Source organism: Oryx dammah, unplaced genomic scaffold (assembly GCF_014754425.2).
Source record: "Oryx dammah isolate SB20612 unplaced genomic scaffold, SCBI_Odam_1.1 HiC_scaffold_8, whole genome shotgun sequence".
In the NCBI taxonomy this organism is placed as follows: domain Eukaryota; kingdom Metazoa; phylum Chordata; class Mammalia; order Artiodactyla; family Bovidae; genus Oryx; species Oryx dammah.
The window spans coordinates 35,390,950-35,462,545 of NW_024070192.1; the positions used below are offsets into that span (position 1 = coordinate 35,390,950).

At 44.0% G+C, this 71,596-nt stretch overlaps 2 protein-coding genes and 1 pseudogene across 2 annotated transcripts in view; all 3 read right to left on the reverse strand.

Moving 5' to 3' along the window:
- Positions 1-13,369: 13,369 nt before the first annotated feature.
- Positions 13,370-13,751, reverse strand: LOC120866645 (annotated as a pseudogene).
- Positions 13,752-34,871: 21,120 nt separating this feature from the next.
- LOC120866093 (polyunsaturated fatty acid (12S)/(13S)-lipoxygenase, epidermal-type-like) lies at positions 34,872-43,634 on the reverse strand. The gene is given in 15 exon segments (XM_040243579.1): positions 34,872-35,489; positions 35,582-35,622; positions 35,625-35,745; positions 35,853-35,883; positions 35,885-35,950; positions 36,526-36,648; positions 36,770-36,939; positions 40,311-40,545; positions 40,600-40,733; positions 41,523-41,683; positions 41,826-41,929; positions 42,443-42,565; positions 42,650-42,731; positions 42,918-43,119; positions 43,500-43,634. Coding segments are annotated over 15 exon segments (1,908 nt in total). The 3' UTR covers positions 34,872-35,309.
- Positions 43,635-63,307: 19,673 nt separating this feature from the next.
- The window catches only part of LOC120866092 (polyunsaturated fatty acid lipoxygenase ALOX15), an 8,705-nt gene continuing 416 nt past the window's right edge, over positions 63,308-71,596 (reverse strand). Inside the window, exons 2-14 of the mRNA XM_040243578.1 lie at positions 70,244-70,448; positions 69,901-69,982; positions 69,693-69,815; positions 69,430-69,533; positions 69,087-69,247; positions 68,084-68,227; positions 67,715-67,924; positions 66,064-66,150; positions 65,810-65,979; positions 65,514-65,635; positions 64,867-64,967; positions 64,578-64,745; positions 63,308-64,473 (exon numbers count right to left, since the gene is read on the reverse strand). Coding sequence (XP_040099512.1) covers positions 64,294-64,473; positions 64,578-64,745; positions 64,867-64,967; positions 65,514-65,635; positions 65,810-65,979; positions 66,064-66,150; positions 67,715-67,924; positions 68,084-68,227; positions 69,087-69,247; positions 69,430-69,533; positions 69,693-69,815; positions 69,901-69,982; positions 70,244-70,448 — 1,857 coding nt within the window. The 3' untranslated portion in view covers positions 63,308-64,293. The remainder of the gene's footprint in view (positions 64,474-64,577; positions 64,746-64,866; positions 64,968-65,513; positions 65,636-65,809; positions 65,980-66,063; positions 66,151-67,714; positions 67,925-68,083; positions 68,228-69,086; positions 69,248-69,429; positions 69,534-69,692; positions 69,816-69,900; positions 69,983-70,243; positions 70,449-71,596) is intronic.

A 71,596-nucleotide genomic window follows, 5' to 3' on the forward strand; every position in this document is an offset into this window, starting at 1 on the left:
ATAAGGTGGATGAACCTAGAGCCTATTATACAGAATGACGTAAGTCAGAAAGAGCAAGACAAATATCAGGTATCAACACATACATATGGAACCTAGAAAGATGGCACAGATGAATGTATTTGCAGGGCAGCAGTGGAGATGCAGACATAGAGAACAGACTTGGGGAAGGGGAAGGGAGAGGGAGGGATGAATTGAGAGAGTAGCATTGAAACACACATATTACCGTATATAAAACTAGATGGGCAGTGGAAATTTACTGTATGACACACGGAGCTCAAACCAGTGCTCTGTGATAACCTAGAGGGATGGGATGGGGCGGGAGGTGGGAGGGAGGTTCAGGAGGGAGAAGACATATATACCTACGGCTGATTCATGTTGATACATGGCAGAAACCAACACAATATTGTAAAGCAGTTATCTTCCAGTTACAAATAAATTAGTTTTAACAAGATTACATTTATACCTCCAGCCCACACCTCTCCACCGAGGTTCCCTGTACACAGTTGCCTGCTGTGTATCATCTTTTCACTATTAAAAGACTCATCAGTCTCAACACATTCAGCCTGAATTCATGATCTTCCTCCTAAAACCTAATCCTATTCCAGTGTTCCCAACCTCGGAATCATTTTCATCAGATATTAGTTATGCATGTCAAAATCTAGAAGTTACTCTTGTCTCCTCCCCTTTTGCAAGCCTTGTTGATTTTGTCTCTTAAATGTCTCTTGAATTCTTTAGTATCCCTGCATCTCCATGATCTTTTCCCCTGTTGAAGTTGTCTGGGCTATTGCAGCAGGACCCTAATTTGTCCACCTTTGCCCACCCTCTCTGACCTGCATCTGATTCCTTTACCACACCAAAGGCAATTGATCTGAATTATTTAGGATTCTTATGGCTGGATCCATTCCCAGAAGGCTTTCATACGTGTTGGCTCCCAGTGCCTCTAGGCTTAGGCTCTGCTATATGGATGACTCTGCTGTCAAAATTTGGGGCACCAAAATCACCGTGGACAGTGACTGCAGCCATGAAGTTAAAAGACTCTTCTTGGAAGGAAAGCTATGACAAATGTAGATGGCATATTAAAAAACAGAGACACCACTTTGCCAACAAAGGTCTGTATAGTCAAAGCTATGGTTTTTCCAGTAGACATGTACGAATGTGAGAGCTGGACCATAAAGAAGGCTGAGAGCCGAAGAACTGATGCTTTCATCAGTTGAAAGAATTGTGGTGCTGGAGAAGACTCTTGAGAGTCCCTTGGACAGCAAGAAGATCAAACCAGTCAATCCTAAAGAAAATCAGCCCTGAATATTCATTAGAAGGACTGATGCTGAAGCTGAAGCTCCAATACTTTGGCCACCTGATGCGAAGAGCCAACTCATTGGAAAAGACCCTGATGATGCTGGGAAAGACCGAGGGCAGGAGGAGAAGGGGACGACCGAAGATGAGTTGGTTGGATGGCAACACCAACTCAGTGGACATGAATTTGAACAAACTCTGAAAGATAGTGAAGGACATGGGAGCCTGGCGTGCTGTAGTCCATGGTTGCAAAATTTGGACACTACTTAGAAACAGAACAACAACAGTCAACATATAGATGGTGTTCCAAGGCATTGGAAATAGATGAGCTTTGCCAAGGATGGTTATGTGAAGAGAAGATGGCTGTGGCCAGAATCCTGACCCAGGGGGCACTGCCTGCACCTGGTTGCTAAATAAGGAAATAGCCAGGATGCCAGGACTCAATCCAGCCTCCTCCACCCAAAAGGGAGTGTCTAGAATATTTGATCAAATCAGGAAGTCTTCCCCTTCCCCATTTTTTCCCCTCCTCTAAGTGTTTTTTTTTTTTTTCTTTTGGAAAAGACCCTGATGCTGGGAAAGATTGAAGGCAAAAGGAGTAGGGGGCTGCATAAGATGAGATGGTTGGATGGCATTACCAACTCAATGGACATGAGTTTGAGCAAACTCCGGGAGATTGTGAAGGACAGGGAAGCTTGGTGTGCTGCAGTCCATGGGGTCACAGAGTCGGACACAACTTAGCAACTGAACTACAAGCTTTTTCTTCTGTGAGGTTTAGGGACTCTGAGTCACCTGAAGGACTCATTTATCTATTGCTCTTCTCCCAATGCCAGGTTTCTGGGAATTTGACCTCCCCCAATCCTCAGGTTCATACCCTTTTCTTGGGTGAGGTTGATTGCTTTAGAGATAAGTACCTGACTGTGGCTGGCCAATCCTTCCCAGGAATTGGAAGGCTGAGACTTCAGACTGATGAGATAAACAGGACTTCAGGTGTCGGAAGCATCTAATCCCTGATTCCAGACTCTTTTGAGCCTGTTTTTGAGGACCAGCCAGATCTCTGCCCTTGAGTTCTGTGGCTAACTCCAGGTCCTTGAAATACAATTTCCTTCACAAATGTAAGCTAGTTTAAGTGGATTTGTATGACCCGTACTCAAAATATTCCTACTCTATGACTCTCAGGAAACACTGTTTAAAATCCTGTTTATAAGCAGAAAAACTCTCTGACATTAGTCATAAAATTGTTTTTTTTTTTTTTCTTTCTGGAGAAAAAGATGGCTATGACAGACTACATATTAAACAAATAACCACAAAGTTCTACCCTCCTTGCAAAAGATAAATGTCGTAACAAAGGAAGAACTTTGTTGCAGAATTCCTACTTGAGCTCTTTGAATATAAATCCTGTTCAGCTTTGCTTCAGTTCAGTTCAGTTCAGTCCCTCAGTCCGACCCCATGAATCGCAGCACACCAGGCCTCCCTGTCCCTCACCAACTCCCGGAGTTCACTCAGACTCGCATCCATCAAGTCAGTGATGCCATCCAGCCATCTCATCCTCGGTCGTCCCCTTCTCCTCCTGCCCCCAATCCCTCCCAGCATCAGAGTCTTTTCCAATGAGTCAACTCTTCACATGAGGTGGCCAAAGTACTAGAGTTTCAGCTTTAGCATCATTCCTTCCAAAGAAATCCCAGGGCTGATCTCCTTTAGAATGGACTGGTTGGATCTCCTTGCAGTCCAAGGGACTCTCAAGAGTCTTCTCCAACACCACAGTTCAAAAGCATCAATTCTTTGGCGCTCAGCCTTCTTCACAGTCCAACTCTCACATCCATACATGACCACAGGAAAAACCATAGCCTTGACTAGACGGACCTTAGTCGGCAAAGTAATGTCTCTGCTTTTGAATTTGCTTACTTAAATTTTATTGTTGCTATTCAAGAATAAGAAGGAGTTTTCCTTGAACCTGCCCTGGCCCCCCACCCCTCACCCCCATCTTCAGTAACAGAACAGTCATGGATAGATGTTCACACGTGGAGTTAGGTGGCCATCACCACTATCATTTCTGTCTGTTTGGAGGATTTACCTGCTTGTTCCTCCTGAGTCTGGAGGCAATCTTCAGGAAGATGGAGCCTCAAAAATACTTGAAAGGGTTAGGGGGAAAAAATGTATCTCAACAGTGAGGGTTAAAACTTTTGTGGAAATTGCTGAGTATCTCTTAGTTCTGATTTGTTGTTACTGTTCAGTCACTAAGTCATGTCCGGCTCTCTGCGACCCCATGGATGGCAGCACGCCAGGCTTCCCTGTCCTCCACTATCTCTGGGAGATTGCTCAAATTCATGTCCATTGAGTCAGTGATGCTATCTAACTGTCTCATCCTCTGCAGCACCCTACTCCTTTACCTTCAGTCTTTCCCAGCATCAGTCTTTCCCAATGAGTTGGATCTTCACAATAGGTGGCCAAAGTATTGGAACTCCAGCTTCAGCATCAGTCCTTCCAATGAATATTCAGGGTTGATTTCCTTTTGGATTGACTAGTTTGATCTCCTTGCCAGGGACTCTCAAGAGTCTTCTCCAGCACCACAGCTCAAAAGCATCAGTTCTTCGGCACTCAGCTTTCCTTATGGTCCAACTCACATCCATACATAACTACTAGAAAAACTATAGCTTTGACTATATGGACCTTTGTTGGCAAAGTGGTGTTTTTGCTTTTTAAGATGCTGTCTAGGTTTGTCATAACTTTCCTTCCAAGGAGCAAACATCTTCAAAGAAACTAATGTTGGAGTATAATTTTAATAACATGAAAATATGGTAATGATATATTAAGTGAAATACATAAGTTCAAAATGGTATGTTCTCATTGTGTTGCAGTTTGTCTGTGCAAGTGATGAAAACAACTAAAAGTGGCTTCAGAGAAAGAAATGTATTGATTCATAGTACTAGAAAGTCAGGGCACGTAATACCTCAGGCAGGTTGGATCTGGGGACTCACATCATCATGAGTAATCTGTTTCCATCTCTTAATTCTTACTTTGTGTTGGTTTTACTTTTACATAGACTCTCCTTGAGAGCTGTTAAAGAGGGTGTATTAGTTTTCACCAGATAAACAGAGCCAGGGGGACCCAGAAAGCTGATGGTGTAATTCAAAGGCTGACAGCCAGAGAGCTGACAGTGTAGATTCTAGGCTGAGTCTGAAGCCCAAGAACCCGAACTGCTGAAAGCAAAAGATTGAAGTCCCAACCCACAGGATCAGGTGGAATGTGAATGCAGCCTTCCTCCACCATTTTGTTCTATTGGGCTCTCAGTGGATTTGATGAGCCCCACCCATACTGGGGAGGGCCGTCTTCTTTCCTCAGTCCACAATTCAAAAGCTAATCTCTTGGAACACCTTCAGGCAAACACACCCAGAAATAATTTGTAGCCGGCTGTCTGGGCACCCCTGTGGCCCAATCCAGTTGACACATAAAATGAACCATCAACGTCCACCCCCTGTTAAGCTGACGCTCATGTGTATCTTCTTAAACCATACTAATCTCCAAGTAAAGAATAACAAAGGTTTAATTCCACCAGCCACAATACAACTGAAAATGCACTAGCCCCTTCCTCAGAAGAGGAGGTAAAGCCCCTGAGTGATGTTTACTCTCCTTGTTATCCTCTAACTTAAACAGTATGATGTAGAATTAACAATACTTAAATACTATGATCTCAAGTCATCTTATGTTGCATGATAAGGAAATAAGAGAGGAAAGAAAAGATAACACACACATCATAACAAAATAAGAAGGAAACCTCTATGAGTTAACAATCCTAAAAAAAAAAAAAAAAAAAAAAACCAATCGTCATTACTCTGACTAGCCATGTGGCTGGTATTGATAACTACCTTCTACTCACTGAATTTTTGTTGGGTTTATTTCCCACCTTCTGGTGGGCAAGAGTCTTACCAAGTATGGAGTAGTTGCTACTTCTTGCTCACTAGTGCTCTAGTCATTAGTCTGATTAGAATAATGTCTGTAATGCACCAGAGCCATAGCTTGTGGAAAGGAAGTATGTGAAGTGTTAGTTGCTCAGTCATTTCCGAATTTTTGCAACCCCATGGACTGTAGCTTGCCAGGCTCTTCTGTCCATGGGATACCAGGCAAGAATACTGGAGTGAGCTACCATAAAGGGATAAAATCCCTTTCTCCAGGGGATTTTCCCGACCCAGGGATTGAACCTGGGTCTCGCACATTGCCAGCAGATTCTTTATGTCTGAGTCACCAGGGAAGCCCCAGGGAAAGGTGATCAAGGTTCCTATGAACTAAATTATGACATTAGGCTAGAGAGGTGAAATATCCCTGAGGTAGGACAGTAAAGGTCTATTATTGGCAGTGCCACCTAAAGCAGACTGCTTGATGAGGTGAAGAAAAAGGCATTTGCCAGATGAGTAGCTGCAGGTGAGGTGCCAGGAGATGTATTACTTTGCTCAGTCAAAGAAACCACCTCTGGTACGGTAGCTGCTATCAGAGTTATCACCTGGTTACGCTTATGATAATCCACTGTTATTCTCCAGGATTCATCTGTCTTCTGCACAGACCAGAAAGGCAGGTTGAATGGGGATGTGGTGGGAATCAACACCCCTTTATTCTTGACATCCTTGATGGTAGCATTGATCTCTGTGATGCCTCCAGGAATGCAGTACTGCTTTTGGTTTACTACCTTCCTACATAGAGGCAGCTCGGGGGGCTTCCACGTGGCCTTTCCCACCATATTAGCTAGCATTTCACAGTTTCAGGGAACCAGTGAGGGGGTTCTGCTAGCTTCTGAGCATATTTATTGCAATTAAGCATTCTGGAACTGAAGAAATAACTACAAGATGGGCTCAAGGGTCCCTGAACCTCTATGAGACAGACCTGAGTTAAAACTCCATTGATCTCCTGTCTTACATTAGGCTCTCCTCTGACTGGTGGGTTCATAATGACATTTTGGGTCTCCTGGAATTAATTTCACTTCAGAGCCAATACCCCAAAGTCTTGAAAGGTCTGATTGTTTCCTTTCCAAAAATGCACAGTTACTCTGGTAAAAGCTATAGGTCCCCTTAGGGGAAGGCTGGGAGAAAGATTAACAGCATAAATTTTGGGTAGCATACCAGGGTCTTTCCTCAAGGGGACTGGCCTCCCCTTCATTCATGGGGTTCTGGGTCTGTAAACTGGCTCAAGTCTGGGAATTGACTGTTGAACCATTATTCTAGTTACATTTTGTTCACTTGACCTAGAATTCTTTCGCTTACACAAATCAAGTTCAATAGGCTTCCTATCTGTTTCACTTCTGGAACACCATCATCCACCATCCAACTAGGTCAGTGAGAGTCTGGTTAATACTTTGACTCTGCTATCCATTATGGTGATCAAGCCCATCTTGCCTTTGGGCGGTTGCATGCTACAACTTGGCCTTCGCTGTTCTGGAATCCAGTTACTCCTGCCGCCTTTGTTGTTGTCGTTTAGTCACTAAGTGGTGTCTGACTCTTAGGCGACCCCCTGGATTGTAACCCGCCAGGCTCCTCTGTCCATGGGGTTTCCCAGGCAAAAATACTGGGGTGGGTTGCCATTTCCTTCTTGAGGGGATCTTCCTGACCCAGGGATTGAACCTGGGTCTCCTATTCCCATCACCTTTAGGTTTCCCAGTTCATTGGCTGCAGTTCCCACTGGGAGGTCTAGCCTTTCAGGAAGAGCAATCTCAGAGCTCCTGCAGGCTCTTAGGAGGCTCCCCTCACAAGTCTACTTCTCACAGTAGTGGTGGTGCTGTCTTCCAGACCCTCCCAGGTGGCTCAGCCATAAATGACAGATTCCCCTGTAACATCCCCAACTCCCTGATCCTTTGAATCCTTTCCTCCACATTTAACCAAGGTGGGTTCAGCATTTCTAGTTCACTCACTGCACCATCCACCCCACCCCATCCCTCTTGGCCCATATTTCAGCCAATCAACCTAACTGTCAGAGCCCTTTCTAATTTCCCAGGCTGTAGACTAAATGCAGAATCTCTGCTTAGTGAGCCCATAGCAATAAATCTGGCCTGATCAATTTTATGTTCCTTCCACTATCATCTCACACCCTTATTATCCATTCCTGCATGGTCCCCAGATTTTTATCTGTATAAATTAGGGAATCTTAAATTATATATTGTTGTAAATTATATGTGAATGTGAATACTAGAAAGAGATTTATTATAAGGTGCTGGCCCATGTGATTATGGAGGCTGAGAAGTCCCATAATCTGCCGTCTGTAAGCTGGAGACCAACGAGAGCCGATGGTGCATCAGAGGCCAGAGAGCTGGAGAGCTGATGGCATAGGTTCTAGTCTGAGTTTGAAGGCTTGGGGACTAGGAGTGCTTGAGGACAATTTAGTCAGGCAGAGTGCAGCCTCTTCACACCTTTTTGTTTTAGTCAGCCCTCAGTGGATTGGATAAGGCCACCCACATTGGGTAAGGCCTTCTGCTTTACTTAGCCCACTCATTCAAATGCTAGTCTCTTCTGGAAGCATCTTCACGGACCACCCAGAAATAAGGTTCAACCAGCTACCTGGGCATCCAGTGCATAGGCAATTTGACATAAAACATTAACCGTCACAGAAGGCTAGTAGCAGCTCTGGGATGGTGTTTTATCAATTTAATAACCTAATAAGAAAAGAGTCTTTCCTTTCAAATCATCCCAGTAACAATCCCAGTGCTGAATCTCTTTGGCCAGGCTTGGATCGTGTGCTCCTCTCTTCTAAACTATTATTACATAATAGCAAAATTTATGGAGTACTAATTATGTGTCAAATCATAAATCTGAGTCTGAGTTTTCTGTGATTAGATGTGTAACCGTGGACAATTTAGACTTCCCAAGCTTGAAACGGCACTTAATCTGTGTCCTCTGTATTATTTTACTTAATCCTCGACAACCCAATAAAATAGATTCTATCATCATCTTCATTTAAGTGATGAAGAAACTAAAGCCCAGGCAAGTTAAGTATATTATTCAGGACAAAAGAATTAGCAAATGGTAAGTCGGCTTGTATGGGTTGAAAATGTGAGTGGAAGAAAGTTCCCTGCAAAAGAATCAGATCCTGCTTCTGACATTGAAGATAAGAGTTAAAAACAAAAGAAAAAACACAGCAAAACAACCACACAGGGTACAGGGGTATAAATACTTTAAAAATCTCTCACTAATAAATTCCTAAAGATAAGAGAATATATCGAATTCATGTTGTAAGAACACGTATGCATGCTCACTCAGTCGTCTCCAACACTTCGTGACCCCATAGACTATAGCCCACTGGGCCCCTCTGATGGAATTTTCCTGGCAAGAATACTGGAGCGGATTGCCATTTCCTTCTCCAGGGGATCTTCCTGATCCAGGGATCAAACCTGAGTCTCCTGTGTCTCCTGAACTGGCAGGCAGATTCTTTACCACTGAACCACCTGGGAGGCCTGTTTTAAGAATAGGATTATATAATTATAAATATTAAGAGACTAAAAAAGAGCCTTAAAAATTAAGGCAGGATAGTAGACCTGAAAAAAGTAATAGAAGAGTTGGAAGATAAACTTGAAAAAATCCTGAAGAAGATGAGGAGATGGATAGGAGAGAAAAGATGAGACTATTAGAGTATAAGCCTGGGAGGTTCAATATCTGAATAACAGGAGCTCTAGACAGAACAGAGAACATTTAAAGGAGGTAGTCATCAATAAAAGTGAAAGTGAAAGTCGCTCAGTCGTGTCCAACTCTTTCCAACTGTATAGTCCATGGAATTCTCCAGGCCAGAATACTGGAGTGGGTAGCCTTTCCCTTCTCCAGAGGATCTCCCCAGCCCAGGGATCACACCCAGGCCTCCCGCATTGCAGGCAGATTCTTTACTGTCTGAGCCATCAATAGAACAGTACAGAAAAATTTACCAAGCTCGAGGACATGAGTTTCCAGACTGAAGGGTCCTTTGACTGCCGAGAAAAAAGGATGAAAAGAGTCCCACCCAGCCAGACACATCATCATGAAATTTCAGGACACAGGGTCAAAGAGATTTAAAAATCTTTGAGAGAGAAAAAGAGATGGAGATCAGGAATTAGGTTTGACTTTTCATACTTCAGTGAATAACCCTGGAAGCAGCAGAGCAATGCCTTCAAAATACTGAAGCAGGGACTACCCTGGTGGTCCAGGAGTTAAGAATCCCCCTTCCAATACAGGGGACTTGGGTTCAATCCCTGGTTGGGGAACTAGGATTCCACATGCTGAGGGGCTACTGAGGCCACACACTGCAACTAGAGAAAACCCATTCACCACAATGAAGACCCAGCTCAGCTAAAAAAAATAATAAAGCAAATCTTTAAAAAATATCAAAGCAGAATGATTTCCAATCTAGAATTCTCCACTTAGCTAAACCATCAGTCAAATTTGAGGGTAAATAAAGACATTTTCAGATAGACAAGATTTCAAGGATGCATTTCCCTCCCATGCATGCTTTCTGAAGAAGCTACTGGAAGCTGTGCTTTTTGAACCAGAGAATATACCAAGAGGAAGGTGTGCATACATGCTCAGCCACTCAGTCATGTCCAACTCTGTGTGACCCCATGTACTGTAGCCCGCCAGGCTCCTCTGTCCGTGGGATTCTCCAGTCAAATATACTAGAGTAGTTTTTCATTTCCTCCTCCAGCATGGAATACCATAAATAGGAATCTGACACGGGAGAAAGGTGAAAGGAATCTGAGGATGATGGGCGATCTGAGGATGACAGCTATGTGCTAGATTCGGAAGGAAACAGATTGAAGCAGTACAACCCCAGAGAGAGACAACATGGTGGAGGGCCACCACCACCAGCCCCCCTACCCCACTCTCATGCAGACTTGTAAATCAAGGACAAAATGCCCAGAGAGTCTGGCCCAAATTTTTCTCTGAACTTCATCAATCTGCTGATCACTCTTGCATGCCCTGCTGCCTGACCTGCTGTGGATAGTGTCTAGAAATGCTCTGCTTTGACCTCTTGGAAGAATTGGAGGGCAAGTCCTGATGAACAGAAGATACAGAACAGCCTTTCCTTCTGACTGTGTCCTGGCTGAACACCTAAACACTGGCCCATGCTGCGGCTCTGGCTCATGTCTCAACGGTGCTGAGCCCCATGCCCAGTGTTAGTCATCATCTTACTCATGGTTTTCCTATAAAAGTCTCTCGTAAATGCTCAAGGAAGCTGAAGCCCAGACAATGACCCAGAGACAGTTGAGTTCATCTCCTTCAACAGTTGCAGCATCACCCTTTCCTTACCCTCCTGCACTGGTGCTTGCTACTCAGATTTTCAAAACTAAGTCATGTTTAGGGAAAAATGTCTAGGTGGGAAAATGAAGAGAAAAAATGATCAATGCAGAAGTCATCACAGTGTTTAGTGCTGGGCGGTAGAGAAGAGGAGTAAACAGAGAGTTTGGAAAGACTGGCTTTGTTTTATATCTCAAATTTAGTGGATGGTTGTTTACATAATAATTATATTTAGGTTGCATGAATGATTTTATCCCCCCTTTTATTTGATGATGCATTTCACAACAAACTGTTGAAAAACACAGGTGCTGTTAATAAATAAGGAAATGAGCGGGGACAAGCACAACTAAGAGATATTCATCAGACTCTGAAAAATGAAAACATTTGCAAAGAAAAAAGATAGGAGGGGACATTTGTGTCTGGCTCATTCTATTACAGGGAACAGAGACCTGCTTAATTCATTAAAAAAAATTCACTGAAGTATAGTCGATTTGCATTGTTGTGTAAATTTTTGCTGTACAGCAAATTGATTCAGTTTATATATATATATATATATATACATTTTTCATGTTCTTTTCCATTATGGTTTATCACATATAGTTCCCTGTGCTATACTTTGGGACCATTCTCTATATAATAGTTTGCATCTGCTAATCCCAAACTCCCAATCCATCCCTCCCTGCTTAATTTAACTCAAGAAAGGAGTGGGGGTTGTTTTGAGTCTACCCGTGGAATGACCTAGAATGATAAAACTCAGGAATTTTTTCACTCTTCTTATAGGCATCTCTGTGTCCTTGATTGTCCACTCTGTTCCTTATTGGCTACATAGTAAACCTCCCCCGAATTCTTTAACTTAAAACAACAATAGCCATTTATTTATTGGCTCATGATACTGTGATTGAGGAAGGGATTGGCAGGGACAGCTCACCCTTGCTTTGTCAGGTGTTGGCTGGGTCAGCTTGACTGGGGCTGGAGGATGATGCTGGCTTCACTGACAAGTGTGGCTTCTCAGCTAAGGTGTCTAGAATAGCTGGGAGCTGGCTGGACCAGTCTCTCCAGCAGGGCTTCTTTACACGGTGACTCAAGGCTCCAAGAGGAATAAAGCAGTCAGGCGCCTTCAGCTCTAGGTCCAGAGCTGGCACTGTGTCACTTCTGCTGCATATCTTTGGCCAAACAAGTTCATATCAGAGAGGAGAAATAGACTTGACCTCCTGATGGGGCAAGTGGCATGTGCTACAGAGACGGGAGGAATACTTGGCTGCTGTTTCTCAAACAGTGCTATGTAGCATTCTCCCACCACATAATTTTGATTTGCATATAATTTTAGTTTGTTGGGACTTTTTATTTTGTTTCTGTTTTTGCCCTTGCAGCATGCAGGATCTTAGTTCTCCAACCAGGGATCCAACCTGCTGCCCTGCTGCAGAAGTACAGAGTCTTAACCGCTGGACTGTTGGGGAATTCCCTAGTTTGCTGTTGCGCTGGATTTCCCAGGTGGCTCAGATGGCCCTGGGTCAGGAAGATCCCCTAGGAAAGGGAATGGCAATCCACTCCAGTATTCTTGCCTAGACAATCCAATGGACAATCCCAGGACAATCCTTGGCGGGATACAGTCCATGGGGTCACAAAGAGTTGAACGTGACTGAGCAACTTTCATTTTCTTTCATTTAAATCCAGCCGTGTTTTTCTGTCACGTACAACTTTATTGCTAACTAGCAGTTTCTTTTTTTTTAAGTAATCTTTTTAATTTTTCATACTTTATTCCTTATATTAATAGGTTAAGAAAGTGAAATCTTCCTAAGTACTGACTCATAGATAATGTTTATAAGTGGCACACAAAACGTTCAGTTTCACAGAGAGTAGTATCCAGTGATCCCTTTAAATGCAATTTTAATCCTTACTTTAAGCTAAGTGCAGGAATAATACAGTGGGCTAAATACACACAAAATTTGTATATCCTGAACTACGAAGGTGGTTTCCATAGCCACACATGGTTTTAGTCAAGTACACATTTTCACAATAAATAAATACTAACAAATACGTTAATGAAACCCCAAATGCTTACCTGCCATCAACTTTTTCAGCAATACCATTCCTGCTACTGAAAGCACTTTGAGAAGTTTTAATCTGACCTGGGGAAATGAGTTCTTTTAAAATCTGACGAATAGTGTATTATAAACCGCAGAGATTTTTAATCCAGTAAGTCTTCCAACACAGAAACATTCATAGGAAATTTTTAGTTTCTCAAAATATAAAAAATTAAAATTAAATCACTCTTGTTATCTAAAGAAGAGTATTAAATTATCTTAAGGCAAATGAACATTCCTACAAAAGGCTGTATTTTCTAATATCATTTTCTCCTTAAAAGAAACACAAACCATTTCACTATCTTTTAATAACTTACACTACTGTAGTCTAAAAGCTTTAGAAATACGTGAAATACATCTTAGCTATCAAAGTGAAAGGTGCCATTTAGATTTCACATATTAAACAGCTACAGTACAACCTACAATGGCACAATATGATTAATGGCATATATAAATATTAATTCATCGACATGGTCAAGAGTCAGAAGAAACTGAATGGTTTGCAAACCAAAGATACTTAGACTTACATGTGGTCATTAAAATCCAATAAGTAATTCAAGTATGGTAATATAATGGCAGGCAATTAAAGGCTCACATATCACTCTAAAATTGAAGATGTGAAAATAAAGCCTGAAAACTTTGTGGTTCTCTGTTTTTCATTCACATGGCTAGGTATCAGGACCTTACTGTGGAAAATATAGTTACTAAGTATGGTTTCCCCAGAAGATAATGAAGCTTCAGAAAGTACAATAGGTGTCAAGATCCATAGTTTGTTTCATCAAATGCTTTTCTAGCACGTTTCAAATCATCATTCATAGTAAGCAAGTCTTTAACCCTAGCAAACTTTCTTGGGTCCTTTTGAATCAAGAAGATGATATCTTCAACTTGTACCCGACCATGACTTCCTCCAATTGACTTTGCCTTATGAGTCATTTCAGTGATGAACTCTGACAAGATCTTCAAGAATATCTACTGATTCAGTATAAGGATTCTGGTCATCTCCAAACCCATACATCATACACCTTAATTCTTTAGAAAAAAGTCTCTTTCTTTTACCCTGTCCATCTTCTGTACCTCCTCCAGTTTCTTCATTTTCTTCCTCAAAGGTGGGACCTGCCACCCCACCAGCCAGCCACATGTGCAGCGTACCTACCTCCCTTGGAGCTAGCAGTTTCTTTTTATGCTTTTAGGTTCTAATTCCTAAGAACTGATTGGTTCAGTTCATCTTTTTCTCCTTATGCCACTGGTCAAAGCCTATCTTTTTCCTCAAGTTTTTAGTTTGAAAGCCGTTAAGTTTTTGGAATAGTCGCATATATAGTACATTGAAAGTCTATAGACCCTTTCCTTGGAGTCACTGATTTTATCATTTGCTACATTTGCTTGATCACACTTTCTTTCTCCATGTATATACGTATGCAGTCAGTTGAAGATATCAAATACTTTGGTATATATCTCCTGAGATCAAGGGCATTCTCCTGTATAACCACAGTCAAACAGTCACACCAAGAAGTTTAGCAATTATATACAATGTAATCTAATCTGCTACTCAGATTCATATTTCCACAATTGACATATGATTTTTTTGGATCCAGTATTCAAATAATGAGCTCACACAGAAACTAGTTTTCATGTCTCCCCAGTGTCCTTTAGTTTAGACAAGTTCTCTGGCTATTTTTCATCTTTTGTGACATTGACTTCCTGGAGAGGCTAGGCCAGCTGTTTTGCACAATTTCTTTCAATTTGATTTGCCTGATTATTTCCTCTTGATTAGATTCAGCTTAAACCTTTTTGGTAAGAATGCTATATAGGTAGGATTTCTCTGGTGGTCCAGTGGCTAAGACTCCGTGCTCTCAATGCAGGGGGCCTGGGTTCAATCCCTAGTGTGGGAATTAAGAGTTCACACACTGCAGCTAAAGATCCCACATGCCACAAGGAAGATGGAAGATCCTGCAAGCTGCAACTAAGACTCGGTGCAGCCAAAATTAATTAATTAACTAAAAAAAAAAGAATACTACATAGGTGATGCGTGGCTAACCCGTTGATTGGTTGCTTTTAGATAATTGCTGGCCAGTTGCCTATTTGTACTCACTCCCATCCCCTTCCCTTGTCCCCTTTCCCATCAGTCCTCAGGCTCCTTAGCCCAGAGCCTTCTAGGTAAGTTCGGCCAAGAGAAGACAGATGGTTGGAGAACAGGAGGAGGGAAAAGTCTGGGATAGTTCCCCCTCTTTCTCTCTTCCTGTGAGGTCCTTGACTGTGGCGGCTACTTTCCCAAGAAGTCTCCTCTCCCCAACAAACAGACCCAGCCTCTGTGATTCCAGCTCCCTGGAAATCCCCCTCCTTGGTTCGGGCTCCTTCTGACTGGCCCCGAACTCTGTGCTCTGATAAAATCTCCTTCTCCTGCTGTCCCTTCTGCCTAGAGCAGCAGTTGTTTCTGGCCAGTTGCTAACCTTCAGTCTCCTCACCATCCTGTGTTTGGCTTCTCAGCTTTTCCATTTCCTGTGGAACCAATTTCCTTTATTTGGTTTGAAAAACCCAGGGTGGCGTCTGCTTTCCTGACTAAACCCTGACTAATACAGGGAGGGTGTCTAATCCTGGTGACCTGTGGGATGGAGTTATGTGGTACAAACTAAGGCAGCATTAGCGGCAGGGGCTGTAAGAGGGGAAATTGTTTTAGAAGGAGGAGTATGCACTGTAGGTCTCCTCCCTGGTTACATGGAAAAGAAGTGTACAAAAAGGTAACATCGCTGGGTGGTATAATTTTGGGTGATTTTCACATTATTTTTTCTTCTCTTTTGTTTAGCTACATTGCCTACATTTTCTGCAATGTTGTTTGGCATGAAGAAAAAAATCTAGCATGCCATATTTAGAAAGTAAATGAGAGAATGGCACACATGTGCAATAAGCTATATCAGAGGATAAGGAAGTGGCTAACCCCATAAAAGTACTTTGGCTCCCAAATATTTTTTCCAGCTTTATTGAAATATAATTGATAAATAAAATTTTAACATTAATAGATTTAAAGTGTACATTGTAATGATTTGATTATGCATGCATGTTGTAAAGTGATTCCCACAATTGAGTTAACACATCCATCATCTCACATATTTATCACTTATTTATTTATTGGGAAAAGGAGAAGGGAATGGCAAAGGATGAGATGGTTAGATAGCATCACCAACTCAATGGATATGAATTTGAGCAAACTCCGTGGATAGTGGAGGATAGAGGAGCCCTGTGTGCTGCAGTCCATGGGGTCACAAAGAGTCAGACACGACTGAGCTGCTCAACAACAACAACAAATTTATTCTAGTGCAAACACTAAAGTTCTATTCTCTTAATAAATTTCAATCATACAATGCAGCATTATCAATTATAGTCACTGTGTTATGCATTAGATATATATATCCCCCAGCCCCTAGTAAACACCATTCTATTCTTTGTTTCCATGAGTTCAACTTTTTTTTTTTGGCCGTGTGGCATGTGGGATCTTAGTTCCTCCATCAGGGATTGAACCCCCATCCCCTGCATTGATTGGAAGGCAGATTCATAACCACTGGACCACCCAGGAAGTCCCTATTGAATTCCTTCTGGAAAGTAAATTTCCAGGAGAAGAGTTAATGGGGAAAAGGTCATGGATATTTTTATGTTTCTGGACCCCTAAAGACAAATCTTTTCCTATAAGATAGTACTAATACCTACTGTCTCCAAGAACTTATAATTGCTTTAGTTTCACTTCAATTCATTTTTAGAATAAATAGAAAGGTAGAGAATGACAACCTTCTTCCTGTTCCAATCTTTCTAGTTCCTACACACATCTTTCCTGGAGACCATGGTATTCATTTCTCATATGATTTAGAGTTTCTCATGAACAAGCCAGCAAAATGAATGCATGTAAAGAGAGCATACTAAACACTCCATTCTTAATTTTGGCTTTTAAATTTGTATTTTGAAAATCTTTCTGTATCAGAACAGAGTACTTCATCATTCTTTTTACAACTGTAGAATATTCCATTGAATAAGTTTACTATGATGTACTTAACCACTCGTCTAATGATGGATGTTTAAAGTTTTCCCCTAATCTTTTGCTAAAGCAAACAAGGAGATGATTAACCTTCCCCTCACATTATTTTGCCTGTGTGCAAGTAGATTTGAATAATGAGTTCTCAGAAACATTACTGCTGGTTCAAAGGGTAGATGCACTAGTGATCTTGTTGAAGAAGTGAAGTTGCTCAGTCGTGTCCAACTCTTTGCAACCCCATGGACTGTAGCCCACCAGGCTCCTCCATCCATGGAATTTTCCAGGCAAGAGTACTGGAGTGGGTTACCATTTCCTTCTCCAGGGGATCTTCCTGACCCAGGGATCGAACCTGGGTCTCCCACATTGCAGACAGACGCTTTACCGTCTGAGCTACCCGGGAAGCCTGTGATCTTGTTCAGTTCAGTTCAGTTCAGTCACTCAGTCTTGTCCGACTCTTTGCGACCCCATGAATCGCAGCACGCCAGGCCTCCCTGTCCATCACCAACTCCTGGAGTTCACTCAGACTCATGTCCATCGAGTCCGTGATGCCATCCAACCATCTCATCCTCGGTCGTCCCCTTCTCCTCCTGCCCCCAATCCCTCCCAGCATCAGAGTCTTTTCCAATGAGTCAACTCTTCGCATGGGGTGGCCAAATTACTGGAGTTTCAGCTTTAGCATCAGTCCTTCCAAAGAAATCCCAGGACTGATCTCCTTCAGAATGGACTGGTTGGATCTCCTTGCAGTCCAAGGGACTCCCAAGAGTCTTCTCCAACATCACAGTTCAAAAGCATCAATTCTTTGGTGCTCAGCCTTCTTCACAGTCCAACTCTCACATCCATACATGACCACAGGAAAAACCATAGCCTTGACTAGACGGACCTTTGTTGGCAAAGTAATGTCTCTGCTTTTGAATATACTATCTAAGTTAGTCATAACTTTTCTTCCAAGGAGTAAGCGTCTTTTAATTTCATGGCTGCAATCACCATCTGCAGTGACTTTGGAGCCCAAAAAAATAAAGTCTGACACTGTTTCCACTGTTTCCCCATCTATTTCCCATGATCTTGTTAGATGTTACCAAATTGCCCTTCAGAAGGATGATATCCATTTACATCCCCACTAGCGATTTTTGATTGGAGAAGGAAATGGCAACCCACTCTAGTGTTCTTGCCTGGAGAATCCCAGGGATGGGGGAGCCTGGTGGGCTTCCATCTGTGGGGTCGCATGGAGTTGGACATGACTGAACTGACTTAGCAGCAGCAGCAATGTTTGAGACTGTGATCACTCTATTATCCTATTATGCACAGAAGAGTGTGTTATTAAATCTGTGAGTCCATGTGTCTCATGAAATGTTTATTGTAGTTATATTTATCTTCTCTTGAGCTACCATTTGATTATTTTGTATCTTTAATTCTCTCTTTATTATCTTATTGTAATACTTACAGTAGTTGTTTTACAGCCCTTGTCTTCTGATTCCATCATCTCTGTCATATCTGGTCTATTTCCATTGACTTTATTTTCTTCTGATTATTGGTAATATTTTCTTGCCTCTTTGCATTGCTAGTAATTTTTAAATATCATTTATTATTTATTTTTAGTCAAGGCTATGGTTTTTCCAGTAGTCATGTATGGATGTGAGAGTTGGACTCTGAAGAAAGCTGAGTGCCAAAGAATTGATGCTTTTGAACTGTGGTGTTGGAGAAGACTCTTGAGAGTCCCTTGGACTGCAAGGAGATCCAACCAGTCCATTCTAAAGGAGATCAGTCCTGGGATTTCTTTGGATGGAATGATGCTAAAGCTGAAACTCCAGTACTTTGGCCACCTCATGCGAAGAGTTGATTCATTGGAAAAGACCCTGATGCTGGGAGGGATTGGAGGCAGGAGGAGAAGGGGATGACAGAGGATGAGATGGCTGGATGGCATCACCGACTGGATGGACGTGAGTCTGAGTGAACTCCGGGAGTTGGTGATGGACAGGGAGGCCTGGCGTGCTGCAATTCAAGGGGTTGCAAAGAGTCGGACACGACTGAGCGACTGAACTGAACTGAGCTGATCATCTATTCTTAGCTGCATTGGGTCTTCGCTGCTGCATGCAGGCTTTCTCTAGTTGAAGGCAAACGGGGACTACTTTCTGGTTGTGATAAGCAGGTTCACTAGTTGCAGCACTTGGGTTTAGTTGCTCTGTGGCACATGAGAGCTTCTTGGACCAGGGATCAAACCCACGTCCTGAATTGGCAGGCAGATTTTTATCAACCACTGGATCACCAGGGAAGTTCCCCAGGACTGGTTGCTTGTTTCACAGAAAAAGAAGGATAAAGATAGGAAAGTATTTTGTTTGTTTACTGGATTCATTCACAGAGTGTTTACTGAGCACCTATTATATGCTTGCGTGCTCAGTTGTGTTGATTCTTTGTGACCCTATGAACTGTAGCCCAGTAGGCTCCTCTGTCCATGGGATCCTCCAAGCAAGAATACTGGAGTGGGTTGACATTTCCTACTCCACTCCTCCCCCATCGAGAGGCAGAACCCACATTTCCTGCATCTCCTTGCATTGGTAGGCAAATTCTTACTACTGAGCTGCCTGGGAAGCCCTTATTATACACAAGCCATTAAGAATATGAAATTTGTACCCTCAAGGAGTTCCTAGCCTGGTGGGGGAAACAAAATGATAAAAAAATAAATTCGACTGTGTACTACTGTGAAGAATGAATTCTGTGTAGGAGGTGGAGCACAAGGCAGGGGGGGTCAGGTTATGCTGGGGAGACAGAAGAGACTTCTTGGGGAGCAAGCTGACCTGAATGTTGAAATTTGAGTAGGCATATGCCAGGTTGGCAGAGATGGAGGAGAGTTGGGGAGAAGGTAGGCATTCTGGGCAAATAGGCAGCAAGAGTTCCAGGATGCTGGTGAAATTTCAGGGAAATCCATGAGGTTGGGGCCAGGAAGAGATAAGTGATGTGGTTGCAAAGGAAATAGGAGACACATGAGAAAAGTTCTTTGGAGTGCTGGTGAGAGATGATAAGGACCAGAAACGGGGCAGGGTTAGCAGGAATAGAGATGGGGGAGGGTGAAAGATAAGCTAAGGAAGTGGAATTGTCAAGACTGTTGTTCCATTGGTGATTGTAGGCAGAGAGAAAGAAGAGAGAGAGGGCAGAGAAGAGGGAGAGATGGCAAAAGTGATTGATCCAGTATGACTTCCTGGTCCTTGACTGGGGCAAGTAGGTGTATGATAGTGTCATTTACAGAGATGTGGGACATGTAAGGAAGGATTGGGAAATGTAATCAAGTTGGGTTTTGATTAAGTCAAGTTTGAAGCACCAGGACTTCCCTGGTGGTCCAGTGGTTAAGAAGACACCTTCCAGTGCAGGGGACGCAGGTTCGATCCCTGGTCAGGGAACTAGAATCCCACATATTGCAGGGTAACTAAGCCTGAGTGCTTTTGAGCCTGTGCAACACAGCTAGAGGACTCCTCGCACTGCAAGGAAGAGCCTGCGTGCTGCAACTAAGACCTGAAACAGCCAAATAAATAAACACTAAAAGAGAAGATTAAAAAAAAGTTTGAAGAACCTCTTGAAATGGTAGATGGGTACCTCATGGCCCACTTTACTGTCCACTGCTTTGCGTGTGTAAGGCTTTGATGTCTGAGAAAGGTCAAAAGTTACCTGCCAAAAGTTCTTCTTTGGTAGAGGAACTATAAGCAAGTGCAATTCAATTCAAAATAAGTTATTGAGCATTCACTATGTGCCACACGGTGCAACACACACTAACCTCCAAGGGGAGAGAGATTCTGTCTGCCTTGTTCACATTTGCATCCCAATACCTGATACAGTGACTGATACACAGTGGACATTTGATTAGTGTTTGTTGAATGACTGACTAAATGTATGAATGAACATGTTTGGTAATGAAAATAGCAACGAGTATCTCCTGAATCCCAGAAGCCTGGGGAGACAAATGCATAGACAGGGTCAAACAGCATATTAAATGCTTGAATAGAATGGATGTAATGGGCAAGAAGGATTCATGGGGAAAAGGAGTGACTTGTGCTGAGTTTTAAAGTTTTCTGGGCAGAGAAGAGGAAAAGACATTCCAGGAAGAAAGAATAGACCATATAAAGGCCTACAGGGGTGAAAGTGCATGACATGGTTCTCAGACTAACAGTTTAGTGCAGCTGTACTCCACCTGGCAGCCATCAGGCCTGCCATCCCCTTAGAAGGAAATAGTCCCCATCCACAGCCTGTGCTGAGAGGAAGCTCTGGGTGTTCTTACTTTACACAAAATGAAACTGCTGTTCAGCCACAGGCAAATCATAAGCTGTCTAGGACCCTAAGAGTTACACTTGAGTGGAACAACTGACCCAACCAGAAGGAACAGGGCCAGTCTCTCGCTATGATGTAAGTGAGTGTGTATGGTTGTGGTGGCAGCAATGGTATGGAAACCACAGAGAGAATCCAGCAGTAGCCATAGCATCCAAGATGGAGAGAAGGTAGAGAAGCCAAGAGGACCATAGGAAACAGTAGTTACAGAAAAAACTAGAAGCCACATGGCAGAGAAAAGACATGCTGAGCAGAGGGAGAAGCAGTTGCTTTCAGAGAAGCAGATGGAATCAGAGGTCAGCCTGTTATGTCACGTCTACACAGATTAAAACCCATTATAATGTTACAATGTGTGTGTGTGCACTCAGTCACTTAGTGGTGTCCAACTCTGCAGCCCCACAGACTGTAGCCCACTAGGCTCCTTTCTCCACAGGATTCTCCAGGCAGGAATACTGGAGTTGGTTGCCGTTTCCTCCTCCAGAGGATCTTCCTGACCCAGGATCTAGCCCGTGTCTCCTGCATTGGCAGGATTCTTTGGCACCCTGCCACCTGGGAAGCCCTAGTAACACTATAATACTTGCTCAGTTCAGTTCAGTTCAGTTCAGTCGCTCAGTCGTGTCCGACTCTTTGCAACCCCATGAATCGCAGCACGCCAGGCCTCCCTGTCCATCACCAACTCCCGGAGTTCACTCAGACTCACGTCCATCGAGTCCGTGATGCCATCCAACCATCTCATCCTCGGTCGTCCCCTTCTCCTCCTGCCCCCAATCCCTCCCAGCATCAGAGTCTTCTCCAATGAGTCAACTCTTCCCGTGAGGTGACCAAACTACTGGAGTTTCAGCTTTAGCATCAGTCCTTCCAAAGAACACCCAGGGCTGATCTCCTTTAGAATGGACTGGTTGGATCTCCTTGCAGTCCAAGGGACTCTCAAGAGTCTTCTCCAACACCACAGTTCAAAAGCATCAATTCTTCAGCGCTCAGCCTTCTTCACAGTCCAACTCTCACAGCCATACATGACCACAGGAAAAACCATAGCCTTGGCTAGATGGACCTTAGTCGGCAAAGTAATGTCTCTGCTTTTGAATATACTATCTAGGTTGGTCATAACTTTTCTTCTAAGGAGTAAGCGTCTTTTAATTTCATGGCTGCAGTCACCATCTGCAGTGATTTTGGAGCCCCCCAAAATAAAGTCTGCCACTGTTTCCACTGTTTCCCCATCTATTTCCCATGAAGTGATGGGACCAGATGCCATGATCTTTGTTTTCTGAATGTTGAGCTTTAAGCCAGCTTTTTCACTCTCCTCTTTCACTTTCATCAAGAGGCTTTTTAGCTCCTCTTCACTTTCTGCCATAAAGGTGGTATCATCTGCATATCTGAGGTTATTGCTATTTCTCCCGGCAAGCTTGATTCCAGCTTGTGTTTCTTCCAGTCCAGTGTTTCTCATGATGTACTCTGCATATAAGTTAAATAAGCAAGGTGACAATATACAGCCTTGACGTACTCCTTTTCCTATTTGGAACCAGTCTGTTGTTCCATGTCCAGTTCTAACTGTTGCTTCCTGACCTGCATATAGGTTTCTCAAGAGGCAGGTCAGGTGGTCTGGTATTCCCATCTCTTTCAGAATTTTCCACAGTTGATTGTGATCCACACAGTCAAAGGCTTTGGCATAGTCAATAAAGCAGAAATAGATGTTTTTCTGGAACTCTCTTGCTTTTTCCATGATCCAGTGGATGTTGGCAATTTGATCTCTGGTTCCTCTGCCTTTTCTAAAACCAGCTTGAACATCAGGAAGTTCACAGTTCACGTATTGCTGAGGCCTGGCTTGGAGAATTTTGAGCATTACTTTACTAGCATGTGAGATGAGTGCAATTGTGTGGTAGTTTGAGCATTCTTTGGCATTGCCTTTCTCTGGGATTGGAATGAAAACTGACCTTTTCCAGTCCTGTGGCCACTGCTGAGTTTTCCAAATTTGCTGGCATATTGAGTGCAGCACTTTCACAGCATCATCTTTCAGGATTTGAAACAGCTCAACTGAAATTCCACCACCTCCACTAGCTTTGTTCGTAGTGATGCTTTCTAACGCTATCAACCATCAAACATGTCGAATAATTCACTACTACTGCTGCTACTGCTAAGTCGCTTCAGTCATGAATAATTCACTAGGAGAGGATATTTAAAATTTCTGTTGTTCTTTATTCCTGGTGACCCAAGAGTCCTGCTCATATCATCTCCCTTCTGTCTGAATAACTTCTTTTATCAGTTCTCTTGGAGCAGCTCTGTTGGCAATGGATTCTCTTAGTTTTTCTTCATTTGAGAATGTCTTTATTTCATCATCATCCTCCAGATTTTTTTTTTTTTCTTCTGGATATAGATTTCTGAGTTAACAGGTTTTTTTTTTCCCTCTCTCAGCCCTTAAAGAAATATGATTCTCCCCTATTTTGGCCTCCATTGTTTCTTTTCTTTTTTTAATATTTATCTTTACTTATTTATTTGGCTGTGCCGGGTCTTAGTTGCAGGATGTGGGATCTTCAGTATTCACTGTGGCATGCAGGGTCTTTTTTAGTTGTGGTATACAAACATGTGGGATCTAGTTCCCTGACCAGAGATCAAACCCTGACCCTCTGCACCAGGAGCACAGGATCTTAGCCACTGGACCACTAGGGAAGACTCCAGAAGTTGTTTTCAAGTATATTTTTAGGAGTAAATTTCCTCTTTATTATTATTTTTTAGTTTGAAAACACGTTTGAGTTTTGGCATGTTCACATTTCTTGGTTCACCTGTGTGTTCTTTCAATGTGATAAATACCCAGTCCCATTGTTTTCTGGCTTCCGTTGTTGCTGCTGAGACTTCTGTTGTCATGCTAACTCTTGCCCTTGGTTATGATCTTTCATTCTTTATGGCTGTTTTCAGGACCTTTTCATCTGTGGCATTCTGAAATTTTACTCTAATGTTTCTGGTTATGAATTTATGTTCATTTTTTCCTCTTTGGGATACACTGATCTGTGAGTTTAATGCTTCATTTGTTCTAGAATACTGTTAACCGATGTTGGTTAAAATATTTCTGTTGTTTCTTATGACCATACTTTCCTTTCAAAACTCCAGTTATTTCTATGGTATACCTTCTCATTTTATCCTCCATGTCTCTAAATCTTTCTTTTATATTTTTCATTTCCATATCTATTTTTCTCATATTCTGGATATATCCTTTTGACAAATCTTCCAATCCTCTAATCCTTTCTTCAGTTGTCCCAAATCTGCTTTTTAAGCCATCCTTTAAGACTTTAATTTCAACAATCTTGTTTTTTCTTATTTCTAGAATATATTTTTTCCTGATCTATCCATTCAATCTTGATCGTCTTTTTATATGCTTTCATTTGTAAATCAACTATTTTACCCTTTAACATTTCCTGTGTGTATGTGTGTTCTATATACTATATTTGTCACTTTAAAATTTTTATTTATTTATTTATTTGATGTGCTGGATCTTCATTGCTGCATGCAGGCTTTTTTCTAGTTGTGGTGAGCGGGGGCCACTCTCCAGCTGTGGTGCACAGGCTGCTCTGTTGTGGAGCACAGGCTCTAGGGCATGCAGGCTTCAGCAGCTGTGGCTTGTGGGCTCAGCAGCTGCAGCTCCCAGGCTCTAGAGCACAGACTCAGAGTAGATCTGATGCACAGGTTCAGTTGCTCTGAGGCATGTGGGATCTTTCCAAACTAGGGATGAAACCCATGTCTCCTGCTTTAGCAAGTGCACTCCTTACACCTGAGCCAGCAGGGAGCCCTGTATTTGTTGCTTCTAATAGCTTTATCCCCTTGGAATCAAACTCTGTTTTTTTTCTTGCTACTTCTGATTTTTACTCATAGTGGCTGGCTTCCTTATATATTTGATAATCTTTGTGAATCCATTGATTTGATTGATTGTCTGCATGCTCAGTGGTGTCTGACTCTTTCTGATTCCAGGGACTAGCTGCCAGGCTCCTCCATCCAAGGGATTTCCTAGGCATTGCTTGATCTTTGTATGTGGAAGAAGCTTTCTTCCAGAGAGTGTTTGCTTTGGCTTCTGGAATAGTCAGGGAGTGCTCCAACATAAGACCACTTTATCCTTTCTTTGAAGGTATTGGCTCAGATTAGGAGTTGCATGCTGGTGTTTCAAGGTTAAATGCCCCCTACAACATTATTCCCCTAGAAATCTGGACTCTGTGTATCCCTGCCTTTCCTGGCTGCATGACCACACAGGCTGAAAACTTGCCTTTCTTTCTCCACAACACTCTAGCTCCCTGCTAACCAGCACATGTAAAAGAACCATTTAGAATTCCTGGAAAGGAAATTTATACTCACTGAAAACCTAAACAGTATACATGAAAAGTTCTAGGCTGAAAACAGTCTATTTTACTAAACAGTTATCATTCAATTCAAATTTATTTGCATGATGTTGAGCACAGTCAGTTATGGTATTTTGTTGTTGCTAAGTCGCTAACTCGCGTTGTCATGACTCTTTGCGACCCCATGGACTGCAGCACACCAGACTCTTCTGTCCTCCACTGTTTCCTGGAATTTGCTCAGATTCGTGTCCATTGAGTCAGTGATGCTATCTAACTATCTCATCCTCTACTACCCCCTTCTCTTTTTGCCTTCAGTCTTTCCCAGCATCAGGGTCTTTTCCAAGGAGTCAGCTATTCAAATCAGGTGGTCAAAGTATTGGAGCTCCAGCTTCAGCATCAGTCCTTGCAATTAATATTCAGGGTTGATTTCCTTTAGGATTGACTGGTTGGATCTCCTTGCAGTCCAAGGGACTCTCAAGAGTCAGCACCACAATTCGAAAGCATGAATTCGTCCGTTATTGTCCAACTCTCACATCCATATATAACTACTGGCAAAACCATAGCTTTGACTATATGGACCTTTATCTGCAAAATGACGTCATTGCTTTTTAATTCATTGTCTAGTTTTTCATAGCTTTCCTTCCAAGAAGCAAACGTTTTTGGATTTCTTGGCTGTAGTCACTGTCCACAGTGGTTTTGGAGCCTAGGAAAATAAAATCTGTCACTGCTTCCACTTTTTCCCCTTCTGTGTATTTTAAATATCTTCTATCTCTTTATTTCCTTCCATTATTTGTTCTTTTTTGTATTTGCACTTTCTCACTTCCTTAGTTTTGTTTGGGCTAATAAGTTATTTACTTTTTAAAAAAGTCTTTTAGGTTTATATAATAGTCCTGCTTTTCTTGTTTTCTAAAATTTATTATAATTTGTTTTTTCATTTATTCCTTTCTGCAGCATTCCTTTAGTTTATTTTGTTATTATTTTCTAACTTTTAAAGAGGAACTCTGATTTCTGCATTTTGTTTTGAAGTATGTATTTAAGGTGATTAAGTATTCCTCTGAGTACTACTTGAACTGCATTTCATAGATTCTGGTATATATTCTTTATGTTATTTTTATTTCCATTAATTCCTTAGTTTTGGGTATGTTTTCCTTTTGACCCAATAATTATATGAAAGAGAGTTTTATTTTTAATCTTCCAAATAGAGAGGACTCTTTGATTTTCTTATTAAATTCATTTGTTGCAATGTGATTATAGGATAGTTTGTGCATTATTTCTGTAGGTGGGGGGTTGCGATAGTCCTTAAGTCTTAAATATGATGAATTTTCATAAATACTATTGGACACTTGAAAAAATGGTGTGTCCTCCACTTTCAGGATGCAATGTTTGATATATATTAGTAAGGTTTACTTGGAAAAGGCAATGGCACCCCACTCCAGTACTCTTGCCTGGAAAATCCCATGGACGGAGGAGCCTGGTGGGCTGCAGTCCATGGGGTCGCTAACAGTCGGACACAACTGAGCGACTTCCCTTTCACTTTTCACTTTCATGCATTGGAGAAGGAAATGGTAACCCACTCCAGTGTTCTTGCCTGGAGAATCCCAGGGATGGGGGAGCCTGGTGGGCTTCCGTCTCTGGGGTCGCAGAGTCAGACACGACTGAAGCGACTTAGCAGCAGCAGCAGCAGCAGTAAGGTCTACTATGTTAATTACATTGTTTAGGGCCACTCTGTTTTTAGCTTTTTAAAAAATTATAACTTGTTTTGAATTGGATGACACAAGTAAATGAAAGCCTCTTTTTTAAAAAAAATGTATTTATTTGTTTGACTGCTGGGTCTTAGTTGCGGCACACAGGATCTTTTAGTTGCAGCATATGTGACCTAGTTCCCTGACCAGGGATCCAGTCCAGGCCCCTCCCTGCACTGGGAACATGGCATCTTAGCCACTGGACCACCAGGAAAGTCCCTAAAGGCTCCTTTTTATTAGCATGTTTCTGTTTCCTTTTCCTTGCTTATCTTGTAATTTCTGCTGTATGAAGGTTACTTTTATGTTATTTTGTAAATCAGTATTCATAATTGTTATATTTTCATTGCCAGTTGTACCCTTTAGCTTTCTAAAGTAATGTTGCTTTCTTGGCTCATATTCTACCTTGTCTGTTATTAAGATCATGACTTCTGCTTTAAATAGTTTGTTGTATACCCTTGCCAATCTTTTAATCTTTAAAATAAACTTTAAGATTAGTTTTAGAGTTACAGGAAAATTATGAAGATTGTACTGAGAGTTTTCATGTACCTACACACCTACTTTTTATCTTAGATTACTAGAGGGCTTTAAACATGAAGAGAATAGGAGGAAGCAAATAACACAAATTGATAATGTAGGAAATGGAGAAATAAGAATACACATAAAACATTTAAAAATAAAACCAATAAAATAAGCAAATCTCAAACGAGCTTAATTTTTTTTTCACAAAGTGAGAGAATAAAAATAAGCCATATTAGGAAGGAATGAAAGAAACATTACTTATACAATATAGGTTTAAAACAAAAGCAAAAACAAAAACCAACCCACAGTAACTGTAGCAGAGATAGAAAAGAGGGAGTGCTCTAGGAATCCCTAATAATTTACAGAGCCTGCTGCTAGAGCTTCCTCATTTTGCCATGTCTAGTGTTTCTGCTGTAACATTCTATCCAGTTAAGTGTCAGCGGTCCTCTTTTTAAGTAATCAGAATTGTTGCTTCGATTTCAGCCAGTCCACACAGTGAAAAATATAACCCACCTGGTCTGAAGATGAGACACTCTAGAACCACACATTTTAATTCTTCAGTTTATTGTTCACGGTTTAAATAGAGAGCCCTCTAGGGGGCAGCAGTGGAATAACAGGAGCTGCTGTTGGGCCTTTGTAGAGAGGAGACAAAATGGTGACCTCTAGTCTAGAGCTTCTAGCTCAAAGAGAACACTTAGCATTACAACCCTTGACCCTTTCTCTTACCGTTTACAGGTGGTCACCATGTTACATACGGCAGTGTAAACCGTTCACGGAGAATCCAGTGTGAGTGCCCACCTGGAATTGGTGCAACAGTACTGCCCTGCATGAGTACAGATGGATTAAGAGATAAGAACTGATCAAAGTCACATCAAAGGGATGTGACCAGGATTCCTGAAGCTGTTTTGAGCCTGGTATAGAAGGAGGGGAGAAAGATGATTGGTGGGAAGATTAGGGGTGTGGAGTTCATACAGGAATCAACATTAACAAAGATTTAGAGCCTCTTATGTCCAATGATGCCTGGGCAGATTCTGTCAGTAAAATTGTACCAGATTCTCCTGGAAGATTATAGTGGGCTTTTTTTTTTTTTAATATAGTTGATTTACAGTATTGTGTTAATTTCCACTGTACAGCAAAGTGATTCAGTTATGTGTATATATATATATATGTACATTCATTTTTAGCATATTATTTTTCATTATGGTTTATCATAGATACTGAATACAGTTTTTTGTGCTGTACTGGAGGACCTTGTTTATTATGGTGAAATGATTTGAAGACTGGCGTGAGTCCTTGGCCTACCCACATTCAGTCTTGATAGTTTAATCTGGGTCTCAGTAATCCTGGTCCAATTGTCTGCTTAATTTCTTCACGTAAATGTCCATTGTTCATCTAACTCAATTTTTCTTCTCTCCAGCCCAGTCGTGCCCATACTCATAAACCCAGACTCAGTCTTTTAACCTCCTTCATTCACTCCTCTTCTGAAACTCAGTCTTCAAGTTCTTTCAATCTTTACCTCACAGAGTTTCTCCAGAAAAGCTTACGACCAGTGAAAAAATTCTGAGAGCTTATTTCTGAGACTGTCTTTTATAATCCTTCTGAGAAGGCAAGTTCTAAGCTCAAACTCCACCTCCTGCTGGGTGAGATGGTGACTGAGTTGTTGAAAGGTTGGCAGCAGTGGGTGATTTTTAATGGGCCATATGTGTCTATTTCTACCTTGTTCACTGTATTATGTTGTTTTTGTTGTTTTGTTGTGGCACACGGACTCTCTAGCTGTGGCTCACAGGCCCTAGAGCATGTGAGCTTAGTAGTGGCAGTTCACGGGCTTAGTTGTTCCATGGCATATGGGATCTTATTTCCCTGACCAGGAATCAAGCCCATGTCCCCTGCACTGGAAGGCAGATTCTTAACCACTGGACTGCCAGGGAAGCCCCATTCTTTTTTTCTTACAGCTGAGTATATTGGGAAGAAAAAAAAATATGTATATATATGATATTTCTTAATCCAACCATATGTTAATGGGCACTTGGGTTGCTTCCTTGCCTTGGCTATTGTAAATGTGCTTGCCTGGTCATATCTGACTCTTTTGTGACCCCATGAACTGCAGCCCACCAAACTCCTCTGTTCATGGAATTTTCCAGGCAGGAATACTGAAGTAGGTAGCCATTTCCTCCTCCAGGGAATCTTCCCAACTTAGGGATCGAACCAGAGTCTCCTGCATCCCCTGCACTGGCCGGCAGATTCCTTTACCACTGAGCTGTTGTGAATAGTGTGTATCAGAGTTTTAAGTGAGAGTCCCAGAAATTCCTGCTCTGTTAGCAAGGCCCCCCTCTCCTTCCCCACTCCCCAAAACCCCTCATCATCTTTATCTCCGGATCAGAGACTGATATACCATGTCCTTTATCTCTGTTTATGTCAATTGTTATAAGAAGAACAGGTTTAGGGCTGTTAATATGACTCTTTTCATTGCTAGAAGTATTTATTTACACTTTCATCCATTTTTTGTTTGACCAGGCTTGACAGAAGTTTGTCAGTTTTGTTGGTCTTCTCAAGGAGTCAGTTTTTTACTTTATTGATCCTATCAACTGTATCTTTATTCCTAATGTATTATCTTAAAATTTTTAATTCATTGTTTCAGCTCCTTGATATTTTATGGATTTTTTTTCTTCTCCTTTTTCTAACTATCATGGTAGTCAGAGGTCTTTGAAAAGGGAATAGTTTGGGGCTAATGTACTAATGCTGTTCTCTATGCAGCTGGGTTTTAGGTATTCATAGGGAAGGTCTACGCTCTCATTTCTGGTCTTGTGTCCTTTGCTGCTGAGGGTAATTGATAAATAAAACAATATTGTAAATACAAAATGATAATAAATTTGATGAAGTGTTGACAAATTCCCAAAGTAGAACTAAATCTTCCTCAAGAATAGAAAACCTAAATATATTTTAAACTATTAAAGAATTTTATCATATAGTTAAAAACTTTCCTACCAAAACAAACAATCAAACAAAACAACAGCAACAAAAATCACACACATACACACACTCAAACAGACCTAGAAGTTTTAGAGTTGTGTAAAATATTCTAGGAAAAGATAATTCCAGTCTTAGATAAGATGTTTCCAAAAATAGCAACAACAACAAAAAGAGAAACCCTACCCAAATAACTACTGGGCAGTTAAAACCTTGATAAAAATCAGAGGATTGCTTAAGAAAAGAAAATTATAGACCTTTCTCTCAAAAACATAGAAGTAAAAATTGCAAAATGTTAACAAATTGAATTCAGCAATATAAAAAATGACTGGATTAGATCATATCAAATGTACAAAGTTAGCTTAAGACTTAAAAAGTCATGTAGACAATGCCAGTCAAAATCACAACAGGTTTGGGCTTTCCTGGCGATCCAATGGATAAGAATCTGCCTGCCAACGCAGTGAACATTTCCTGCTTCGGGAAGATCCCCCTTGCTGAGGGGTAACTCAGCCTGAGTGCCACAACTACTGAAGCCTGAAAGTTCTAGAGCCCATGTTCTGAAACAAGAGAAGCCTGTACACGCAACTTGAGAGTAGCTCCTGCTCACCTCCATTAGAGAAAGCCTGTGCACAGCAACACGGGACCCAGAGCAACAGCAGCAACAAAATCACAACAGGTTTTCTTTATGGAACTTCACAAACAGAATCTAATATTTATATGGAAGGCCAGAAGTCGAAGAAAAGTGAAAGCACCCTTAAGGACAAATTAAATGAATATGTATTTTCAAATAATAGGCTATGTTCATCATAAAAATGTAGTAATTATGTTAGTATGGAACAGAGAAAGACAAACTGATAAAGGAAATAAAACAGCCAGAAATAGTCCCATTCATACATGGCAACTTAATTTATGTCAGCATTATAACCTAGTTGAGAAAGATGGACTTCTGAGCAAACAGTGCTGGGATAACTAATTATCCAGGTGAGGAAAAAAATGGAATTGGACCATTATTTCACACCATATCCTACAATTTTATTTTAATTAATTAGTTAATTTTTGGCTGCACTGAGTCTTTATTGCTGCGGGTGGGCTTTCTCTAGCTGTGGCAAGGGGGACTACTCTTGCTTGCAGTGCACGGGCCTCTCAGTGCGGTGGCTTCTCTTGTTGTGGAGCTTGAACTCTGGGCATGTGGGCTTCAGTAGTTGTGATGCACGGGCTTAGTTGTCCCGTGGCATGTGGAATCTTCCCGGAGTAGGGATCAAACCTGTGTCCCCTGCACTGGCAGGCAGATTATTCACCACTGGACCACCAGAGAAGTCCCCATATTTAAAAAAAATCAGTTTCAAGATGAATAAATGGAGAAGTCAGGGTTCATGCAAAGCCACAGAAATATAGATACTATATAATTCCACTTATATAAAATACTTAGAAGAATCAAAATCATGTAGACAGAAAGTATAATGATGGTTTCCAGGGTCTGGGGGAAGGGTAGGATATAGAATTATTGTTTAATGGCTATAGAGTTTCAGTTTTATAAGATGAAGAGAGCAGTGGATGATGGTGAGGTCTACACAACAGTGTGAGTGTATTTAATGCCACTGGACTGCTATACTTTAAAATGGTTAAGGTGGCAAATTTTATATTATGTGTATTTTAACACAATAAAAAAAAAGAGAGAGACAGAAAAAAGACAGGAAAAATCCTTGGCTCGCTTTTTCCTTGAATATTTTGAAGGGACCCACTGCTGTTTGGCATTGACTACTGTGACTTGATCTTTTTGCCCTTCTGCCTACAGGATTGTTTACTCATCTTTAAAATCCAGAAACTTTAGGGATATACCTCTGAGTTGACAATTCTAGGTCAGTTTTCACTGGTACTTGATTATTCCATTCAATATGTAGATTTTTATTTCAAGAGAGATTTCTTCCATTATATACATTTTAACATATGTATTCTATTCCATTGTTCTATCTCATTGTTTCTTTTTTAGGAATTGCAATTAATCTGTCTGTTCTTCACTCTCAGTCATTCTATACCCGTTGTGTATTTTCCCTCTAAACCTTTCATATTTTGGTTTGCATTATGTTTTATTAGCTTTTAAATTTCTAATCTTTCTACTGTGCTTTCTATGTCTAGTCCCTGTTTTGCTCTTCTTAATTTAGCTCTTCTAATTTCTTCCATGTTTTTTTCTTTCACCTTGTGTTTCTTCCCAGAATTCTGCTAGTTCCCTTCTTTGTATATATATATATATATATATCTTAAATATTTTTATTTTCTTTTTTGTGCTCCTGATCTTCCCCCTATCCTGTGCTCTCTTAACTCTTTTTTTCCATATTCCATTGATTTTCTTTATTGAAGTATAGTTGATTTACAATATTGTATTAATTTCTGCTGTATAGCAAAGTGATTCAGTTTTATATATATATTGTTTTTTAAAAATGAATATGTATCTTTATTTTTGGCTGTGCTGGATCTTCATTGCTGCACTCGGGCTTTTCTCTCTTTGTGGTGAACAGAGGCTACTCTCTGGTTGTGGTGCGCAAGCTTCTAATTGTGGTGACTTCTCTTGCAGAGCTCTGGTTCTAGGGCATGCCGGCTTCCGTAGTTGCGGCACATGGGCCGGGCTCTAGAGCACGGGCTCAGTAGTTATGGTGCATGGACTGAGCTGCTCCGCAGTGTGTGGGTTCTTCCTGGGCCAGAGACCCAACCTGTGTCTCCTGCATTGGCAAGTGGATTCTTTACCACTGAGCCACCGTGAAAGTCCATATATACCTTCTTTTTTAATATGCTTTTCCATTATAGTTTATCATAGAATATTGAATATAGTTCCCCATGCTGTACAGTAAGACCCTGTTGTTTATCCACTATATATATAATAGCTGCTGCTGCTAAGTCACTTCAGTCGTGTCCGACTCTGTGCGACCCCATAGATGGTAGCCCCACCAGGCTCCCCCGTCCCTGGGATTCTCCAGGCAAGAACACTGGAGTGGGTTGCCGTTTCCTTCTCCAGTGCATGAAAGTGAAAAGTGAAAGGGAAGTCGCTCAGTCGTGTCCGACTCTTTGTAACCCCATGGACTGCAGCCTACCAGGCTCCTCCGCCTATGGGATTTCCCAGGCAGGAGTACTGGAGTGGGGTGCCATTGCCTTCTCCGATATTAAAGCTAACATTCGCTAACCCCAACCTCCCGCTACATCCCTTCCCCAAAACCCTCCCCTTCGGCAAGTACCAATCTGTTCTCTGTGTCCGTGAGTCTGTTTCTATGTCATCAGTGGGTTAATTCGTGTTGTATTTTGGATTCCGCATATAAGTGATATCGTATGGTATTTGTCTTTCTCTTTCTGACTTCACTTCGTATGACAGTCTCTGGTTGCATCTGTGTTGCTGAAAATGGCGTTACTCTTTTCATGGCTGAGTAGTATCCCCTTGTATGTAAGTGCCACGTCTTTATCCGTTCATCTGTTAATGGACTCTTAGGTTGTTTCCATGTCTTGGCTATTGTGAACAGTGCACGTGTACTTTTCTGAATTAGAGTTTTGCCTGGATATACGCTGAGGAGTGGGATTGCTGGATCATGTGATGATTCTGTTTTTAGTTTTCTGAGGAACCTCCATACTGTTCTCCATGGTGGCTGCATCAACTTACGTTCCACTAACAGTATAGGAGAGTTCCCTTTTCTTCACACCCTCTCCAGCATTTGTTTTTTGTAGAGTTTTTAATGATGGCCATTCTGACCAGTGTGAGGTTGTACCTCATTGTAGTTTCGATTTCCATTTCTCTAATAATCCTGCTAGTTCCCTTCTTACCTCTTCTTTTTGATATTCCTTCACAGTTGTGATTAAATCATGAGGTTTTTTCCTAAACTCACATTGGAAGCGTAATTTTGATCTGCTCCCTAGGAGTATGTTTCTGGTGAGAGTCCTCTTCATACAGAAGATTTTTTGTTCTTTTCCACATGTGTCTCTGTACAGATGCAGGTGGAAAAGAACAAGAAGAATCTTCCAGAGTGTGCAACCCCTATTTTTAAGGACTATTTTTAAAAAATGTGTTTTCCTACAACTAGAAGGAGAATTCAAATGGATTCTATTCTAAATCCTACATGCCCCTATTTATTTCACTGGCTGCTGTCCAAGGTACAGACCTAGTCATCCAGGGTAACCCCTTGACATCTCACACGTATATTTTCCCTGGTGATTTCTCAGTTCTACCAATAGGCCCTCCTTGCCTTCTCCTTTCTTCCACGCTGCTCTCAACCCTGATTTATACAGTTTCCTATACAGCTTTGCTGGTATTAAATGCTTTGGGCAATCAGTCAGAACTTCCCTAATTTAGGTTTAAAAGGTTTAAGAAAACCCTTGAAGGATATATTAATTACAGAAAGAAATTTTTGTTCTAGGAAAGCATCTTTATTTTTCTTCCTTGAAATCTGAATGAGAGAACAGGAAACAAACTAAGATCTTTTTTCCTACCTCCTTCCTTCACCATGCATAACCAACTTTATTATTCAATTAGATCTTTTCATTTATTTTATATGTCTTTTCATTTCATTTATATACAAACTAGATTCTTTGAGAAAGAGGAGATGGGGACAAAGGACAAAGAAGTGGACATTAAGGTAGGGCAGCTGTGGGTAGGGATGGGTTCCAAAATTCAGTGGGAACCATTCATTATGTATTCCCTAGAGTTGGGTGATGTAGCACCCCTGAGCACTGACCACACAGCTTAGGGGACAGTCTGTTCACCAGAGGCTGTGGCCAAGGAGCGTGGGGTATTCAAAGGGTACTTAGGGAGGGCAGAGTTTGGGAATGATGTGTGCAAGGCATCAGATGGTCACACTGTTCTCTACCATGCTGGGTCGAAGATACTCATAGGGCAGGTCCAGGCCTGCATTCCGGACCTCAATCTCCTTGTCCAGGGCAGCCAACTCCTCCTGGAATTGCTTCAGCACAGCTTGAGGCCCAGGGTCAGAGAAATAGTTTTCTTTGTGCTGCCCCAAGGCCACCTGACAGGGGAGAACAAAAAGGCTCAGCCTGTGGACCCCACGGCCAAGAACACTGCTCCTTCTCCCCTAGGGTGTAAGCATCCATCTCTAACCATGACAGGCTGGCATCGGCCAAGGAATTTTATGAATTTTATGCTCGGGCCTGGTGCAGACTGGGCAGTGAGTCTACTATATCCTTCTCTGTCACATCCTTGGAGATGGGCGGAGGCTACCGCATGGTGCATGGACCATTTGGGATCCAGGAGTACCAGTCCAGCTGCAGGTAGGAGAGCCTCTCAGAAACCCAGGCTGATGACCTAGGCATTTGGTCCCCTATCTTCTACCTCCCAGGAGCCCCAGGGGGCGAGGATCACAACAGGTTACCTGGCCCTGGTGGGTGGAAGCATGCTGACCAGCACGTGAAGATGCACATGGTGATGAAGTGGCAGAGCTGAGCTCGGGACTCTAAGGAGATGGGGAACCTGTGTGGGGTAAGAATTTGAGGCTTTGAGACCAGGACAGGAGACAGTTGATCTCAGGCAGTGAAAGCTATCTGGGGATATGGGAAAGAATTCCTGTATGTGGTTGTGCCTCTAGTACACACATAGTGTGTATTCACATGTTTATGGGCTTGGATGAACATTTGCATTAGGGAGAAAGGGTAGGAAAAGGTGAGGGAAAATAACTAAAGGAAATGTATTTGGTTCTAGAGGAAGCTCTTAGCAAGTTGCACAAGGATGGGGAATCCTATATGAGAAGGTGAGAAAGGAAGGGGGCTGGGGAATCAGGAGTGACTAGAATTAGAATTTCTGGAGGAAGCTCTGAGTGTAGGGTGTCTTAAATTTTGGGGGGGGCTTTAAGTTTTGTTTTGTTTTGTTTTGTTTTGCACTGAGGTATGGCCAGTTAACAAACTTGTGAGTTTCAGGTGAACAGCAAAGGGATTCAGTGGTACATATACATATATCCATTTCCCCCCAAACTCCCCTAGGGTGACTTACAGTATTGTGAAAAGGTGTGGATTGTTGACAGGGTCAGTGGGGAGGGATCTGGGCCTTACCCCCGGTCCTGGGCCCCCTGCAGTCCAGTCTCGGTGATCTCTCTACACCAGGCCTGAAGTTCTGGATCATCCTTCACAGCTCCATCACTCTTGTAGAAAAGACTGACCATCTTCTCTACATACCTGCTCCCCAGGGAAGAAGACACTGGGTCTCAGATGGCCAGCCTAGGACCTTCTGGATCTGCAGTCCCCCTTGTTCTCACGAGGGGGCCCACAGGGTCTTCCCTGTCGGTGTGGCTCTCACCGGCTGATGGCTCCCCAGAGCCTGAGCGCATCTTGGCCATAGAGAGAAGACTTCACATCCAGGAGCCCGCAGTCTGCCAGGTCATCAGGAGGGCAGAAGGAGCGATAGGTCAGACCAGCTGTGGCTCTCTGGAGAATGTCTACGTGGCCGCCACTCCCAGTGCTCACCACCTGAGGGCCACCCACAGCAGATAAATTAGTGTTTGCCATGTCAGCTGAGGGCTCCCCTGGTGACTCAGAGCGTATAGAACCTGCCTGCAGTGTGGGAGACCTGGGTGCGATCCCTGGGTTGGGAAGATCCCCTGGAGAAGAGCATGGCAACCCTCTTCAGCATTCTTGCCTGGAGAATTCCATGGATAGAGGAGCCTGGAGGGCTACAGTCCATGGGGATGAAAAGAGCAGGACATGACTGAGTGGCTAAGCACACAGCACATGTCAGCTGAGGGGGATGGCAGTCAGGGTCAGGAGATTCAAGCCCAGTGGCCCTACTCAGGTCCCTTTATGAAGGAAGCTACTCAGGTGTGAGGCAGATCGGGGCTGGCCTTTGGTAGAGGACACCGAGCTTCAGGGAGGAATGGGAAAGTGAATTCCTTCATCCTTGTACCCTCCTCCCTCTTTACCCATCCCTCTCCATACCAGATCAAAAATTCCCCATTCAGAGACAAGATTACTCCGGGCCAGCACATTGATCTCCATGGTGTAGCAAAAGTGTGGAATCAGGAGCTGATTATGGAAGAAAAAATTGGGACATAGTCAAATAAGAGGGGTCCCAGGACCCATGAGTGGAAAGGAGATTAGAGGACCAGAGAGAGGAAATAAACAGGGGAGAGGATGGGTCTTCATGAAAAGAAGAGAGTGCCTGTTGGATTGTATTGTGTCAGGTTAAGATTTGGGAGAGGGAAGATGAGGAACTGTCTTCTTGGGGTCACCCAAGGTCAAAGGTTTTAGGAGTTCACTTATTTGCACAGTTTCATGTAATATATAAGAATTTTAGGAGTCCTTTGTCTCACATCACAAAAAACTAGAAAGTTTCCTACATGTGAAATTCTGTCTTATACCTGTGTCTTATTCCTATCAGTAGAGTATCTCTACTGGTTTCCAACGCAAACTCTTCACCTCCTCTTTGCCTTCCCTAGGGATGTCACTCCTGCTCTTCTCTCTCTCACTTAGTATTTGATACTCTAAAGAAAAACCCTTGGCTTAAACTTAAACCACTCTCTAGCAGCATCCGCATTGCTTGCTTCCCCTTTCATAGCAAGTCATCTTTTTTAAAAAACTTTTTGTTTTATATTGGAGTATAGTTGATGAATAAAGTGTTAGTTTCAGGTGTACAGCAAAGTGATTCAGTTGTACATATACATGTATCTATTCTTTTTCAAATTCTTTTCCCATTTAGGTTGTTACATAATAATGAACAGAGTTCCCTGTGCTATACAGTAGGTCTTTGTTGATTGTCCATCTTTTTTTGTTGTTTGCTTTGTTTTAAATTAATTTATTTATTTTCATTGGAGGCTAATTACTTTACAGTATTGTGGTGGTTTTTGCCACACATCGACATGAATCAGCTACAGGGTGCGTGTGTCCCCCCATCCTGAACCCCCTCCCACCTCCCTCCCCACCGCATCACTCTGGGCTGTCCCACAGCACCAGCTTTGAGTGCCCTGCTTCATGCATCAAACTTGCGTGGTCATCTGTTTTACATATGGTAATATACATATCTCAATGTGATTTTCTCAAATCGTGCCGTCCTCTCCTTTTCCCACATAGTCCAAAAGTCTGTTCTTTACATCTGTGTCTCTTTTGCTGTCTTGCATATAGGGTCATCATTACCGTCTTTCTAAATTCCATATATATGCATTAATAATATACTGTATTGGTGTTTCTCTTTCTGACTTACTTCACTCTGTATAATAGACTCCGGTTTCATCCACCTCATTAGAACTGACTCAAATGCGTTCTTTTTTTATAGCTGAGTAATATTCCATTGTGTCTGTGTACCACAACTTCCTTATCCATTCATCTGCCAATGGACACCTTTAATATAGCAGTGTGCACATGTCAATCCCAAACTCCCTAACCATTCCTTCCCCCCTCCCCTGCCCCGGTAACCATAAGTTCGTTCTGTCAGTCTGTACATCTGCTTCTCATAGCAAGTCTTAAAGGAGTCACCTAGTAGTGTCTCTGCTTCCCCACATGATATTTTTCTGCTCAGCCCACACTGATCAGGCTTCTGCCACCTCCACTCCCCTGAGATAGGATTAATCAGTGGATTAACCAATGACTTCCATATCAACAAATCCAAATGTCACTTCTCTGTAACTGTGTTTGCTTCTCAACAGCATGTGACACAATCACACCTCTCTCTTGAAACACTTTTTCCTTTTGGCTGCCCGGGTATCACACTTCTTGTTTCCTTCCTTCCTCAGTAGATAGCTCTCCTCTTGCTCCTTCTCTTGCTTAATTCCCTCCTTTCAATTGATAAGGGTTGTGACACCCTAGAGTTATATCTGGGCCAAATTCTCTGCTGTAGCTACAAACCCTAGACAGCTTTATCTAGTCTTCATAATGACTTTAGATATGTCTGTTTTCTGATAACTTCAAAATCTATACCTTCAGCCACACTTGCCTTCTAAGATGGCCCACACTCTGTGGAGTGTGTTTCTCTCAAAATAAATCCACTTCTTACCTAAAAAAAAAAAATAAAGAAAGAAATCTATATCTTTAATCCTGACCCGTTCCAAGAACTCCAGCTCATATATCTGACTGCCTTCCTGACTTTTTCTTTTTCTTTTCTTTACTTTTTTTTTTTTTGCCACACCACATGACTTGTGGGATTTCAGTTTCCCAACCGAGGAATGAACTCAGGCCTTGGCAGTATAAGCTTGAATCCTAACCACTAGGTCACCAGGGAACTCCCTTTCCTGACATTTCAAGCAGAGCTCTTGATTCTTCTCCCCACCAAGTAACAGGGCTTTCCCCCTCATCTTCTCCCACCTCCCTTTCCTCCTACCCAGCACTTCGACCACTCACACCCTACTCTCCAGTCACACCTGATATCAGTCATCATCCGTGGAATGACTGGAATCTCCTGCCCCTTACTATCCAACTGACAACATCCTTAGCCCAAATTTTAGTTTATTTGTAAAACCTATTCTCACTCTTTCTTTAATCCTAGGCATTTCCATAGCACTGTGTATATGTGTGTCTGTGTAAACTGAGATTGCTACTAAACATGCCATAAGGTCGTGTGTAAACATCTCCAGAGTCTAGGAGTGTGAAATCTGAAGGGCAGTCAGATGCAGAATTAAGAGATGCTGAAAGGTGGCACCAGAGGTAAAGAACCTGCCTGCCAATGCAAGAAGCATAAGAGACGCGGGTTCTATCCCTCGGTCTGGAAGATCCCCTGGAGGCGGAAATGGCAACCCACTCCAGTATTCTTGCCTGGAGAATCCCCTGGACAGAGGAGCCTGGTGGGCTACAGTCCATAGGATCTCACAGAGTTGGACACGTCTGAAGCGACTTAGCACGCACGCACGAAATACCTTGTAGATAGGATGCAGGCTGGGCAGGCTCCTCATGGTGGCCACAGAAATAACCTCAGCTATCAGGTGGCCCCTCAGCAGGTGTGACTGTAGCTGGTGCAGCTGGAAATCAGAGCTCCGGACCCAGGTCTTGGCAAGGAGCCAGGCCATGGGGGGATCTGAAGGCAGGAACAACACAGGTGGGGGGCATCCATTCCGAGGTGGCTGGAGCTAGAGCAGGAGAGAGAGTTGAGGGCTAAGGACCTGGGTGTCCAAGTCCCTAAGGACGATCAATGACCGGGGGCAGGACACCCGGTCCTCTCTTCCATCGGGCTGGAGCTTCAGCATGACCAGAGGGGCTGCTACATACTGTTGCTTAAAAATGATGACATTAGGCTTGACCCCATCCAGCCGGGAGAAGTCAGCTTCAAACAGAGTTCCAGTCTAGGGGGTGGGGAGCAGGGATAGATAAAGGGGTTGAGGTTAGTTCTGGACCTGCCCTGCCCTTTTCTCATTGGTCAGGCTGATTCCTTTCCCTGTCCATCAAATCTTTTACTTAAATGCCAATAACTTCTCCCATAACCAAAGCCCTAAATGCACAGTTTCCATGTCCAGTATCTTTCATCAGAGTTGGAGCTCTCCGATGTGAATTTTGTGGTTTTCCTTGTACCCCCTTAGCCCACAACAAAACTCTTCCCTTATCACCCTCCTTCAGGCTTTAGCCAAATGTGGCACATTTCTTTGATCTGAATTCCCCTCCCCCCAAAAACATAGCCCCAGCTGTCTCCAGGGCTTTGTTTATTCTCTCTTGCTATTTCCCTCCAAAAGTTTGGGCTCTTCCCTAAGGCTGAGAAATAGCTAATGAAGAAAGAAGAGATGAAAATGGAGATGGAAAGAAGAGTTAGCAGAAGGAGATAACAGGAGTTGGTGTAGATCAGTGGGTCTCAACCCAAGATGTTACCCCCTAGAAGATATTTGGCAATGCCTGAAGACAACTGGGGGATGCTGCTGGCAGCTAGTGGGTTGTAGCCAGAGATGCCACTAAGCATTCTACAATGCACAGGACAGCCTCCCACAACAGAGTTATGAGAAACCCTGAAGTATAGATGGAGGAGGGTGTAGATTAAACAGGTGCTGATGGAGGAAATGAGGGAAGGGGAAGAGAAGAATGAGGCAAAGAGAAGGAGACTGGAATGATGGCTGGGTGATGGGTGAACAGATGAAGCACAGCACCTGGAGTTCTTTCTCCAGCTGTGTCTTCAAGTCTTCCATTTCCGGAGGCAGCACCAACCGTGACGGGAGACTCGTGGAGCGTCTCAGGAGCATGGGGTTTGCCCCGTTGAGGAACTGGTACCCAAATAGGGCATCATCCTTCCAGGAATTGCGGACCCGCTCTAGGGACAACAGGTGGGAGGATGCTGTGAGCTCCGAGCTCCTGATGTCACAGCCCTATTACTCCCTGACCCTCTCCCCTCTCCTTTCAGATCCCTGAGTTAGAAATATGTGGATAGGTCTGGGGAGGTTAAGGTAACTGACCAGCCAGAGGAGTTTTTCCTCGTGGGAATACTTTACTGAAGTCTTCCAGTCTTCTTACAGAATTTGTGAGATCTAATGTCCCCTTTAAGGCCAAGTCCTTCAACCTGTGCAGAGAAGGCAAGTACAAGAAGTTCAGGAAAGAATCCCACCTTGCATCCTGGGATGAAGATGTCAGCCTTAACCTGGCACTCGAGAGTTGGACCATAAAGAAGGCTGAGTTCCGAAGAACTGATGCTCTCGAATTGTGGTGCTGGGGAAGACTCAAGGGTCCCTTGGACATCAAGGAGATCAAACCAGTCCGTCTTAAAGGAAATCAACCCTGAATATTCATTGGAAGGACTGATGCTGAAGCTGAAGCTCCAGTACTTTGGCCACCTGATGCAAAGAACTGACTCATTGGAAAAGACCCTGATGCTGGGAAGGACTGGGGGCAGGAGAGGAAGAGGGTGACAGAGGATGAGATGGTTGGATGGCATCATCAACTCAGTGGACAAAAGTTTGGGCAAACTCGGGAAGTTAATCAAGGACAGGGACTCCTCATGTGCTACATACAGTCCAGGGGGTCGCAAAGAGTTGGACGTGACTTAGCAACGGAACAGCAACAGCCTGGCACTCACACTTTTGCCAGAGAGAGGCTGAAGTCTAAATCCTTATCTGCAAGAAATCTCTCGTTTCTGGGAGGATCCCATTGCGTACTCCCTGCTATAGGCAGGATTAACCCCTCTTTCCAGAAACCCCATCTGGAGGAAGAAGATGGAATGGGTATAAGTAGGGTGGTGGGTTTCTTAGGATCTGTTAGGGATCAAAGGCTTCCTGGGGCTCACCGGTACACCTTCCTTCTTTCCTCAAGCTCTTGCTCCCGATGTTTCTTAAACTGGTTCTGGGGATCATCCCTCACGGTCCGGGCTGGGGAAGGGGTCGCAATAGAACAGGGTCTCCATTAACATAGCTTCGTTCTCGGACCCCTTCCACAACTGAGCTGCTCAACCCCATCCTTTCCCTTCTCCCTTTCCCTCCATCTCTCTTCTTTCCCTCTTATATCAGAACATCCAGCCCACCAGGTGCCGCCTCCTGTTTTCCCACTGCTCTCACCGGTGCCCTCGGGCAAGCAGATGATCTCGTTGCCCTGCACCCAGCGGTAGCAGGGGAAGAAGGCCTCGCCTTGGGTGCCGGGACCCTGGACCGCGATCCACTTGCAGAACCAGTCGAAACCCACCAAACTTTTGTGCTTGCGCAGCTTTACCAGCAGGAGGCGCCCCAGATATAGGGAGACTTCGACCTCGAGCTGCACTTCCTGCAGCACAGGACGCTTTCAGACATGGGGTGCAGGGTTCTCGGAGAGGGCGGGTCAGAGAACCCTCCGAGAAGCCAGGCTTCTCTTTCCCCTCCGACCGCTCCCCGGAAGAGACCTGAATCCGGGTTGGAGGCGAGGAAGAACAAGCCACTCCGAGGGGAACTCAGGCCGGCAGGCGTCTCCTTTTCTCTGCCCCTCCACCCGGGCAAGGAAGTGCAGCGCTTCTCTCCCAGACCTCTCGCCTTCTCTTTTGCTACCTGGCACCCCACCCGTGCCCGATCTCCTTCCACAGATGCCCAGGGGTCCCTCGCTGCAGAGGCCCCAGCGCCCCCCATGTGCGCCCCTCCGCGACCGCCGCAGTCACCACTTTCTCCACTAACCCTGATCCGTATCGGCCGCAGTATCTTCCCCAGGTCCTTCTCCCCGTGCTCGCCCACCAGCCACAGCTGCACCAGGTTGCCGGAGCCAGCGAAGAGCGAGTCTCCAGTGGCGACACGAATCCTGTATTTGCCCATCTTGCCCGGACTTGGACCTGAGGTGGGGGACCTGAAGGAAAATAAGCCATTTATGGGAATCTGAGGCCCAGCCCCCGAGGAAACCACACCCAGACCACTGTCTCTGTTGTGTCTGGTTTCAGGGTCCCCACCTAACACCCACTGGTTCGTCTCGCCCTCAGATATGCAGGTCCCTGTCTTGTCAGCTGCTCTGTGTCCGCAGGGTTTCTCACAGAAGCTCAGGCAGGTGAGCAAAAGAGAGCAAAACTCACCCACCCTTACGCATTTGGCAAGCACTTCGTGATGCTAATTCCACTCCCAGCTAGGAGTTGAACACACACACCAGCTTGCGGATGATGACAGCTAAACAGTGCCATCACTGTTTGCCTGTTATGCCCACCCAATTTGGGTGAATAAATAGCATCAGGCAAGAGAGATAAGGGGGGTGGGACCATTTGAAGTATGGGGGTGTTTTCAATGAAGAGTGAGTTAACCATCTTGGCATTTTTTCCAGGATGAGATAATACCAGACAGGTGAAACAGAGGAGTTTGTTGTCCAGACTCCTCAACCAAGAGGAGAGTTTGGAATTCCCCTTCAAGTCCAGTCCTGAAGCTTCCTTTGGACTTCCCCTGAAATGAGCTCCTTGGGGCCAGCACCATGGACGGAGCACCAGTAAAGAACCCGGTCAACACACTCCCTTTGCATCCAGTTTTCCACTCCACCTCCCACCCCTCCTAATCTTGGCTCTCCGAAGCCTCTTTAGGGACCACTGCTGTCCCAGGTACAAGTCCCTCCCAGATTCCTTCTTTGGATGTTCATTTCTACCCACCCGTCTAAGGTACTTCATCTCTCCAGTCCACTTGCCTCTTCCCTGGACGTCCTGTTCCATTGTGAACAAAAATGTTTTGAATCCACTTTTTGCTTTTAAGCTTCCATCTCCTCTGCTGCAATAGTTATCACCCTGCTTCTATCTCCTCTGCTGCAATAGTTAATTGAATAGTTGGATCAAGTGAGAATCAAAAAATATACAGACATATGTGAACATTTTTAAATGAAATCATAAAGGTATAGCTACTGGTGAGCTTCCCTCATAGGTCAGTTGGTAAGGAAACTGCCTGCAGTGCAGGAGACCCCAGTTTGATTCTTGGGTTGGGAAGATCTCCTGGAGAAGGGATGAGCTACCCACTCCAGTATTCTTGGGCTTCCCTTGTGGCTCAGCTGGTAAAGAATCTGCCTACAATGTGGGAGACCTGGGTTCATTCCCTGGGTTGGGAAGATACCCTGTAGAAGGGAAAGGCTACCCACTCCAGTATTCTGTCCTGGAGACTATACATTCCTTGGGGTCACAAAGACTCAGGCATGACTGGGCAACTTTCCCTTTGCAACTTACCCTTTCATAGCTAGCTACTGGTCAATGTTTTTGTATAGGGCAGGGAGTTTTCAAGAGTAGGTCCAAAATAAGAGATTTTTTTCAGCCTTTCTTACATATACCACACCCAAGTGAGTTGACATTTATTTTTTATTTGATTTTTGTATGGAAGTAGTTGATTTACAGTGTCATGCTAGTTTTAGATACACAACACAGTGATTCAGTTTATACATATATATATTCTTTTCCAGATTTTTTTCCCTTATAGGTCATTACAAAATACTGAAAATATTTCCCTGTGCTGTACAGTAGGTCCTGTTGTTTGTCTATTTTATATATAGTAGTGTGTATAGCAATATTTCATTCTTCTTATGGCCAAGTAATATTCCATTCTATATATACCGTGTTTTCTTTATTCATTCATTTGCACTTAGATTGCTTCCATGTCTTGGCTATTATAAATAGGTACACATATCTTTTTGAATTAAAGTTTTCATCTTTTCTGGACATAAGCCCAGGAGTGGGATTGCTAGATCACATGGTAGCTCTATTTTAAGGATTCTCCCTACTGTTTTCCATAGCGGCTGCGCTAATTTACATTCCCACCAAGATTGTGGGAAGGTTTCCTTTTCTCCACAGCTTCTCCAGCATTTATTATTTATGGACTTTTTGATGATGGCCATTCTGACCAATGTAAGATGATACCTCATTATGGTTTTGATTTTCATTTCTCTAATAATTAGTGATATTAAATATCTTTCTGTATGCTTCTTGGTCATCTGTATATCTTTTTTGAAGAAATATTCTATTTCACTCTTATACCCATTTTTTATTAGATTGTTTGAATTTTTGTGATGCTGAGTTGTATGAGCTCTTTGTATATTTTAGAAATTAGCCCCTTGTTGGTTGCAGCGTTTGCAAATATTTTCTCCCAGTCAGTAGGTTGTCTGTTTGTTTTGTTGATGGTTTCCTTTACTGTGCAGAAGCTTTTATGTTTGATTAGGTCTCATTCATTTATTTTTGTATTGCAAAATCTTTGTGCAAATATACTACAACTAATATATTTCTTTCATTGTTGACTGGCATTTGGGTAGTTGCCAGTTTGGGGATATTGTGAATAGTACTGCTATGAACATTCTAGTGAATTTTAGCAAACATATATACACACATCTATTGGCTGTATAATTAGGAGTGGAATTGCTGGAATATAGGCTATGTATATGTTCATTTTTAGTAAATACTGCCAAATAGTTTTCCAAAGTAGTGGTACCAATTTATACTCCGACCATCGGTGCAGGAGGGGTCTGTCTGCTCCACCATCTCACTCCATGGCACTTGGTATTTTCCATGCAGGTATGTTCCCTCCTAAAGAGGACAGTGGATATTGGAGAGCAATTAGCAGTCTCTGCCTCAAATAGAGAAGGAAATGGCAACCCACTCTAGTATTCTTGCCTGGAGAATCCCATGGACAGAGGGGCTGGTGGGCTACAGTCCAAGGAGTTGCAGAGAGGTGGACAGGACTGAATCAACTTAGCACACATGCACACCTCAAATAGAAACACCTTAATACAGAAATTTACTCTGGGGAAACAACACCTTCACTTTTTCAAGTACTTTCCAGACAGTTTTCCATTTTGGATAGAGAAGTAATTTTCCATTTTGTCCCATTTTGGGACAAAACCGCTGGGGTTTTTGTCTAGGAACACCTGGGTGCTGAGTATTCTGTGAATGGGAGTAGAAGAAATCAACCGTTTTGAACACAATATTTAAATTAATATCTATTTTTAACCCTGCTTCTCAGTTCTCTTTCATCATACTTTGTACCTGGAATGCATGATCCTATCTAAGGATCTGAAAAAAGGATCAGCTCATCCACAATATAAGCTTCTCACCTTTTCAAGTCTGCAGCTTCCTTTACCCCACTTCATCATTCAACCCCACATCTCCTTTCCATCTAAAAGTTGTTGGAATTTTCCATTCACTTCGGACCTTCTCCAGCCCTTTTCAGTATGGGTCCTTCCTTGTTCCTTTATAATCATTTTAATAGCATCTTGGGAAGAAAACTAAGATCATGGCATCCGGTCCCATCACTTCATGGGAAATAGATGGGGAAACAGTGGAAACAGTGTCAGACTTTATTTTTTTGGGCTCCAAAATCACTGCAGATGGTGATTGCAGCCATGAAATTAAAAGATGCTTACTCCTTGGAAGGAAAGTTATGACCAACCTACATAGCATATTCAAAAGCAGAGACATTACTTTGCCAACAAAGATCCGTCTAGTCAAGGCTATGGTTTTTCCAGTGTTCATGTATGGATGTGAGAGTAGGACTGTGAAGAAAGCTGAGCACCGAAGAATTGATGCTTTTGAACTGTGGTGTTGGAGAAGACTCTTGAGAGTCCCTTGGACTGCAAGGAGATCCAACCAGTCCATTCTAAAGGAGATCAGCCCTGGGTGTTCTTTGGAAAGAATGATGCTAAAGCTGAAACTCCAGTACTTTGGCCACCTCATGCGAAGAGTTGACTCATTGGAAAAGACTCTGATGCTGGGAGGGATTGGGGGCAGGAGGAGAAGGGGACGACCGAGGATGAGATGGCTGGATGGCATCACTGACTCAATGGACATGAGTTTGAGTAAACTCCGGGAGTTGGTGATAGACAGGGAGGCCTGGCGTGCTGCGTTTCATGGGGTCGCAAAGAGTCGGAAACGACTGAGCGACTGAACTGAACTGAACTGAACTGGGAAGAAAAGGAGAAAAAGAGCCCTCAGTTCTTCATATCCAATCAGAAAATCTTTTTTTTTTTTTTGATTGAGTAAATAGTTTGTTAGGGTATGATTCTTGCTCATGGAAATGAAACACTTTCTGATGGGCCATAAATATCTATTGAAAGGGAAAGAAATAGAGTGAGTACTTTTGTGCACAAAAAGGACGAACTAAAGAAGATGGAATAGAAAATGTAGGAGGGGAGTTTCTCTCCTGGCATGACACTGTGAGGAGTTCAGTGGACCCAATCTCTAGTGAAACTAGTGCAAATTATTTTTAAATAACAACCATTTAAAATTTCTGGAGGGCTACCCTGGTGGCTCAGTGGTGAAGCATCCATCTGCTAATGTTGGAGACATGGTTTTCATCCCTGATCTGGGAAATCTCACTTGCCATGGAGCAACTAAGCCCTTGTGCCGCAACTGCTGAGCGTGCTCTCTAGAGCCAGGGAGCCGCAACTACTGAGCTCACGCACCCCAGAGCCAGTGCTTCAGAAGCCACCGCAGCGAGAAACCAATGCACCTCAACTAAAGGGCAGCCCCCACTCGCTGCAACCAGAGAAAGGCCCATGCAGCAGCAAAGACCCAGCATAGCCAAAAATAAATAAATAAAATTTTTAAAGAGATAAAAACTACTATATATAAAATAAATAAGCTACAAGGATATATTGTACAGCACAGGGACTACAGCCAAAATAACTGTTCAGTTCAGTTCAGTCGCTCAGTCGTGTCCAACTCTGCGACGACCCCATGAACCGCAGCACGCCAGGCCTCCCTGTCCATCACCAACTCCCAGAGTTTACTCAAACTTATATCCATTAGGATGTCAATGATGCCATCCAACCATTCTCATCCTCTGTCATCCCCTTCTCCTCCCGCCTTCAATCTTTCCCAGCATCAGGGTCTTTTCCAATGAGTCAGTTCTTCACATCAGGTGGCCAAAGTATTAGAGTTTCAGCTTCAACATCAGTTCTGCTGTAAATGGAGTTTTAATCTATAAACATTCTAAATCACTATCTTGCACACCTGAAAGTAATATAATATTGTAAACTAACTATACCTCATTTTAAGAAGATAAATATTACGTACTGATGAGAAAAATAAAATCTATATAAATTAACTGTGCAAAACAACTGTTATTATTAATAAAAATTTACTCAATATTCTTATCTCAGAATACATTCTTCCTACCTCTCCAAAGTGTTTGGATGAGTAAAAGGAAAATTTTTACTCATGTGAATTTACATCAAGCCAACTTTTAGTGATCATAAAAAGCCTTAAACTCTTTTTACTGAGACTTTTAATTAAGATATAGAAGAACTTGCTTTTAATCAGTAGAAGAAAAAATAAGTGAATCATTTTAATCACTCTAAATTTTAAATCAAGGCAAACCCTCTGGTAGATTAAGTTGTTCTGTAAATTTTGGGTAGAAGGTGGGTCTACATAGTGTCCTGGTATTTTCCAAAATGTGAAATAAAAGTACAAAATGATATTTAAGTTTATGGAAGCATTGAGATATGTCTGTTTAAAAGGCTAAAAAATGTAACTTTCTAAATTCCCTATACTTGCTTTATGGGTCAGATAAGTTACATTACACTATTATGTAAGAATATATAAAAGTGTATGTATGTGTGTATGTGTGTGTGTTAAGTTGCTTCAGTCATGTCCAACTCTTTGCAACCATATGGACTGTAGCCCACCAGGCTCCTCTGTCCGTGGGATTCTCCAGGCAAGGATATTGCCGTGGATTGCCATGCCCTCCTCTAGGGAATCTTCCCCATCCAGGGATTGAACTCGCATCTTTTACATCTCCTGCCTTGGCAGGCAGGTTCTTTACCACTAGCGCCACCTGGGAAGCCCATATGAAAGTACACATGTATTCAGCTAAATTGGTATTGTTTAAATTTAAAAATGCGGATGACTCCCAAATGTGTGTTTAGCATGGATCTTTTGCTGAGCTCCATACATTCATATACAACATCTCTAGCTTGCATCAAACTCAAGTTTTCGAAAAATTACTCACTCCTCTCCCTCAACCCCCTCACTCTCACTGTCACCAGATCCTCATGCTCATCTCTACTGATGTCTGGGGCAATGCCACTGCCCTCAACATTCATCCTGGGAATTTTCAATTGGCTCTGACTCCTCTCTAACTCTCTTTAGTCACCGAGCCACTTGATTTAGCCTCCTTTGTATTTCTCATGTCTATTCCTTGCCATTCCCCCTCACCTCTCCCTTATTATAATCCCCTATTAGGAATAGGGAAATACTGTCATAACTGGTCTTCCCACTCCAGTATCCTTCTCTAGTCACTAAACCTCTGCCAAGTTGATCTTTCAAATGAGCTGATCTGATAGTGACGCTCCCATACTGAGCAATGAACACTGGCTCCCTGCCATCACTGCAACCTCAGAAAATCCCGCTACAAGCTAATTACCAATGAATCTTCCTATACCTCAGTTTTTTTTTTTAACTATAAAACGTAGTGCATAGAGATTCTGGAAGATGATATCAGCAGAGGCAGCAATAGATTTTGGATTTTCCTGAATGTTCACATAAAAACAGACAAACAACTACGTATCAAAACCAAAAACCCATTGATTTTTTTTCCTTTTTTGGCTGTGCTGTATGCAAGATCTTAGTTCCCTAGCCAGGGGTTGAACCTGTCCCCCTTGCAGTGAAAATGCAGACTCCCAACCACTGGACTGACAGGAAAGTCCCCAAAATCCATTGATTTTTACACTTATATTTTTATATTTACTAAAATTTGGACAGCAAGTTGTCCCACAAATGCTGTAATACAAGTGAATTGGGACAAACCACCAAGAGCCACAAGAACTATGAGTTTTCAGCATGTCATCTGGCAAGAGAACACAAAAGGAAGCAACAGGAAGCCTGACAACAGGATAGATGGGAGCAGGCCAATTTGGGAACAGCGATTGAAAATAGAGAAGGATTTTTTTTCCCCCTACTCTAATAGCAGGTAGGTGCTCGGGCCTGTGATTAGACCTAAAGGAACTAGAATAGTCCATGAACTCTTGAAACCGACCAACTAAGGCCAGAACAGAGCTTCACACTGAGGAGAAACTCCTTGGACAATTCAACAAAGATGAAGGAAAGAAAAGATCCCGATAAAAGTAGGGAAGGGGAACAGATCCAGGAAATCTCAACAATCAAGACACCATGGTTGTGAACATTACAAGAAAAAAAAAATAGAAGGAGATCTAGAAAGTTAGAAATGCTAGCTGAGCAGAGCCTCTTCCAATAACACAGGAAAACTAAATTCACATAGAAAGGGCAATACAAAGGGAGTAAGGTGAAATGTCATGCCAGGTTACTATAAGGAAAAGAGAGAATAAAGAACAAAACTATAAGAATACACACACAGATGTTTATAGCATCTTTTTTTGTAATTACCAAAACTTTGAAGCAGCCAAGTTGCCCTTCAGTAGCTGAGTGGATAAATACACTGTGGTACATTCAGACAGTGGAATATTATTCAGCACTAAAGACAAATGAGCTATTAAGCCATGAAAAGACATGGAGGAACCCCAAATACTTTCACCAAGTGAAAGAAGCCAATCTGAAAAGGCTACAAAAAAAAAAAAAATGAAAAGGCTACATACTGTGTGATTCCAGCTACATAACATTTCAAAAAAGGCAAACGTGGAGACAGGTCATGATATAAAAATATCATAGTTGCCAGGGATTAGGAAAGAGGAAGCAATGAATAGGTGGATCACAGAGGGTTTTTAGGACAGTGAGAAAACTCTGTATGATACTGTAATGATGGATACATGTCATTATACGTCTGTTCAAACCCACAGAATATAATGCCAAGTGTGAGCCCTAGTGTAAACTGTGGGCTTTGGGTGACTTCAATGTGTCAGTGTAGGTTCCTCAGTTTTAACAAAAGTACCACTCCAGTGGGGGATGCTGATAATGGGGGAAGCTGGGCTTGAGTAGGGGTAGGGGTCTATGGGGAAATCTCTACTTTCCTCTCAATGTTGCTGTGAATCTAAAACTACTCTTAAAAAATTATCTTAAAAAAATGTACAAAATAACATCATTACAGAAAATGAAAGCATACCAGAAAGATGATCAAAAACCAGAGCAAGGGATCAGAACAAATATTAAAACTTATAATCAAGAAAATATTCCTGAAATAAAAATGAGCAAATACGATGCAACATATTATGAGCATAATATATACCTAAGAAAATCAGCCTAGAATGACTGGCACTAAGACATGATCTGATAAAATCACTGACCTTAAAGAAAAAGAAAAAAGATATTTGATGCATCTAGACAAAAGGGATATGACTTATTAGGGAAATATAATTAAATTGTCATCAGACCTTTTTAACAGCATAGTAATGTACTATGTCGTTTTAGTTAAACTCAAATTTACCAGAATTGCCTTCCCTCTGTGGTTCTGGATGAGGGTTGATCAAGAGAGAAATTTGCATAAGACTTGGAACGCTTAAGAGAAAGAGCAGCTATTTTGTTGTTGTTGTTTTCACACTTGGAGGGTTGGAGGAGGGCCCCAGGCACTATGCCAACTCAAGCATGTTGCTGCTTGTCTGCTGGCTTACCTTATCGACATGGGATACCACCTGGGACCACAGCTTCTTCAAATTCCCACCAGATCACTTCCTTCAGATCTTTAAGTCCTGGGCCAGCAACATACAGAGCTCCATGATGAATGCGCTAAATTCTCTTGGGGGGCTTCACACCATTGACGCTGACGGTAGAAAGAGATATATACAGGTTCCAGTTTGTCCTCACAAGTTCCAATTTGTCCTTTCTCTCTTCCACTTCACATCTAAATTTCCATCTGCTAGCTGAGCTGGCTTTTAGAGACTTTAGTCTCTATGCTAGTCGCAGAGGCAGCAGACACGCAGTCTTCTCCAACAGCTCCTTCAATTGTGTTAGGTCTAATTCCTGTATTAATCCCTAATTTTGCTTCTCTGATTGAATGCTGACTGATACAACCAATGCTTGTACCAAAAGGAAATGAGAGATATATTTAAGACGCTCATAGAAAGAAAATGTGTTAGGGATTTTAGGTCTAACAAAACTGGTTTTCAAATATAAAAGGTCTAGACAGACTGTTATCAAAATGCAAGAAGTTGGAGAATACTGTTCCTATGAGTCCTTCCTAAACTATCCAGTACTAGAAAATGACCTTGAGACAAAACTAAAACAAAATTGCTGGAGAGTCAGAACTGTTATAAGCATTGAACTGATTGTTACTTGTAGAACAAAATAAGGATTAAAAGGAGGATGTTTTAGATTTTTAACTGAAGTAGAGTTGACTTACAATTATTCAAGTGTACCGCAAAGTGATCCAGTGATACACATCTCTATATACTTTTTCAGATTCTTTTAATTATTGCTGCAAGATATTATTGGGCTTCTCTGGTGGCTCAGTTGGTAAAGAATTGGCCTGCAATGCAGGAGACCCAGGTTCGATCCCTGGGTTTGGAAAATCCCCCTGAAGAAGGGAAAGGCAACCCACTCCAGTATTCTTGCCTGGTGAATCCCATGGTCAGAGGAGCTGGGTGGGCTACAGTTTGTGGGGTTGCAAAGGGTCAGACACGACTGAGCAACTTTCATGTTCACGTTCTCAAGACACTGAAATAGGTCCCTGTGCTATACAGTTAATTCTTGTTGTTTATCTATTTTATATGTAGTAATGTGTATCTGTTAATCCCAAATTCCCAATTTATCCCACCCCCCCTTTCTCCTTTGGTAACCATCTGTGAGTCTGTTTCTGTCTTATAAATATGTTCGTTTGTATCATTTTTTATATTCCACATATAAGTGATATTGTATGATATTCGATCTCTCTTTCTCTGTTTGGCTTACTTTTCAGTTAGTGTGATAATTTCGAGGTCCATCCATGCTGCTACATATGGTATTCATTATTTTATTCTTTTTATGGCTGAATAGTATAACATTGTATATATGTCCCACATCTTCTTTATCCATTCGTCTGTTGATGGACATTCAGGTTGCTTCCACATCTTGGCTGTTGTATATAGCGCTGCTATGAATATGATGTGCATATGTCTTTTCGCATTAGAGTTTTCATCTTTATCAGATACATGCCCAGGAGTGAGATTGCAGGACCACAAGGTAGCTCTATTTTTAGTTTTTTAAGGAATCTCCACACTGTTTTCCACAGTGGCTGCACCAACTTACATTCCCACCAACAGTGTAGGAAGGTTCCCTTTTCTCTACACCCTCTCCAGCATTTATTATTTGTAGACGTTTAAATGATGGCTGTTCTGACTGGTGTGAGTGATACCTCATTATGGTTTTGATTTGCATTTCTCTAATAGTTAGCAGTTAAGCATCTTTTCATGTAGGTCAGTGTCTTAAATTTGTACAGCCGGAGAGTTCTGGGTGGGCTACAGGTACTGTTCCAGGCTGGGTGGAGAGGGAAGGGGAGAGACTCAAAGAGACTCAGAATGCTAATCTTGGCATTAGCAAATGCAAAGATTATACCTATGGGATGAAAGCTGCAGGAGTTTCTAAGTAGCTGTGCTGGTCATTGGCTCCTATTTCAGTATCTAAAGCTGCTGAGTTTATTTCGAGGGTAGCTGGTCACTGACCACAGTCATTCCTACAGTATCATTACTATTAGCAGACCCTGCTCCTTTTCTTGTTCCTAACCGTATCCATATGTGTTAGCTTTGCTGGCCTGGATGGGATGAAATATATACATGACCTTCCTAAGGTGCCCCCAAAGTCTGGGGAACCTGCTTGTTTACTCCACTCTTTCTTTCCTGGCAAAAGGAATGATGACAACATTAATGTAGGCTTGCAAAAAGGATTAAATCTGGATCAGATCAAGTCTCTTGATCTAGCTGCTTGGCTGTGGAAAATACATGGGACAGAGGTGTTGAACTGCACCATGAATAGGCAATCAGCAAACTCCAGTAACTCTACTGGTCAAACAGCCTGGGTTCTCCAACATAAATTATAAAGGTAAGGGAAAAGAGGGAAGGAGAAACTATGGAATAAAGGAGATGTAAAAGACATATCATGTTTAATTAATAAGCAATACTACAGTGTTTACACATGCACACTTGAGTGATAGAACCAAGAAGAAGTGCAATGAAATGATGGCTATAAAAGTCAGTATGTTAGTTACTTTTGAGAGAAAGGTATGTGGGGAGGAAGGAGTTGTGATCAAGGTTGGTTTGTCCTGTTTTGGTCAAACATTAGGGTGACATCTACTTGATTATAAGCACCTCGGTGGTGGCAGGGACCACATGTCAACTCATCTTCACCTCCAGCACAGGGGCAGTTAGTAATAAATGCTCAATACATATATATTAAGTGAGTGAACATGTGATTGGGTTTGTATTTCTTTTGTCTGTCAAGGAAGTATGCCTGGTTTGTTCACAGTTTCACTGGACAGAAACCTGTTGCCTTTTTTTTTTTTTTTTTTTAGCATGCTTTTCTAATCAGCCCAGCCAGTAGGCAAGGATGTCTAGGGACAAAGTATAATCTTGCTGAGGGCCATACAGCTGATAAGTGCTGTGTGGATCCAGGATTGGACAGAGGAGCCGGCTACAGTCCATGGGTTCACAAAGAGTTGGACACGACTAATCACACGCGTTCAGTCTTCCTTCTTCCAGGACTGGAACCTAAGCAGTGCAAGTCCAGAGCCTGTGTTCTTAACCACCACTCTTCTGAAATCCTGTGATGGAGAGACTGTTGGAAGCGGGAGCCTCTGAGCCCATCAGGGACTCCATTCCTCCTTCTGGGATTTCCAGTATCTATTCAGTCACTCAATTTTTGAAAAACGAAATCTATTTTTTTAATGTAAAAATGTATATATAAAATAAACGCACAATGCTGGTGTTGTCATTTTGCCCCAGGATTGTGATCAGTATATAAGAGTCGCCAGCCCATCTCATCCATAAACTGCAGAAGGAAAGTTCAGGCCCTTCTGGCCACTCTTGTTTTATTCACAGGGAGGCAGGAAGTGTTCAGAGTTCCTCGGCCAGCTCTGAAGCCCCCACAGCTGGCCTGTTTTTCTTGGCTTTTTGAGCACCCTGAGGTTCCTGCATGTAGTACTGCTTGGCAGTCAGCAGGTGGCGCACAAAGCTCAAAGTAGGCTAAAGAGCCTTCCTGGATTTGTCAGTTATCTTTTGAAGATGGGGTCTTCCCAGGTGTTGTCAGTCACTCGGTCCTGTGTGACTGTTTGTGACCACAGGGACTGCAGCACAGCAGGCTTCCTGGTCCTTCACCATTTCCCGGAGTTTGCTCAAACTCACATCCACGGAGTCGATGATGCCATCCAACCATTTCATCCTCTATTGTCCCCTTCTCCTGCCTTCAATCTTTCCCAGCATCAGGGTCTTTTCTATCTAGTGAGTTGGTCCTTTGCATCAGGTGGCCAAAGTGTTGGAGCTTCAGCTTCAGCATCCAGTGATACAGTCCTTCCAATGAATATTCAAGGTTAATTTCCTTTAGGATTGACTGGTTTGATCTCCTTGCTGTCCAAGGAATTCCTAAGGGTCTTCTCCAACACAACAGTTTGAAAGCATCAGATCTTCAGCCCTCAGCCTTCTTTGTGGTCCAACTCTCACATCCATACATGACTACTAGAAAAACCGTAACTTTGATGGGACAAATCTGTCAGCAAAGTGATGTCTTTGCTTTTTTAGTGTGCTCTCTGGGTTTGTCATAGCTTTTCTTCCAAGGAGCAAGCATCTTTTAATTTCATTTTTATAGTCACTGTCCACAGTGATTTTGGAACCCAAGAAAATAAAGTGGGGACAGGGTGATATAGAGCAGATAATTCAAGGATAGTTAAATGCCCTGGGACTCGAGCAGTCAGGTTCACTTCTCCTAGATGAAGCACAATGTCCATCACTGATGGAGGGGTTGCTTCTTTTTTTCCCCCTTAAGATGTATTTATTTATTTTGACTGTGGTCAGCCTTCATTGCTGCGTGGGCTTTCTTTCTTTCTTTTTTTTTTTTTTTAGCATGCAGTGAGCAGGGGCTACTAGTTTCGGTGTGCAGGCTTCTCGTTGCGGTGGCTTCCCTTGTTTCGGAGCGTGGGCTCCAGAGCTCAGGTTTCCATAGTTGCAGCTCACGGGCTGTATGGGCTCTAGAACACTGGTTCAGCTCTTGTGGTGGATGGGCTTAGTTGCTTCGCAGCATATGGGATCTTCCCAGACCAGGGATCAAAGCCACGTCCCCTGCATTGGCAGGCGAATTCTCAACCAGTGGGAAACCCCAGGAACTGCTTCTTAACTGAGAAGAAAGCAGCTCAAAGTCCAAGTAATGGTGGAAATTCAGGCATCAGGAGTATGCGCATCTATGGCCCAAGGTCAGGGTGAGCAGGATAGATGAGGTGGAGAGGACTAGCCCCTTTCGTTGGCTTTACTGTTCCTCCCCAGTCACAAATGCCTCTCTTCAGCTTCGCTATAGCTCAGATGGTAAAGAATCTGTTTGCAATGCAGGAGACATGGGTTCAGTCCCTGGGTCAGGAAGATCCCCTGGAGAAGCAAATGGCAATCCACTCCAGTATTCTTGCCTGGAGAATCCCATGGACAGAGGAGCCTGGTGGGCTACAGTCGATGGGGTCACAAAGAGTCAGACACCACTAAGTGACTAACACACACACTGTTCCTCCCCAGTCACAAATGCCGCTCTTCAGCTCGTAGTTAAGGATGGATCTACCTTTGCAAAGACCAACATTGTGCCCTGGGATGCTGCGTCTCTGATCCACGATGCCCAGTGGCCCCCTCTCTCCCTCTCAGATCCTGGCCCTGGCTCAGCACCACGTTTCTCTGGCTCCTAGCCTCTGCTTCTGGACTTTGTTCTGAGCTTGGTCCCCAGATATCTGTGTTTCACACAGTGTTACCAGGAGATCATGCCTATCAGAGCCAGGCTGGGTGCCCCGAGCCCCATGGCCAATGGATTGAGTATCTTAGCTTGGTTCTCTGACATAGGTTCTAACAGTTTAGGTCAGGAGGGCAGATCCTGGGTGGAAAAAAGAATGTCTGAATGCTCTCCACTAGCCCTGACTGCTTCTCACCCTCAGGGAAACACTGGTGCTTCAACTTTCTAAGCACCCTGCTTCCCCAGTGAGAGCTGTGAATTTTGAATGACTGGTCTGCCTCCAACTGGCAAGAGGAAGTGGATTTAAAGTCCTTATTAACCTTTTCCTGAAGATGCTGCTCCTCCCTGGCTTAGACATGGTGTTACCACCTCACTAGGGGAAGACCCAGATTTACAACAAGATAATAATTCTCCCTCAGACTCACTCCCCGTCACACGATAGGTTAGAAATCGGGGAGCCTCACCAAATGTGGAGAGTCACTACTCTCCTTCCTCTGCTCTTTTAGAGTTAACCGCCACCTAATGTTGCATTTAAAAAGCTGCTAGCAGACTTCCCTGGTGGCCCAGTGAATAAGAATCTGCCTGCCAATGCAGGGGACCCTTGAGCTGTAGCTACGGAAGCCCGCTCCCCCTAGAGCCTGGGCTCTGCCGCAGGAGAGGCCACCATATTGAGAAGCCCATGTTTCGCAACAAAGAGTAGTCCTCGCTCGCTACAGCTGGAGAAAGCCTGCACACAGCAGTGAAGACCCAGCACAACCAAAAAGAAATAAATAGTTTTCATGAAGATAAGAAACTGCTAGCCAAGCTCCAAATGCTTTGCTTCAAACACTCTTATGTAATAGAACGTTTATTCATACCCCAAACAGTTATGTTATCATTGCATGTTATCTTGTATTACTTAGTCAGTTGGGTTATTGCCTGGAAAGAAAGTTCATAGGAATTTATTTTCTACTCTCCCCGTTAGGTGAAATTCCATAGTTAAGTGGATATCCAAGAAAGGGAGTCAGGCTCCTGGCATTTGTCCTGTTAGAAATGAACCTCCCCTCCACTCCTCTTCACTGGTTTAGACACCATGGAGCCACCTCACCAGAGGCAGATCCCATGCAAGAAAACCAGCCAACAGCTCCCCTCAGTACCCACTCCTCCACAAGAGCCAGTCCTCAGAAAGGGGCCAGTGACGTGTAAATGTAAACCACACATAAGTAAGATACCAGATCTGGAAGAGAAAGTTTGCATATTGAGAAGATCAGAGATATTTTGTTTATTACTGTCAACACAATTCCAAGGACTTTTCTGGGAAGCAGATTTTGAGGGCAGCCAGCCAAGGGAAGAGGAGCATTATTTTACATCAAGCTGAAATTGTTGATATAGGTGGGCTTAACAGAGATTCTGAGTTCAGTGTGTTGTGTCACATGTGGGTGTGATTCTAACAGCTTGATAGATTGAGCAGTAAATTGCCAGGTACAGTTCTGGGTGATATAAAGGAAGTTTAGATGCCATAAAACCTGGGCATTTTGCACAGGAAGAAACTAAGACCCAGAGACATAAGAATGCTGGGTTAGTTCCAATATATGTCCCTACCATTTGCACGCTATGTCCCCTTACAGGATCCAGAATTTTCTCCCCTCAGTGAGACTAAGAAATCCATCAGTATGGGAAGCATTGTGTGTGTGTGCGTGTGCTCCATCGTGTCAGATTCTTTACAACCCCAAGGACTATAGCCCACCAGGCTCCTTGGTCCATGGGATTTTCCAGGCAAGAATACTGGAGTGGGTTGCCATTTCCTCCTCCAGAAGATCTCCCTGACCCAGAGATCAAACCCCAGTCTCCCAAGTCTCCTGCACTGGCAGGCGGATTCTTTTAACTGCACACGTGGGAAGCACATGGGAAACATTGGTTCTTTTAAATAAGTTTTACTGGTTCTCCTAAAAAAAAATATGTTACTCAAGAAGATAGCTGGAAGCTGTACAATGACCATGCTTTATTTCCTCTGCTCTGTAATTTTTATTTTCACTAGTAGCCTCCATATAAAATAAAACTACCCACTCAGTTACCTCAACTTTGATTTAGATTAAGGTCTCATAAGCAATTAAGAATTTTAGAAAGTACTAGGACTTCCCTGGTGGTCCAGTGGCTAAGACTCCATGCTCCCAATGCAGGGGGCCCAGGTTCTATCCCTGGTGAGGGAACTAGATCCCACATGCCACAACTAAGAATTCACAGGCCAGAAGTAAAGATCTCAAATGCCACAACTGAAACTTGGCAAGGCAAATAAATCAATAAATAAAATTTTAAAAAAGAATTTTGGAAAGTATATAATAATACCATAAAACATAATCATTACTGAGAATAAGCATTCATCAGAAAAATTGTTGGCCTTCAGTTGCTAAGTTGTGTCCGACTCTTTGTAACCCCATGGACTATAGCACACCAGCCTCCTCTGTCCTCCACCATCTGCCAGAGTTTGCTCAAATTCAAGTTGATGGAGTTGGTGCTGCTCTCTAACAATCTCCTCCTCTGCTGGCTCCTTCTTCTTTTGCCTTCAGCCTTTCCCAGTGGCAGGGTCAGAAATATATGCCATCTTAAAACTTTCTACCCAGATAGTATAAATAGAATAACTCATAGCTACACATATTTTTCAATTTTATCTAATACTTGTAAGAGCTAGTTTATGAAGATTTTTTAAATGTACCAATTTAGTTGAACACATGTATGGTTTAGTCACTAAGTTGTGTCCGACTCCTGCAACCCCATGGACTGTAGCCCTCCAGGCTCCTCTGTCCATGGGATTCTCCAGGCAAGAATACTGGAGTGGGTTGCCATTGCCTTCTCACTTTTATATGTTTTTAAATAATAGTGTGCTGTAACTTTTCTGACCTATAAAGCAAGTATAGGGAATTTAGAAAGTGACATTTGTTTTAGCCTTTTAAAAAGACGTATCTAGGGGACTTCCCTGGTGGTCCAGTGGTTAAAAATCTGCCTTGCACTGCAGGGGATGTGGGTTCCATCCTTGCTTGAGGAACTAAGATCCCACACGCTGCACAGCATGCCCAAAAAATTTTTAAAAACTTAACAAATAGAACACTGTCAATTTGGTATTATCTCTATCTAGCCCTCTTTGCACTTTTCCTTTTTTTAAAAAAAATATTCATTTATTTGCTATGCTGAGTCTTAGTTTTGGCACAAGGGGTCTTCCATCTTCGTTATAGCATGCAGGACCTTTTTTTTCCCCTTGAGGCATGTGAATTCTTGCCCCGTGGGCATGAGGGATCTTGTTCCTGACCAGGGACTGAACCAGCGCCCCTAGGTTGAGAGCTTGGGGTCTTAGCCACTGGACCACCAGGAAGTCCTGCCACTTTGTCATCTTAGGTTTTTACAAGTACCACTGATTTGTTATAATTAAACAAAATAGACACTCTGTTTAACTTGGAGGATTTCATGACCTTTATCAGTTCAGTTCAGTTCAGTTCAGTTCAGTTCAGTTCATTTCAGTCGCTCAGTCGTGTCCAACTCTTTGTGACCCCATGAATCGCAGCACACCAGGCCTCCCTGTGCATCACCAACTCCCGGAGTTCACCCAGACTCATGTCCATCGAGTCAGTGATGCCATCCAGCCATCTCATCCTCGGTCGTCCCCTTCTCCTCCTGCCCCCAATCCCTCCCAGTATCAGAGTCTTTTCCAGTGAGTCAACTCTTCGCATGAGGTGGCCAAACTACTGGAGCTTCAGCTTTAGCATCATTCCTTCCAAAGAAATCCCAGAACTGATCTCCTTCAGAATGGACCGGTTGGATCTCCTTGCAGTCCAAGGGACTCTCAAGAGTCTTCTCCAACACCACAGTTCAAAAGCATCAATTCTTCGGCGTTCAGCCTTCTTCACAGTCCAACTCTCACATCCATACATGACCACAGGAAAAACCATAGCCTTGACTAGACGGACCTTAGTCCGCAAAGTAATGTCTCTGCTTTTGAATATACTATCTAGATTGGTCATAACTTTTCTTCCAAGGAGTAAGCGTCTTTTAATTTCATGGCTAAAATCACCATCTGCAGTGATTTTGGAGCCCCCCAAAATAAAGTCTGACACTGTTTCCACTGTTTCCCCATCTATTTCCCATGAAGTGATGGGACTGGATGCCATGATCTTCGTTTTCTGAATGTTGAGCTTTAAGCCAGCTTTTTCACTCTCCTCTTTCACTTTCATCAAGAGGCTTTTTAGTTCCTCTTCACTTTCTGCCATAAGGGTGGTGTCATCTGCATATCTGAGGTTATTGATATTTCTCCCGGCAACCTTGATTCCAGCTTGTGTCAATGACCTTTATAATATCTCAAATTCAAAGATACTCCTTTCTGAAGGAAATTATTTTTCTTTGTTATCCTTGAAGTATGTATAGTGCCAATCCTTGGAGGACTGACAACTTTGGCAAGCATACTATTTTTTTTTTAATTAAAGTATAGTTGATTTACAATATTGTGTTAGTTTCAGGTGTACAGCAGAGTGATTCCAGGTTTTTTTTGGGGGGGTTGTAGGTTATATTACATTACTGGTTATTACAAAATATTTAATGTAATACCCAGCGCTATACAGTAAATCCTTGTTGTGTATCTATTTTATGGATAGTAGTTTCTGTATTTTAATCCTATACTCCTAATCTGTCTCCCCCACCTCCCTCTGGCCTCTATGGAGAAGGGGGTGTGGCCTCCAATGAGAAGGGATGCCTCTGTGGGTGTGACTTCCAGGACCCTGTCATACACCTTACTTAAAGTTCTTCCGTGGCTGTTTCCTGAGGGTCAAGCCTAATTTCCTGAAGTGAACCACATTGTTCTGGAGACTGCCCCTCTTTCCAGGCAAGAATACTGGAGTGGGCAGCCATTCCCTTCTCCAGGGGATCTTCCTGACCCAGGGATCAAACCTAGATGTCCTGCACTGCAGGCAGATTCTTTACCATCTGAGCCACTGGGGAAGCCCCTTTGGGTTCTCCTAGATAGACCCCTTCAGAGAAGGCAATGGCACCCCACTCCAGTACTCTTGCCTGGAAAATCCCATGGACGGAGGAGCCTGGTAGGCTGTGGTCCATGGGGTTGCCAAGAGTCGAACACGACTGAGTGACTTCACTTTCACTTTTCACTTGCACGCATTGGAGAAGGAAATGGCAACCCACTGCAGTGTTCTTGCCTGGAGAATCCCAGGGATGGTGGAGCCTGGTGGGCTGCCATCTATGGGGTCGCACAGAGTTGGACACGACTGAAGTGACTTAGCAGCAGCAGCAGATAGACCCCTTGGAAAAGACCCTGATGCTGGGAAAGACTGAAGGCAGGAGGAGAAGGGGATGACAGAGGATGAGATGGTTGGATGGCATCACCTACTTGATGGACATGAGTTTGAGCAAGGTCCAAGAGTTGGTGATGGACAGGGAAGCCTGGCATGCTGCAGTCCACGAGGTTACAGAGAGTCAGACACAACTGAGCAACTGCACTGAACTGATATAGGCCCCATCATTAAACTCTACCCCCACCTCTCTTGTTTATTTCCTATTCTTCCTTTAAGGATCAGACCAAGCATCACCCATATGTCTTCTGCCAAACTAAACAGAATCAGAAGCAAGAAGCAACTTTGATCGTACTGTAAAGGAAACACTTCTGGCTTGTGTTTACTGTTAGTTTCTATTTTAAAATATCCACAGACAATCATATTAAGAAATCAAACTTCCTAGTTTATTTTTCCAAAATTTTAATCAGATACAGAAGTTGGATTTTACTGACTCCTTTGTGTTGCTTGTTAAAATAATGAGATTTTTAGAACTTTTCCAGCTAATCATTTTTATTTGGTGCTTCCCAACTGATGAAGTGCAAATGGGTTACAGACAAGGATCCTTTGGGGAAAACACTGAGGCCGGATACCTCCAGCAGAGAGCAGTTTCTGTCGTTTAACCAGTTTCCTTCCATTGATCATTTTCTAACTGAGTGAGTCATGAAATAAAAATTGTGAGAACTGCTGTGTTAATTGCTTTGTGTTGTGTCTGTGAATCCCACCCAGTTAGAAAGTTATGCTATATATTCTTCTGCCAGTATCTGACTTAGGATGCGTGTGTGCGTGCTTGTGTGCATGCATTACAGTTGTGTTCAACTCTTTGTGACCCAATGGACCACAGCCCTCCAGGCTCTGTCCGTGGGATTCTCCAGGCAAGACTACTGGAGTAGGTTGCCATGCGCTCCTCCAGGGGATCTTCCCCTCCCAGGGACCAAACCTGCATCTCCTGCATTGCAGGTGGATTCTTTACCACTGAGCCACCAGGGAAGTCCTTGATTTAGGAGTCTGGACTAAATTCTTTTCTTTCCTTAGTCTAAAATGCCATTTTTCTTGTCATTAAACTCAATTTAGGTTCAAAGTCATACTTGATTCTAAAGGTATGGAGTATATGTATGATTCCCTATTCTATTCTTGAAACTGTTTGTATAAATGTGGCTATTACCTGCTCAAAGGGAGATCTGAATGATCAAGGAGGAAGGGCAGGGGCAGAGAGGAAGAAATGGGAATGACTTCCCTAGGTGGTGTATCTAAAGTCAGATTTGTTTACGGTGGGTGTGGACAGTGGAAAGGTGATTTGGGGGAAGATGGAAGTTGGGAAGAGGATGTGGTTGGTGGAAGAGGGCTGAAACAACCCACGGCTGGGGGTACTCATATGGCCACGCTGTTTTCCACCAGGCTGGGCCGCAGGTAATCGTAGGGCCAGTCCAGCTGGGCATTCCGGATCTCGATGTCTTTTTCCAGGGCAGCCAGCTCCTCTCTGAACTTCTTCAGCACAGCCTTGGGCTCAGGGCCTGAGAAGTACTCTTCCTCATGCTGACCCAGAGCCACCTGGGGCAGAGAGAAAAGGCAGCTGAGAGCTTTAGCCCTGCAGTTTGGAGTGCCACACCTCCCTGTGCCTGCCCCCTTCCTCGGGACCCATGCCCAGCTCTCACCATGATGGGCTGGCGTCTGCCCAGTTGCCAAGTGATGGACATCTGGAGAGAAGCCTGATGGAAGTTCGGCAGTGTCGCCATCACTTTCTCCAGGGTCACATCCTTGGTGGTCGGTGGGGGCAGCCGCATTGTGCAGGGTGCGTTAGGGACCCAAGAGTACCAGTCCAGCTACAAAGGGCAGATATCTAAACTCACTGTCTGCTAAGCAGGAGAATCCCTTAGCCCACCTGCACACGGCCCCCTCCCCACTCCAGGCACAGACGCTCAGCTGGCCCTCTGTGATGAGTACCTGGCCCAGGTGAGTGGAGGAGTGCTGACCAGTGCAGGTGAAGATACACATGGTCACAAAGTGGCACAGCTGGCCCTTGGACTGTAGGGTGACGGGAAACCCTGCAGTGGAAAGGAGAGTTAGAAGCTGGGAGGCCGAGGCTAGAGGCAGAGCTCGTAGGAACTGAGGAGGAGACCAAGGGCTCTCAGTAACCATGGTGGGGAGTGACTGAGTGTGGGCTGGGGTGGTGGAAGCAGGGAGATTTTTGGGAGGGTCCCACTCAGTGGGGTGCTGGTGCAGCTCACACTGGCTCACAGGGACCACGGATGTCAAATGTTCAAGTATTTAGCAAACCAAATGACATCACCCTGATAGCCACGATGGGACTAATTACATCATGGGGATGGGCAAATGCTACAAATCAGGGGTTTGTTTTGTTGTTTTTTTCTTGGAGAGCAACCACTGGTCCCACTGCATCTGGGACCTAGAGGGGCTCCCCCTGCACAGGATGGAGACCTGCCTCTAGCTGAGAGGAAAAGGAGTCTGGGAAAGCTTTGGGTGTGTTCATAGGAGTTGGAAATGCTTCTGGAAGGTTCCATAGAAGTAGAGAAGATTCTGGGGAAGTTCTAGGGAAGAGTCACATGTTGGAGTCTTGGGGCTCATCCTACCTCGGTCCTGGGCACCCAGCAGCCCAATCTCAGTGATCTCTCGACACCAGGCCTGCAGCTCAATATCGTCTCTCACAGACTCGTCGGTCTTATAGTGGAGACTCACAATCCCCTCCACGTAGCTGCCAGCGGAAGGGTCAGGGTGGGAGAGTGGAGGCTGACAAACACGGAGCCCTCAGGCGCTCTACTCCTTACCCACGTGGTCAGGCCAGGGCCCGCAGACCCCTGGCTGGGGCACAGACCTCCTCTTCTCCCAGCCTCCCCCCACCAGCAGCCCTGCCTTCCTCCCACCTCACCGAGAGAGAATTTCCCAGAGCCTCAGGGCATCTTGGGCATAGAAAGAAGACTTGACTCCCAGGAGCCCCCGGTCAGCCAGGTCATCAGGGGGACAGAAGGAGCTATAGGTTAGAAAGGCTCCTGCTCGCTGGAGCAGCTCCACATGGCCGCCCCCACCTGTGCTCACCACCTGAGGAGCAAAGACAGCGTGGTCAGGCAAAGCCACCTGCCCTCAGGCCAGAGGGAGCGTGAATCCCACTTCCTCTCCTGGTACCTGGTCGAAGACTCCCCTTTCAGCGACCAGCCCAGTCCTTGCCCGGATGTTAATTTCCATGGTGTATCGCAGGTGTGGAATGAGAAGCTGGAGGGAGAGGAACAGCGAAGGACAGGGTCAGAAGACAGCTGTGGCTGGTCGCCGAAGGAAATATGGGCTGAAAAGCAGGAAGAGTGCCAAGTCCTCAGGAAAAGCAGACTGAAGACCCGTGGCCTCTCGACAACAACGTTCTTTGATAACTGAAGGAAGCCATTCTCCTCTCCTCTTCGTGTAAGACCAAGGTCTAGCTCAGTGTCTCTCCACCTTTTTTTCACTGTCACTTCTCTAAGGAGGCTTCTTAGGTTTTTTGTACTCTCGCCTGCCCCATGACATCTAGTGCTGCAGACAAGCCATCTGTAATGTACTCATGTACGTATGTCCTTTATACAAAAAAATAAAAAGATTTTTTTGCCTTCCCCAGAACATGATCTAATCCACTACCTCCAGAACTTCACCCAGTTCCCTCCCTTTGTCTATTACACTCACTTTCTTTCTGTCCTTCGGACACACCAAGCTCGTTCCTGCCTCAGGACCTTGGCACTGTTTGTTCCCTCTGCCTAAAATATGCCCCTTCCTCATCCTATGACTGGCTCCCTGTAATTTCTTTTTATTATTTATTGGTTTTTGGCTGCACTAGGTCTTCCTGGCTGTACTCGGGCTTTCACTAGTTGAGGCAAGGGGGAGCTATTCTCTCTTGGGGAGCAGGGACTTCTCATTGTGAAGGCTTCTCTTGTTGTGGGGCATGGGCTCTGGGCATGTGGTCTCAGTATCTGTGCTCCACGGGCTTACTCCTCAGCATCTTTCTGAACCGAGAATTGAACCCATGTCCCCGGCACTGGCAGAGGGATTCTTAATCACTGGACCACCAGGGAAGTCCATCCATATAATTTCATTCTCTCTTCCACCTCCTGAAAGGAGGATTTCCCAACCACCCAGTCTAAACTCACTATCACATCACCCTGCTCTGATTCTCTGCAGTGGACTCATCACAGCTGATCCATTATAATACTGTCTGTTAGCCCTTAATGGAAAGGACAACCCCCAAAGACTAGGACCTTGCCTGTCTTGCTTAGCACTGGCATCTAGAATGGCATTTTTTTTTTTTTGCCATGTCAGAGACTCTCAAGAAAAGTTAATGGATGAACACTCTGTTCTAACTAACTGTAATAAGCCAGGCCGCTCTTGTTGACCTGAGCCCCTGTAACTGGCCTCTGTGAAGGGTTCTATTTGAGAACACTTCAAAACTGACTGGAAAAGTCTTCTATATTATTTGCACGGTCCCCTCTTGTTGAGGGAATCCTCAGTCATTTGTGTATTCTGTGTATATACTGTATATGTACCTATGCTTTATACATAAAAAGTGTAAGATTTCTCACTCCCCACCCTTCGCCCTCCCACCACTCCCCACCCCATTAGGGAATCACTTTTATCTCCTAAGCAAGTGATTTCAACGTTAAAAATGCAGAGCAAGCCACGCTCTCACGTCTTGTTCACTTGTCTTTTATTGGTTTTCTCCCCAAATGCTGAGATTCCACGGAGAAGGTGCCTCCAGAGATGGAACCTCACTGTGGGGTAGAGTTTGGGGGCAGGGGGAAGTGGTTTAAAGTGTTACCTTGAACATAGGATGTATAGACGGAAGGCACCTCTTGGTGGCCACAGCGATGACCTCAGCCATCAAGTGTCCCCTCAGGAGATGAGAGTGCAGTTCATGAAGCTGGAAGTCAGAGCTCCGGACCCAGCATTTGGCCAGGAGCCAGGTCATCGGGGGATCCGTGGGCAGGAAAAGCGGTGGTGGTGGGGACCCCTTGTGTGGCAGTTGGAGCTGGAGCAAGGACAAGAGTGGGGGGGAGGGTGCGGGGAGGGCCAGTGCACAGCAGACCCCCGCACCCGTTGCATGTCTAAACACTTCCCTCTCTCTCCAAAGTCACTTAGCATTCTCTATCTGACCGCTACCGCTCCCCTACAGCCCGGATCCTCTCACCTGGATGACCATGGGTAAGAGTTTCCCATCAGGCTGCAGTTTCAGCATAACCAGAGGGGCAGCCACATACTGCTGGGTACACAGGATGACGTTGGCCTTGATCCCATCCAGCAAGGAGAAGTCGGCTTCAAATAGCGTGCCTTGCTGGATGCGGGCAGAGGGCAAGGGCTACATCAACATAAGGCATCTCTTCCTGCCTTGATTCCCCAAAGGAAGAAAGAACTAACTTGTTTCCATCACCTATTTAATACTGGGTAATGGTTCCTGTACTTATGGCCTCATATAATTCTTAGGTGCACTTGAATTAGCCCCAGGTTTATGAAAGAGGAAACCAATGATCAGAGAGGATAGATATGTTGCCTGAAGTCACACAGCTTATAAAACAGCAGAGCCAAGATTCAAGCTCAAGTCTGTCTCACCCAAAATCTCATGAGTTTTCTTTTTTTCAAATGTACTGTTATTTGGGGGGAGCTGTGCTGGGTAACTCTAAGGCTCTTAATACTCATTAACACTAAGGCTCTTCCTTGCAGCACCCGGGCTTTCTCTAGTTGCGGCATGCGGGCTTAGTTGCATCACAGCAAGTGATTTCTTAGTTCCCTGACCAAGGTTCGAACACACATCCCCTGCATTGGAAGGAGGATTCTTTACCACTGGACCACTAGTAAAGTCGCCTGAGTTTTCTCTCTGAACTGTTCCGTGCTGACCCCATCAGAAGCCCCAGCCCTGCTCCTGATTCTTTTACTCCACACTTTCCCTAAATCCCCAGTTATAGCTCTTCATTTTGGCTCTGTCACCCATCACATATTCTCCCTCCACAGCATGCCATTCTCATTAGGAGAGGAGAGTCATGGAGGGTCACCCCAGGATCAGTCAAGATTTCTACTGTGGAATCCCGTCTTGCCATCTGGCAGCAGGCTGGGTCCACAGTGGACCCTGCAGCAGCACAAACGCTGACCCCACCCCATTCCTCTGTGCCGTCTCCTGAGGGCTTTTCTGTGCTCACCTGGAGCTCCTTCTCCAATTCGGCCTGCAGCTCCCCCATCCCTGGAGGAAACTCCAGGCGGGCAGGAAGGCGAACGGAGCGTCTGAGCAACATGGGGTTGGTGCCGTTGAGAAACTGGTACCCAAATAAGGCATCCTCCTTCCAGGAGTCCCGCACCCGCTCTGGGGATGGCATTTGTGGAGCTTGCTGTGGGATCTGAGCTCCTGGTCCTTCCAACCCCCACCGAACCATCCCCACTTGACCCCAGCCTACCAGGCCTCTGGTCTCCCATCCCTGGTTCCCCAGAATGGGTAGGATCTGGGAGTAAGGGTCTTGGAATAAATACTGGGGTAGGGGTACTAACCAGCCAGCTTGCTCTGGCCACACCAGAAAATCCTGTTGAAGTCATCCAGACTTTTCCAGCAAGTCAGAATGTTTAAAGAGTCTTTGATGGCTAGGTCTGCCAGCCTTTGAGGAAGGATGGGTGAAGAGTCGGTTATTCTCAGAATCAAACTTTACAACCCCATGCATCCCTCTTGGGCTGGTCCAGCCCTGTGAAATCCGTAAGCCTGGACTGACCACTGGACCAGGAAACATCCCTGGTCACCCGGCCTGCCTTGTTCTTACCCCTTGGTCAGTGAGGCCTCAAAGTCAATTCTTTTGTCCTCTAGAAATCTCTCATCTACAGGAAGGTCATTTATTGTGGCCCCAGCTATATTCAGAATTAACCCGTCCTTCCAGTTACCCCACCTGAGGTGGAAAAGAAACCAGGCATTGGTACTGGGAAAGGGTCAGCAGCTCCCCGGTGGGGCCAGGAGGCAGGGGTGGGGCTGACCGGTACAGCTTCCTTCTCTCTACCAGCTCCTCTTCCCTGTGTTTCTTGAACAGACCTTGAGGGTCATCGACCACGGTGCGACCTGAAAGTGGGGAGAAGGGCACTGGCTATAAGGCTCCTCCTGAGGGCCTCTCCCCTGTCCCTACCATGCGACCCTCGGCCCACCCCTGTGGCTGGCCCCTGACCCTTCAGCATCTCTGCCCTCTCCCAGCCTCCACTGCCCTGTGCCAGCTGCTGTGTCCCCCCTCTTCTATGACCCCAAAGGCCACGCTCCCTTCTCCCCTCCCCCTTAACTTCTCTCCAGCCTCAGGCCTCTTACACTCCCAAGCCCCCCGCGGCTCACCGGTGCCCTCGGGCAGGCTCAGGATGCCATCGCCCTCCACCCAGCGATAGCACGGGAACCTGAACTCGTTCCCACTGGCCCCGGGTCCCTGCACGGAGATCCAATTGCAGAACCACGCATCTTCCGAGAGGAAGTGCCGTTTGCGCAATTTCACGAACAGCAGCCGCCCCAGGTACTCGGACACGTCCACCTGGAATTCCACCTCCTGCGGGCGACAAAAGAGGATCAGCAAGCGGGGCTCTCTGGAACGGATCCTCGGATGAGCCCTGGACGCCCTTCCCTCTGGGCCTCTGGCAAAGCGGCGCAAAAAGAGCCAGAGAGGAAGCGGGCGTACGCACCGAGCCGTTGGCTTCACGACCCCATTCTCGGTCATAGAATTCCTCAGCCCCAGGTGAGGTGGGGGACAGAAGATGGAGAGGGGCATGACTCCCCGAAGTCCCTGACTGTGTGGAGCACTGCGCTGCACCCTGGGCGAGCTCACTGGTGACCAGACAGTTACCGTGGCCCCCTGCCCTGTCGCCAGGGCCGTGGGCTCAGCACTTGTGGCTCTCCGGCTCTGGAGCACAGACTCCATAGATGTGGCGCGGGGCCTTAGTTGCTCGGAGGCATGTGGGATCTTCCCAGACCAAAGATGGAAGCCAAGGCTCCTGCATTAGCAGGTGGATTCTTTACCACCGGGCCCCCAGGGCAGCCCTGGGGGGATGTTTTAAGGGTGGGAATGTATTGGGAAGAAATCGCTGACTGCAGAAGGGCTTGGAGCTGGAGCAATGAGGCGGGCGAAGAGGAAGAAGGTGATGTAGTAGGCTCGAGGGGACACTGGTCGTCAGAGTGGGATGGGCATCAGGGCACGGATGCGAGAAATGTCTAAGAGATGAACTGGACTACACTGGATTTTTGCTTAGACGCAGGCGAAAAGAGGCGGAGGCGCGAGTGCACCTGGGAGAAAAGACCGGTTTGGGAGGTGGGAAGAGGGGAGGACCTCAGTGAGCACAGTTCTCTGAAGCCTCCCTGGGATAAATGTCGGGTCTGGGGCTCCTGGGGAGAGCCGGATGGGAGATGGAAATCTGGGAATCGGCGGAGGCAAAAAGTAACAGGAGCCAGGGGCGAATACCAGGTAGATGTGATGGGAAACAGGGTGGGCTGGGAAATAAGATGCTCTCACCAGGCGGCTTCTTCCGTTCTCCCCCGCTTCCCGCGTCCCCATTCCCGCTCCATCCCGGAGATGAAGCCCGCAAGGTCGGAGATCTAGCAACCTTACAGAAGATTTGAAATAGCAGCTTCTAAGAAGAGGAAACAGGAGACCGATGTCCGCTCCAAGGACCCCGGAGTTTCCGGAAAAGACCGAGTTCTGAG